This window comes from Oncorhynchus keta, chromosome 1 (assembly GCF_023373465.1).
Source record: "Oncorhynchus keta strain PuntledgeMale-10-30-2019 chromosome 1, Oket_V2, whole genome shotgun sequence".
NCBI classification, from domain to species: Eukaryota; Metazoa; Chordata; class Actinopteri; order Salmoniformes; family Salmonidae; genus Oncorhynchus; species Oncorhynchus keta.
The window spans coordinates 26,649,109-26,721,197 of NC_068421.1; the positions used below are offsets into that span (position 1 = coordinate 26,649,109).

A 72,089-nucleotide genomic window follows, 5' to 3' on the forward strand; every position below is an offset into this window, starting at 1 on the left:
AAGCCATATCCAATCATTGTCATGCCTATGTATACTTGTTGGCTTTACAGCACTTAGACAAGTCAGGGGCCATACGAAATGCTTCTGTGTTGTATCCTCAATAACACCACCTCTCCCTCACTAGGTGTGTCTCCCTCTCAGACCCAGCAGCAATCCCAGACTACCCCGGCTCACAGAGAAGATATCTACCTGCACAGGAAGAGGAAAAGGCAGAACAGGAAGAGCCCGTATCTCTTTTTGTCCTCCCTCCTGCGCCGCAGCAGACGCTCTGAGGAGGACCAGGCGGCCATCCTGGCCAGTACAGACTCAGACGGGCCCAACTACGGGACCCTACACTGACCACTGACCAGTATGTCCACTGCTGTCACTCACAGACAGCCCACGCCATGGGACGTGACTACATTGACCCACCAACCTAGATCTCCCTATAACTCCCAAACACTGATGATGATAATCATATGATTCATTCCATTTAGCCTTTGGTAGTGGATAACCTGTCTCTAGCATTTTTCTAATAATTTAGAAACAAAATAAAGATGTTTTCCATGTCTCCCTGAGGATAATGTAGTGAGGGTCACCAGATAAAACATAAGTAATGTAAATAAATTCAAAAATGAAATAGGGGAGAATCTCTTATATTGTAGGAAAGTGCATTGATCTAAATAATTCACAACACCTTAAAAGTCACTGGTCAGGAGGAGTCTATCTGAGGTGTTACAGTGACGCCGTGGACTATAAAACCTGGTGCGTTCCTTAAACAAGGACCTAGGTCTACCTTTCCTACAATTCAAATAGTGTCAGTATCTAACACAGGGTTCTTATCACAAAATATACCTCAGAGTAAGCGTAGAATTGCTGTAATTCTAGTGGTATATACTGTACGTATTTTACATTATTTTTCAAATGAAATAAATGGTGTATATAGTATCATACACTTCCCATATGAAATGGATGCTATGGCCTGAAATCTGATTTTGATCCGCATTTAATATCGATCCCAATCTGCATATTTTGCTTAATCCCAAAATAATATTATCATCCAATACAAGGCGTGATATGATATTGGTACATTTCAAACCACTAAAAGACATATCCTCACTCTCTTGCATGTTGGCTCAAAGCCTTTAACCATGTGATCACATCCAGTAAAGTTGAGCCTATGTTCTTCTTGCTAAGACATACAGTAACCTTGTGTTCAAAAGAGGCCAAATATACACTTGATAGGGTGAGGACAGAAAAGGGGTGAGGAAATGTGATGTCTATACAGTGTTTTTCATTAATATGGAGGAAACCTCGAGTCACTTGTGGAATATGGCACATCTCTAGGTGCCTTGTTTGCCTTTTCTCTCTTGTTTTTGAAAAGTAAATTAACTGCCTTTTCCTTCGCCTTCACACATTCTCTCTCTCTCTGTTGGGACTCATTATAAACTCCAGTCTGACCTGGTGCAGACTCAACTTTTTCTGCCAAGGACACCTAGCTGTGAGGAAGTGGTACTGAAGGTGCATTACTCTGATTCTTTTATAAAAAAAAATATCTTGACTGTGTATATTCTACTAATAGAACAGACTTATAATAACAATTAGTGATTATGATAAGTGTTATTCATTTCAGGTTTCAAATTGTGGTAATGTTATAACATAGATTTTTTTTAAAATCACAATTAAATCAACATTTAATTGTAAATGGTACAGAAGTAGTTATTATGCAGAAAGTGAAACTTGCCATTGATGTTCATATTTAAAAACAACTGTAATACTTAATACTGTATTGAAAGATCTGATTGCTGTTGATTTATTATGCGATTTTAACCAATGGGCTTGTTAGATGACAAGTGACAACATTTGTGTTACAATAACTAAGGTGAAACTCAAGGTGGGGTGGCTGTCTCGACTCTCGACTGTTTATCTCTCTAACAACGGTATAATATTACCTGCTAGCTATTTCTCTGTATGTTTATTCATTTTAACACTAACCGATAATGAATGTATGTTTTGCTGTACAGGAAATGAAAGTCCTGATGTCACAGTACAATGGATGACCTTTCACATGTGGTGGTATTAAGTTTAGGTTTAATTGGCTAGTTGGCACAATAGATTGATTTGATTTATCTCAAGGTGCTAGCTGGTTAGCCAAGGAAGAATGCTTTCCTTTAAACTGATGGTTACTGTTAGCATTTTCTTCTCACCCTGTAGACTAGGCCGTCATTGAAAACTAGGCCGTCATTGAAAATAAGAATTTGTTCTTAACTGACTTGCCTAGTTAAATAAAGGTAAAATAAATCAATAAAAGACTATACCTATTAGAGAGCTTTACGCTTACACACTGACAAGATGAATCACTGGAAGACATTGATGTTTTAAACCCATTTGTCTGACTTGGAGTCACTTTTATCTCTACTGATAGCAATTCAGGAGTTGAACTAGCCATAACAACTCTCTGAATGTATGTTAATTAATACCCTCTCTGCTTACTATAGAATACAATTCAGTGATCAAATCATCAACTTTATCTGCCCTCTTCACTCACTTTCCAACATATTTTCTTTTGAATTAGTGAAATAGTTGTTTGAAATTGATACATCAACATGCATATTCTAAGAATTGGTTATATGTAAGATATGAGGAAAATCTATATTTATAATGTATACATGGTGTGTACTGTATTTGTAAAGATGAAACTAAACAGAAAGATTTTCTGTCCATGTCAATAATGCTTGAGGACAAAACTCTAGATGCAGATTTAAAGCAAATGATATTAGATGTGATGAAAGTATTTGCTTTAAGGTATGAAGTGGACAATATTTATAAAACATCTTAAGGTGCCTCTTTTGTCATATTTTCGGAGACATTGTTTTACATTTATGGAAAAGTAAATGTTAGCACAGAACAAATGTGTTACTGTCATTTGGGTCTGTTTGCTGCACAAGTTCAGTAGTATTTCTTCTGTTGTATAGTATGTGAATGAATACCAATTTGAAAAGCTTTAGAAGCATCAACGTGTTGTCGCTGGACTAAACCTTATCTGGAACAGAAAACAACGTTTCTTTTCTCACGAGCACACAGGTAGATTCACTTATGATCACTTGCCTTCAGATGTCCCAAGTATGAGAAACAAAAGAGAGGCCACATTTTTCATTGAGCCACAAACAATGTCATAGTTATGGGGTACTGTATGTGCTGCAACCGAAGTCGTGTTTACATTAGCTAGAGATGACGTACGTGATACTAGGACGTAGTTGCTTTCAACATTATGACTTGGTGCTATGTTTAACTCTGTGGTGCTGTAGATCAGAGGCCTAATCTCTTGAAGTCCTCTGTGTTTTACTAACTCAACTAGTTCCATCGTTGTAGGTCCTATTAGTAAACTAGTGTGATTGGCAATGAGCAAATTGTATTGATTGTGGAATCAGATAGTGGCAATAGATAGTGTGGTGACATTCAAAAAATACATCAAAGAGACTTAGAACAATGTAGCAATGGAACAATAGTTAGTTTCTGTCTCTGTTACATCCTCTGTCTGTGCTTCCAGGGTACCCTCTCCAAAGTGTTGTACTTGTGTTGAAGGGGAGATATAATATCCAGATTAGATGGGGAAACCTACTTGGTGTGAAGTTATTGATCAGTACTTTGGATCAGTATTAAATATGTAACAGCAGACAGGGGAGGGAATCTGAGCCTGTGGTCAGGGCATGAGAAGGTTGTTCTACACTACACACTTCCTACAGGTCAAAACTATTTTTGATTGACAGCACTGTTTTCAAGCACACTACTGCAGGGGCATAACCTTCTTATGTGATATCTCTCCACTGTTGTCGCAAAGTCTCCTATTGGGGGACAGTATTGTACAGTATAGCCAATAAGAGTATTCATCAAACAGCGTTTGTATTTAAGCTGATTCTTCTCGTATGTTTTGGTAAAGCTGATTCTTCTCGTATGTTTTGGTAAAGGTATTTCTGACACATTCTCCATGTAGAATTTTACTAATGTATGTAGTCTTCCGGGCTCTTTTTCTTAAAAAAAACATAGTATGTAAGAGGGCTACTTTGGAGGTGCAGATGTAGGATCTTAATTTGAGCCAGTTTGCTACTGCAGGAAAATAAACCAGCAAGAGAAAATGTGAATTATTATAACGATTATATTTCATGGACATTTCTAGGGGTTGCAAAAATGTTCTTAAAGAGAAAATAAAGTCTGAAATATCAAAGTGGAAATTACAAACTTCAGAAGCCTTTTTAAACCTCAAATACACTACAAGTCTGAAATATCCTGCATTGAAGGAAAGTTCTCCTGCAACAGGGCGATCAAATTAAGATCCTGTTCTGTTAGATCGACTTTTGTTTTGTGTTTTTCTGCCCTAATGCTTTTAGTGCAGGAGCTGGTATGATTATACTTAGAGCCAATTTGATTTAACTATATTTATCTTGCATGTAGAGACAATACAAAAAAGCCTATTCAGCAATCAGTCATAAATGTTCAACCTGGTTGTGATCAGACAGAAAATGGAATATGTAGAATTTTCTATGTTCTCTGTTTTTCCATGTGTACCATCACTGAGGAAATAGAATGTATTATTACAGTACAATAAGCGCTACATCTTTGACTGTTTTAACTAATGCTCCTCATCCTCAAGCCAGTAGTGGTTAAAGGAAGAATATGTAGTCATGTCATAGCATATTTCATCCTTTGAGCCGTGTGCGTGCTGTATATCACACGTTTCTATATTTTATGTTGACGTCTTCTGCGCATAATCTGTTTCAATATGCCTTTTTAACTGAAACAATTGATTGATATCAGACTGTTCATGTGTAAATATTCCGAAGCAAAAAACATAAAAGAACTTACTTTTTGTCTGTTTTAGAATGATAACCTGCTGATAATTTGGAGCTTCATCATTCAGTTCTTTTGGATTGACATCAGGAATTATTTTCCACTTAACTTTTATGTGAGCAATTAACTCATCTACTGTATGGTGCTGTACCAAAGCCTTATGTAAAATACTAGTCTGTGTTGATTTTCTCTTTTGCCACTGTTGTCCAGGGAATTCAATATTGCCTGGGATCACATGTTACTCACTTCATGTTCAACTGCCATGGAACGTTGTTCTTCAGAATAAACCCTGATACCACCAGTGGCTTCTAGATGATAGGTGACAGAAGCTTATGACCTGTGGCATAGGCTCAAGACAAAGTGACATAGGTTTATTAAAAAAGGCATTGGCAATTTTTTTGTAACATTGGCTCATGAGCGGTTTGACATAGACATACAGCATGTTCTATGATGATCCATGGCATGTCCATGAGAGGTGGAAAGCAGCGTTGCGTTCATGTCCATCATATGTCCATTTCCAACGCTTAGTCCAATGTAATATTTTCCTCTCAAATTTTTGTATTTTGATATAATAAAAATCTAAAACGTGCTTATGTATGTGTTTGTGTTATTTTTGGATTAACAAACTAAAATGGATTTTCTGTCTGACCTTCTGTCTGAACTGCAGAGGTGTAGTTTCAACTACTGGACACAAGGTGTGACTGTAAGAGAGCCAGACACCATGACTGGGTGCTAGATCATTTATCAGGTCAGGAAAAAGTATTTATTTTGAGTATTTATATATATTATCGTGAGGCTATCTAGTCGGATGTATACAGTTCATACAATTGGTATATAGTGAGTTATAGAAAAGTCTGACCATACAAGGTACTGTACGCCTGTAACGGCTTTCTTCCGTTGAAGGAGAGTCGGACCAAAATGCAGCGTGGTTAGTTCGATACATATTTAATAAAGAAAAAAACACGAACAATACAAAAAAAACAACAAACGGAATGTGAAAACCTATACAGCCTATCTGGTGAACACTAACACAGAGACAGGAACAATCACCTACGAAATCTTCAAAGAATATGGCTGCCTAAATATGGTTCCCAATCAGAGACAACGATAATCACCTGACTCTGATTGAGAACCGCCTCAGGCAGCCATAGACTATGCTAGACACCCCACAAAAACCCCATGACAAAAACGCACCACAATAACCCATGTCACACCCTGGCCTGACCAAATAAATGAAGACAAACATACATTACTTCGACCAGGGCGTGACAGAACCCCCCCTAAGATGCGGACTCCCGGACGCACATCAAAACAATAGGGAGGGTCCGGGTGGGCGTCTGTCCATGGTGGCGGCTCAGGCTCGGGACGTGGACCCCACTCCATCAATGTCTTAGTTCCTCCTCCTCGCGTCCTAGGATAGTCCACCCTCGCCGCCAACCATGGCCTAGTAGTCCTCACCCAGAACCCCACTGGACTGAGGGGCAGCTCGGGACTGAGGGGCAGCTCGGGACTGAGGGGAAGCTCGGGACTGAGGGGAAGCTCGGGACTGAGGGGAAGCTCAGCACTGAGGGGAAGCTCAGCACTGAGAGGAAGCTCAGCACTGAGAGGAAGCTCAGGCAGGTAGTTGGCTCCGGCAGATCCTGGCTGGCTGGCGGATCTGGAAGAGTCTGGTTGACTGGCGGATCTGGAAGTGTCTGGTTGACTGGCAGATCTGGAAGAGTCTGGTTGACTGGCAGATCTGGAAGAGTCTGGTTGACTGGCAGATCTGGAAGAGTCTGGCTGACTGGCAGATCTGGAAGATCATGGCTGACTGGCGGATCCTGGCGGATCCTGGCTGACTGGCGGATCTAGCTGCTCTGGCTGCTCCATGCAGACTGGCAGCTCTGGCTGCTCCATGCAGACTGGCATCTCTGGCTGCTCCATGCAGACTGGCAGCTCTGGCTGCTCCATGCAGACTGGCAGCGCTGGCTGCTCTATGCAGACTGGCAGCTCCATGCAGACTGGCAGCTCTGGCTGCTCTATGCAGACTGGCAGCGCTATGCAGACTGGCAGCTCTGGCTGCTCCATGCAAACTGGCAACTCTGGCTGCTCCATGCAGACTGGCAGCTCTGGCTGCTCCATGCAGACTGGCAGCTCTGGCTGTTCCCTGCAGACTGGCAGCTCTGGCTGCTCCGTGCAGACTGACAGCTCTGGCTACTCCATGCAGACTGACAGCTCAGGCTGCTCCATGCAGGCTGGCAGCTCAGGCTGCTCCACGCAGGCTGGCAGCTCTGGCTGCGCTGAACAGGCAGGAGACTCCAGCAGCGCTGTAGAGGAGGAAGGCTCTGGCAGCGCTGAACAGGTGGGAGATTCCGACAGCACAGGAGAGGAGGAAGGCTCTGGCTGCGCTGAACAGGTGGGAGACTCCGACAGCACAGGAGAGGAGGAAGGCTCTGGCTGCGCTAAACAGGCGGGAGACTCCAGCAGCGCTGTAGAGGAGGAAGGCTCTGGCTGCGCTGAACAGGCGGGAGGCTCCTGCAGCGCTGTAGAGGTGGAAGGCTCTGGCTGCGCTGAACAGGCGGGAGGCTCCGGCAGCGCTGTAGAGGAGGAAGGCTCTCGCTGCGCTAAACAGGCGAGGCGCACTGAAGGCCTGGTGCGTGGTGCTGGCACTGGTGGTACTGGATCGAGGACACGCACAGGAAGCCTGGTGCGGGGAGCTGCCACCGGAGGACTGGTTGTGTGGAGGTGGCACTGGATAGACCGGACCGTGCAGGTGCACTGGAGCTCTTGAGCACCGAGCCTGCCCAACCTTACCTGGCTCGATGCCCACTCTAGTCCGGCCAATACGAAGAGCTGGTATGTACCGCACCGGGCTATGCACCCGCACTGGAGACACCGTGCGCTCCATAGCATAACACGGTGCCTGCCCGGTCTCTCTTGCCCCCCGGTAAGCACAGGGAGCTTGCGCAGGTCACCTACCTGGCATAGCCATACTCCCTGTGAGCCCCCAATACACTCACTTTAGTGAGTTTGGTACATATCCGGTGGATAGGGAGCCATCTATTATGTTCAACATAGGAGGGCCAAACACAGGAAGTAGCTCTTTCAGCAGTTTAGTTGGAATAGGAGCTTGAATATGCAGCTTGAAGGTTTAGAGGCCATTACTATTTTCATTCTTCGAAAAAGTTCATGAATTCATCACTGCTAAAGTGAAAGCCATCCACTCTTGGGGAATGCTGCTGTTTAGTTAGCTTTGCAACAGTATCAAAAATAGATTTTGGTTTATTCATTCTCCTCAATTGGATTATAAAAATAGGATGATCACGCAGCAGTGAGGGCTCTTCGATATTGTACAGTACTGTCTTTCCAAGCTTGTCGCAAGACTTCCAGTTTGGTGTAGCACAATTTCTATTCCAATTTTCTAGAAGCTTGCTTCAGGGGTTTGGGATCATCTCAAGCTCTGTCAGGTGAGATGGGGAATGCTCAGGACCTCAGACTGGGGTGAATGTTCACCTTCCTACAGGACAACGACCCTAAACACACAGCCAAGACAACGCAGGAGTGGCTTCGGTACAAATCTCTGAATGTCCTTGAGTGGCCCAGCCAGAGCCCGGAGTTGAACACGACCGAACATCTCTGGAGAGACCTGAAAATAGCTGTGCAGCGACGCTCCCCATCCAACTTGACAGAGCTTGAGAGGATCTGCAGAGAAGAATAGGGGAAACTCCCCAAAAACAGGTGTGCCAAGCTTGTAGCATCATACCCAAGAGGTAATCGCTGCCAAAGGTACTTCAACAAAGAATATCTTTTTTTTTAATACATTTGCAAAAACTTCTAAAAACCTGTTTTCACTTTGCCATTATGGGTATTTTAGAATAAGGCTGTAATGTAACAAAATGTGGAAAAAAGGAAGGGGTCTGAATACTTTTTGAATGTACTGTACATGTAGTTTATTCATACTGACATATAAAATCAGTACTTTCAAATAAGCACTTTCCAAGATTTTACTGAGTTGCAGTTCCTATAAGGAAATCAGTCAATTGAAATGAATTAATTTGACACTAATCTATGGATTTCACATGACAGGGCAGGGGCGAAGACATGGGTGGGCCTGGGAGGGCATAGGCCCATCCACTTGGGAGACTGGCCCACACACTAGGAAGCAAGACCTAGCCATGCAGAATGAGTTCTTCCCCACAAAAGGGCTTTATTACGGTCAGAACTACTCCTCAGTTTCATCAGCTGTCCACATGGCTGGTCTCAGATGATCTTGCAGGGGAAGAAGCTGGATGTGGAGGTCTTGAGCTGATGTGGTTACACGTGGTCTGCTGATGTGAGGCCGGTTGGAGGTGGCTTATGGTAGAGAAATTGTCACGCCCTGACCTTAGAGAGCCTTTTTATGTCTCTATTTGGGTTGGTCAGGGTGTGATTTGGGGTGGGCATTCTATGTTTTGTTTTTCTATGATTTTGTATTTCTATGTTTTGGCCGGGTATGGTTCTCAATCGGGGACAGCTGTCTATCGTTGTCTCTGATTGGGAACCATACTTAGGTAGCCCTTTCCCTCCTTTCTTTGTGGGAAGTTAACTTTGTTTGTGGCACTTAGCCCTTAAGCTTCATGGTTGTTTTTGTATTGTTTATTGTTTTTGTCGGCGCAATAAAAAGGAATATGTACGCTCACCACGCTGCACTTTGGTATACTTCATTCAACAGCCGTGACAGAAATGGACATTCAATTCTCTGGCAACAGCTCTGGTGGACCTTCCTGCATTCAGCATGCCAATTGCATGTACCCTCAAAACTTCTGTGGCATTGTGCTGTGTGACAAAAAGGCACATTTTAGAGTGGCCTTTTATTGCCCCCAGCACAAAGTGCACCTGTGTAATGATCATGCTGTTTCTTGATATGCCACACCTGTCAGGTGAATGGATTACAAACACTTTACATGTTGCGTTTATATTGTTGTTCAGTATAACAGAAGCAGTAATATGCATAGTAATAATGGACTGTATTTACACTGTATTTACAAATATGAAGTGGGTAATGGCACTCAGTAGAATTAAGCAATAAGGCCCGATGGGTTGTAGTATATGGCCAATATACCATGGCTAAGGGCTGTTCTTAAGCACAACGCTACTCGGAGTGCCTGGAAACAGCCCTTAGTCATGGTATATTGGCAAAACACCATAAACACCCCAGGTGCCTTATTGCTATTATGAACTGGTTACCAATGTAATTAGAGCAAGACAAATAAATGTTTAGTCATTACCATGGTATACGGTCTAATATACCACGGCCTTCAGCCAATCAACATTCAGGGCTCGACCCACCCAGTTTATAATGAATTGTATATATAGTAGAACAGCAGTGTTGATGATTAGTTGATTATTTGAATCAGCTGTGTAGTGTTAGGGCAAAAACCAAAACGTGCAACCCTTGGGTTCCCCAGGACCGGGTCTGGAAAACAATGCCCCCCCCAAGCCTAGCTAACTTTAGCCACCGAGCTAACGTTAGCATTAGCCACTTAGCTAACATTAGCCACAACAAATTGGAATTGTTAACATACAGTTTAGTACATTTTTAAAATTCGTAACATATTGTACAAATTTGAATTCGTAACATATCATAGAAATTGTAAATCGTTACATATCAAACAAAATGGATGATGGACATTCACAAATTAATACATACCATACATACCATACCATGGGAAATGTAACATGTCATATTAATTGGAGTGTCCCGGATGAACATTTACTATGTTATGTCTAACCCTGAATCCAGGTTGCAACATGGGTGTGTGTGTGTGCACATAACCTACAGTATATACTACTGCAATCCACTGTTGAAATAGTTGACAAGGCTCCTTTTTGTATGCCAATAGCAAACATCTTTCATCTCATAAATCACCCATGACATAGTACACATAGATTTGTTTCTTTGTTAGGAGTGCAAGAGCGATTGAAACCGGTTTTCTGATGTACAAGGACAGTTGAGGGCACTAGGACTAGAGCAATTTCAGGAATCATGTATTTACCTTGCTGGCGCGTACGCGCCCAGCCGAGTTGTGCGCGTTCGCAGCGTTGGGTGCAGAACATACGAGGCTACGGGTTCTATCTCGCTGTCTCTTCTGTAGGACATGTTCACTGACGAATCCCATATTTGTTTTATTCTCACTGAAGCAGTGCGAACTGGGCGAAGTCATTGCTGTCGAAAACCTCAACAGTAGTAAAGTGCGCGGCACACTGCGGCTAAGAGGATATAGAGAAGAGACCCTTGGTGTGGTGGTTTGTCCTGCGGTTACAGGTATGTTTAAAAGACCATCTCCAAGTGTTACCATCGTCGTCATTCTTGTGCTTTGTATTGAACTCGGTTTTAGGTGAGCGAGAAAGATATGGTGTGAATGAATGTTGTGGCTTTTGAAGGTTATGACATATGTCTGTTGTGTATGGAATGACAACATGTTGACTACATAGAGATCCTGTTAACTTACTAGAGGAGCGGTGTTATAAACCCTCAATTCCATTTATGGGAGAAAATAGCAGCCATCTTGGTCAGGGAGAAATCTAAAACCAGTCTGATTGGAATTAATGGCATAGAGGAGTAGATGATACATTCCCAGCTTTTCCTTAAGAAGGAAAATAAAAGTAAGATGTGGTGTATCAGAAATTGTGTAGCAGATTTGTAGTCAACCTAGAATATTGTCATATAATTATAAATACAGGGTCTTTCCATGTCATTTCAGCAAGCCATGACACCCACCATCTCACATTGTTCTGAAATTGTTTCTGTAATTTATTAAGATAATTGATTGCACCTAAATTTGCCATTTTAATTTATAGGATTCATATATTATATGGTAAAAATAGTGGACCAAACTTTTTAAACAATAACCACATTTCCATCCACAGTTTCTATGCGAGTAAAGTCATATCGTATTTAAACCCCCCCCCCCTCCCCCCAGCTGTAATCAATTTGATAAATGCAGACAGATTTGTTTGTTCAACTTGGTGGAATCTCTTTGTGTCGAGAATTAATAATGTGAGCAAACTGGAATATGCTTAAAACCCTGGCAGTCCTACAATCTAAGCTAGATGCCCTCAATCTCACACAAATGATGATGGAACCTACCAGGTACAACCCTAAATCTGTAAACACTGGCACCCTCATAGATATCATCCTGACCAACCTGCCTTCTAAATACACCTCTGCTGTCTTCAACTACGATCTCAGCGATCACTGCCTCATTGCCTTCGTCCGTAATGTGTCCGTGGTCAAACGACCACCCCTCATCACTGTTAAACGCTCCATAAACCACTAAAGCGAACAGGCCTTTCTAATCGACCTGGCCCGGGTATTCTTGAAGGATATTGACCTAATTCAGTCAGTAGAAGATGCCTGGTTATTCTTCAAAAGTACTTTCCTCACCATCTTAAATAAGCATGCCCATTCAATTTTGACCTGATTGCCCTTGACCAGCACAAACATCCAGTGGCATACCGCATTAGCAACAAATAGCCCCCGCGATATGCAACTTTTCAGGGACGTTAGGAACCAATATACACAGGCAGTTAGGAAAGTATAGGCTAGCTTTTTCAAACAGAAATTTGCATCCTGTAGATGAAACTCCAAAAAGTTCTGGGACACTGTAAAGTCCATGGAGAATAAGAGCACCTCCTCCCAGATACCCACTGCACTGAGGCTAGGAAACACTCACCACTGATAAAACTACGATAATCGAGAATTTCAATAAGTATTTTTCTACGGCTGGCCATGCTTTTCACCTGGCTACCACTACCCCAGTCAACAGCTCTTCATCCCCCGCAGCAACTTGCTCAAGCCCCCCCATTTCTCTTTCACCCAAATCCAGATAGCTGATGTTCTGAAAGAGCTGCAAAATCTGGACCCCTACAAATCAGCTGGGCTAGACAATCTGAACCCTCTCTTTCTAAAATTATCTGCCCCAATTGTTGAAACCCCTATTACTAGCCTGTTAAACCTCTCTTTGATATTGTCTGAGATCCCTAAAGAATGAAATGCTGCCGCCGTCATCCCCCTTTTCAAAGGGGGAGACACCCTAGACCCAAACTGTTACAGACCTATATCTATCCTACCCTGCCTTTCTAAAGTCTTCGAAAGCCAAGTTAACGAACAGATCACCGATCATTTGAAATCCCACCGTACCTTCTCCGCTATGCAATCTGGTTTCCGAGCTGGTCATGGGTGCATCTCATCCACGCTCAAGGTCCTAAACGATATCATAACCACCATCGATAAAAGACAATACTATGCAGCCGTATGAATCGGCCAAGGCTTTCGACTCTGTCACTCGCCACATTCTTATCGGCAGACTTGACAGCCTTGGTTTCTCAAATGACTGCCTCGCCTGGTTCACCAACTACTTCTCAGACAGAGATCAGTGTGTCAAATCGGAGGGCCTGTTGTACGGACAGCTGGCAGTCTCTATGGGGGTGTCGCAATGATGTTGCTCTTGCTGCTGGTGATTATTTGATCCGCCCTCTACGCAGACGACACCATTCTGTATACTTCTGGCTCTACTTTGGACGCTGTGTTAACAAACCAGACGAGCTTCAATGCCATACAACTCTCATTCCGTGTCCTCCAACTGCTCTTAAATGCAAGTAAAACTAAATGCATGCTCTTCAACCGATCACTGCCCGCACCTGCCCGTCCGTCTAGCCTGTTGTAACTAGGGGGCCTATTTTCATTTTTGGAAAAATAACGTTCCCAAAGTAAACCGGCTATTTTGTCAGGACAAGATGCTAAAATATGCATATAATTGACAGCTTAGGATAGAAAACACTCTAAAGTTTCAAAAACTGTAAAAATATTGTCTGTGAGTATAACAGAACTGATATTGCAGGCGAAAGCCTGAGAAAAATCCAATCAGGAAGTGACTCATGTTTTGAAAGCTCTGCGTTCCGATGCGTCCCTATTGATCAGTGAATGGGCTATCAAACAGATTCCTTTTTCTACGTATTCCCCAAGGTGTCTACAGCATTTTGATGTAGTTTCACGCCTTTATGATGAAGAATGAGCGTAATTGACTACATTGCGTAAGTGTCCAGCTGAGGGCTCTCAGAGTAATTCTTGCGTAATAGACGGAGGTAGCTATTTTTCCTCACGGGTTTACTGAAAATACAGCTGTCCCGGTGGATATATTATCGAATAGATATTTGAAAAACACATTGAGGATTGATTATAAACAACGTTTGCCATGTTTCTGTCGATATTATGGAGGTATTTTGGAATATTTTTCCGCATTGTCGTGACCGCAATTTCCGGTTGAATTCCCAGCCAAATGTGAAGAACTAACGGAGTTATTTCGGCTACAAAAATAATATTTTTGGGAAAAAGGAACATTTGCTATCTAACTGGGAGTCTCGTGAGTGAAAACATCCGAAGCTCATCAAAGGTAAACAATTTAATTTGATTGCTTTTCTGATTTTCGTGACCAGGTTGCCTGCTGCTAGCAAGGCATAATGCTATGCTAGGCTATCGATAAACTTACACATGCTTGTCTTGCTTTGGCTGTAAAGCATAATTTCAAAATCTGAGATGACAGGGTGATTAACAAAAGGCTAAGCTGTGTTTCACTATATTTCAAGAATATTAATATTTTCTAGAAACATTTTTTTTTCCATTTTTTGTCCGTTGCGTTATGCTAATTACTGTAGTTGATGACAATTCTCCCGGATCCGGGATGGGTAGTTACAAGAAGTTTTAATTAACATCACTACTCTGGACGGTTCTGACTTAGAATATGTGGACAACTACAAGTACCTAGGTGTCTGGTTAGATTGTAAACTCTCCTTCCAGACTCATTAACCATCTCCATTCCAAAATTAAATCTAGAATCGTGTTCCTATTTCGCAACAAAGCCTCCTTCACTCATGCTGCCAAACATACCCTCGTAAAACGGACTATCCTACCGATCCTTGACTTCAGCGATGTTATTTACAAAATAACCTCCAACACTCTACTCAGCAAATTGTATGCCGTCTACCACAGTGCCATCCGTTTTGTCACCAATGCCCCTTATACTACCCGCTGCTCTGACAGCTGATGCTTAAAGTTAGTGAGGGAGATATGTCTCCAGCTTCAGTGATTCGTGCAATTCGTTCCAGTCATTGGCAGCAGAGAACTGGAAGGAAAGGCGGCCAAATGAGGAGTTGCCTTTGGGGGTGACCAGTGAAATATACCTGCTGGAGCACGTGCTACGAGTAGGTGCTGCTATGGTGACCAGTGAGCTGAGATAAGGCGGAGCTTTACCTAGCAAAGACTTGTAGATGACCTGGAACAAGTGGTTTTGGCGACGAATATGAAGCGAGGGCCAGCCAACGAGAGCATACAGGTCGCAGCGGGTAGTATATGGGTAGTGGGTAGTATATGCACCTGTACATAGCCCATCTGTAAATAGCCCACCCAACTACCTAATTTCCTTTATTTATTTTTATTTGTTGCTCCTTTGTACCCCAGTATCTCTATTTGCACATTCAATTTCTGCTCATCTATCACTCCAGTGTTTAATTGCTAAATTGTAATTATTTCGACACTATGCCCTATTTATTGCCTTACCTCCCTAATTTTACTTCATTTGCACACTGTATATAGACATTATATTGTCTTATTGACTGTACGTTTGTTTATTCCATGTGTAACTCTGTTGTTTGTGTCGCACTGCTTTGCTTTATCTTGGCCAGGTCGCAGTTGTAAATGAGAACTTGTTCTCAACTGGCCTATCTGGTTAATTAAAGGTGAAAAAAATTGTATAATTGGAAATTCCTTTATGTGCAGATATTGATATACAGTGCAAAGTATATAGACCCCTTGACGTTTTCCAAATTTCTTTTACGTTACAACCTTATTCTAAAATGGATTCAATAAAGCATTTCCCTCATCAATCTACACACAATACCCCATAATGTCAAATCAAAAACAAGTTTATAGAAATGTTTGCAAATGTATATAAAAAAACATAACTTATTTACATAAGTATTCAGACACTTTGCTATGAGACTTGAAATTGAACTCCGGTGCATCCTGTTTCAATTGATCATCCTTGAGATGTTTCTACAACTTGGAGTCCACCTGTGGTAAATTAAATTGATTGGACATGATTTGAAAAGGCATATCTGTCTATATAAGGTTCCACAGTTGACAGTGCATGTCAGAGCATAAAAACAAACCGTGAGGTCCAAGGAATTGTCCTTAGAGCTCCAAGACAGGATTGTGTCGAGGCTCAGATCTGGGGAAGGGTAATAAAATCATTCTTAAATGGAAGATGTTTGGAACCACCAAGACTCATCCTAGAGCTGGCCGCCCGGCCACACTGAGCAATCGGGAGAGAAGGGTCAGTGAGGTGACCAAGAACCCGATGGTCACTTTGACAGAGCTCAAGAGTGCTTCTATGGAGATGGGAGAACTTTCCAGAAGGACAACAATCTCTGAGGCACTTCACCAATCAGGCCTTTATGGTAGAGTGGCCAGATGGAAGGCACTCCTCAGTAAAAGGTACATGACAGCCTGCAAAGTTTGCCAAAAGATACCTGAAGGACTCTGAGAATGAGAAACAAGATTCTCTGGTCTGATTGAACACTTTGGCTTGAATGCCAAGCATCACGTCTGGAGGAAACCTAGCACCATCCCTACGGTGAAGCGTGGTGGCAGCATCATGCTGTGGGGATGTTTTTCAGTGGCAGGGACTGGGAGACCAGTCAGGATCGAGGAAAAGATGAACGGAGCAAAGTACAGAGATCCTTGATGAAAACCTGCTTCAGAGTGCTCAGGACCTCAGACTGGGGTGAAGGTTCACCTTCCAACAGGACAACGACCCTAAGCACACAGTCAAGCCAACGCAGGAGTGGCTTCGGGACAAGTCTCAAAGTCCAGAGCCCGGACTTGAACCCAATCGAATATCTCTGGAAAGACCTGAAAATAGCTGTGCAGCGACGCTCCCCATCCAACTTGACAGCACTTGAGAGGATCTGCAGAGAAGAATGGGAGAAATCCCCCAAATACAGGTGTTCGTCATATCCGAGAGGACTCGAGGCTGTAATAGCTGCCGAAGGTGCTTCAGCAAAGTACTGAGTAAAGGATCTGAATACTTATGTAAATTTTAATATTTCAGTTTTTTTCTAAACCTATTTTTGCATGTCCAGTCAATATAATGTCCAGTCAATATAATTGACCACAGGTGGACTCCAAGTTGTAGAAACAGGATGCACCTGAGCTCAATTTCGAGTCTCATAGCAATGGATAGAACAGTCACTTTACAATAGTGCATCTAAATCTTAAAGGGGGGGGGGGTGAGAAGGATTACTTATCCTATCCTAAGGTGACTGTTATCCTATCCTAAGTGACTGTTCTACTGGATGTCATAAGGTGAATGCACCAATTTGTAAGTCGCTCTGGATAAGAGCGTCTGCTAAATGACTTAAATGTAATGTAAATGTACCTATGTACAATAAGGTATTAATAAAAATGTGCAAACATTTCTAAAACCCTGTTTTCGCTTTGTCATTATGAGGTATTGTATGTAGGCTGAGTAAAACAATTTAATACATTTTGAATAAGGCTGTAACGTAACAAAATGTGGAAAAGGGGATGGAGTCGGAGTACTTTCCAAATCCAATGTAATAACTAGTGATGCAATATTTTCCTTGCCAAAAAAAACTATACTTTATAAGTGGCCTTTTTAAGCATTATAGTATAGTTAAAACACACAATTACTTAGCGGTCAAAGGCACTGCATCTCAGTGCAAGGGGCGTCACTACAGTTCCTGGTTCGAATCCAGGCTGTATCACATCCGGACATGATTGTGAGTCCCATAGGGTGGCGCACAATTGTAAATAAGAATTTGTTCTTAACTGACTTGCCTCATTAAATAAAGGTTACACACACACACCACACTGACCAAAAGGTTATTTTTTGGGAATTTACGTATGTTCCCATTACCAGTAAAACATAATCAAATGTATTTCACTTACTTGCTGTGCTGTTTCTTTGTTCAATCGCTTCATTCTCAACCAGAATTTCTATGGAACGCTGTTTGGATCTTTGAGTGTCCGAAACGATACACGCCAAATAACGCTTTTTGACGTATCAAATAACGCTATTTGACCAATCAGGACCTGAATATGTCTGCACTTCACATAATAATTTAACGAGTTCATTACATTTTTACGTAGTTATTACATTTACACTTGTATTTCATGTGTCACAACGGTTCATCGATACATATGCGATTGTAACCGTATAACTTTAGACCGTCCCCTCGCCCATACCCGGGCGCGAACCAGGGACTCTCTGCACACAACAACAGTCACCCACGAAGCATCGTTACCCATCGCTCCACAAAAGCCGCGGCCCTTGCAGAGCAAGGGGAACCACTACTTCAAGGTCTCAGAGCAAGTTACGTCACCGATTGAAACGCTATTTAGCGCACACTATTCCACCGCTAACTAAGCTAGCCGTTTCACATCCGTTACACTATGATGCTGGTAAAGTTATCTTGCACACCTACAGTGCTGGTCATTAAAAAAAAGCTAGCTAGCTCATGGAAGCAAACAATGTTCTTCCCCAAAAACATAGCAAAACGACAAGTCTGTTTCAGTAGCTATTGTTAGCTAACTATATAGCTAGGTGTCAACATCTAAAATAACCCTAATTTACAAAACAGTTCTTATTTGATTATTGGTTGTTGGTCCCATCTATATGAAGCTAGCCACAATAAGGGTTAGCCTTCAAAATACAAGTATGGCATAATTCTACTCTTTGTATTAATTTGCATAACTGTCAATTACCTACTTTTATTTTGAAGCCAAACTGCAAATTCCATTATTGTCCCTAATCCTAATCCTTACATTATTGTGCCTAATCCACAACACAACACGGTCCGGTCGCGCCTCACTAGCCAGATGAAGCTAGCTGGCTGCTAGGGCAATTTCAGTAGGCGAACAACAAGTGGCAACCTAGCTAATACTTACTCACAAGGATTCCTAAATCATTGCTAAGAATAATGAAAATGACTGCAGTTTCTACTGGTCATTGTTTTCCGGCTGGTTGTATTGGTGCTAGCTAGGTACCAAGCTAAAGCTAGCTACCCCAGAAGTTGCGGTCGAACATATGATGCTTTATTACCAATGCGGTATTGCAAACACATCGTTTGTGGCAGGTGTTTGCTTGTTTGTAGACTTTTTTTGTACAGCTTTGACAGTGCTACTGTATCTTTTTTGACACGCAAAGATCCAAACGGCGTTCCAAAGTACGGTATGTAATGTATCTATGTCATGTACAGTGGGGCAAAAAAGTATTTAGTCAGCCACCAATTGTGCAAGTTCTCCCACTTAAAAACATGAGAGGCCTGTAATTTTCATCATAGGTACACTTCAACTATGACAGACAAAATGAGGGGAAAAAATCCAGAAAATCACATTGTAGGATTTTTAATGAATTTATTGGCAAATTATGGTGTAAAATAAGTATTTGGTCACCTACAAACAAGCAAGATTTCTGGCTCTCACAGACCTGTAACTTCTTCTTTAAGAGGCTCCTCTGTCCTCCACTTGTTACCTGTATTAATGGCACCTGTTTGAACTTGTTATCAGTATAAAAGACACCTGTCCACAACCTCAAACAGTCACACTCCAAACTCCACTATGGCCAAGACCAAAGAGCTGTCAAAGGACACCAGAAACAAAATTGTAGACCTGTACCAGGCTGGGAAGACTGAATCTGCAATAGGTAAGCAGCTTGGTTTGAAGAAATCAACTGTGGGAGCAATTATTAGGAAATGGAATACATACAAGACCACTAATAATCTCCCTCGATCTGGGGCTCCACGCAAGATCTAACCCGTGGGGTCAAAATGATCACAAGAACGGTGAGCAAAAATCCCAGAACCACACGGGGGGACCTAGTGAATGACCTGCAGAGAGCTGGGACCAAAGTAACAAAGCCTACCATCAGTAACGCACTACGCCGCCAGGGACTCAAATCCTGCAGTGCCAGATGTGTCCCCCTGCTTAAGCCAGTACATGTCCAGGCCCGTCTGAAGTTTGCTAGAGAGTATTTGGATGATCCGGAAGAAGATTGGGAGAATGTCATATGGTCAGATGAAACCAAAATATAACTTTTTGGTAAAAACTCAACTCGTCGTGTTTGGAGGACAAAGAATGCTGAGTTGCATCCAAAGAACACCATACCTACTGTGAAGCATGGGGGTGGAAACATCATGCTTTGGGGCTGTTTTTCTGCAAAGGGACCAGGACACCTGATCCGTGTAAAGGAAAGAATGAATGGGGCCATGTATCGTGAGATTTTGAGTGAAAACCTCCTTCCATCAGCAAGGGCATTGAAGATTAAATGTGGCTGGGTCTTTCAGCATGACAATGATCCCAAACACACCGCCCGGGCAGCGAAGGATTGGCTTCGTAAGAAGCACTTCAAGGTCCTGGAGTGGCCTAGCCAGTCTCCAGATCTCAACCCCATAGAAAATCTTTGGAGGGAGTTGAAAGTCCGTGTTGCCCAGCAACAGCCCCAAAACATCACTGCTCTAGAAGAGATCTGCATGGAGGAATGGGCCAAAATACCAGCAACAGTGTGTGAAAACCTTGTGAAGACTTACAGAAAACGTTTGACCTCTGTCATTGCCAACAAAGGGTATATAACAAAGTATTGAGAATCTTTTGTTATTGACCAAATACTTTTTTTCCACCATAAATTGCAAATAAATCCATTTAAAAATCCTACAATGTGATTTTCTGGAATATTTTTTTCTCATTTTGTCTGTCATAGTTGAAGTGTACCTATGATGAAAATTACAGGCCTCATCTTTTTAAGTGGGAGAACTTGCACAATTGGTGGCTGACTAAATACTTTTTTGACCCACTGTATGTTGTGAAGCTAATAGCAGTGTCGCTATTACTGTGTAACTTCGGTAGGGCAACATCTGAAAAATAGCGCACTTAGTAGTGTGTGCCGGTGCTCGACCAGTCGACGAAAGCCAACATCGCCCACAACAGACAGAGTACGGTTGATTTTCAAGGGCAATGAATTCCATTATCTTGGCTTTAATGGATTTCGCTTTTGAGTTGTCTCGCTGAAATGTTCTTACTCTTTCAAATGACTGCTCGACATGTTGACTGCTCGATCCACACAGCAGACATTGTGGGATAGGTTATGAATGCTGTGTTGTACGTGTAGCGCCAAATTGTACGCGGCGTCATTACACCATGCACCTACGTTATAAAGGTATGTACAGTAGCTTTGACAGCTTTTCTGTGTTTATTAGGCTACAGATGAAATAAGTTATAATGAACTTCACAGAGTGGTGGAAGTGATGGGCTTGATGCTCATTTCCAACAAATATTGAGTGTCTTATTCTGGTCGGCGCAGTCAAGCATCAACCATGTCACCAGTTTGGTGGAAACACCCCTGGTGGGAAAATGCACCCAGAAATGGTCAAAAGCCAAAGTCAGTCTCCATCTCCACTAACCTGTAAGGATTTCTTTCCTATTAATAATGTAAAATTAACAGCTGTACAGAAAGACTTATGTTAAGGCCAAATTAGAGGAGAGACTTCTTGATGCAATTAAAGCCTTTTAAATCCGAGAAACAATTTAAAAAGTATTGTTGGATATTATTAATCCTAATCAGACAGTTTTTGTTTACATGGACAATACATTGGAGAAAATAAGTCAAGTACTGGAAACAAAACACTATGAAAAATCGGGGAGACAAGGCCTGGTATTCGTAGCTGACTTTGAAAAGGCTTTTGATAAAGTACGACAGGAATTTATATATAAATGCCTGGAATAGTTACATTTTGGATAATCTCTTTTTCAATGTGTTAAAGTTATGTATAGTAAACCTAGATTTTAAAATAGTAAATAATGTCTACTTCTCAAAGTATTAAACTGTTGGAGTAAAATAAGGTTGTCCACTGTCGGCATATCTATTTATTATGGCCATCGAAATGTCAGCTATTAAAATCAGATCCAACAATTTATATCAAGGGCCTAGAAATCCAGGGCTTAATTAAAACAAAGGTGTGGTTGTATGCTGATGATTCATGTTTTCTTTTAAATCCACAATTTGGATCCCTCCACAGCCTCATAGATCTACTTTTTCTACCCTCTCGAGATTACAACCCAATAATGCTAAATGTACTATATTACGTATTGGATCACTAAAATATATAATAATAATAAAATGGTCTGACTGTGATAAGGACATACTCAATATTCATATCTTGAAAGAAAGAAATCATTTCATTTCAATACATTTTCATAGAAAGTTAGCAAAAATAGATAAGATCTTGCTACCGTGGAAAGGAAATACCTGTCTATTTGTGGAAAAATCACCCCGTTAGTCATATCCCAGTTTACTTATTTGCTTATGGCCTTGCCTACACTTAGCGACTTGTTTTTAAATTATATGAACAAAATATGACATTTTATTTGGATTGGTAAACCTGACAAATGAAATGGGCCCATTTTATATAATGAATATGAATTTGGAGGGCAGAAATGATTAAATATTCATGTATTAGACCTCTCACTAAAGGCTTCAGTCATACAAAAGTTATACTTAAATACGAACTAGCAGATTAGTAAGAATGTCTCACCCCCTGTTCAAGAATAGTCCTTTTCCCTTTAATCAGATTACAACCTCTTACTTTTGGTTATTTGAAAATGAAATCATCTCCAAAAATATGGCTATTTTTAGAACAAGCATTAGAACGTTGGTTGCAATTACTGTTTAATCCACCAGAAAAAAACAGAACAATTATTACACCAAATGATTATGGTTAAACTCAAATATACAAATTTATCAAAAAATAGAAAGGTAGAAACCTTGTTTATTTATATCTAGGCAGAGTTGCAAAGAATCCATATATCAGACTGGCCAATAACAATAAAATATTATGATGGGCAAGAGAACAGACACTGGACAGAGGAACTCTGCCTAGAAGGCCAGCATCCCAGAGTCGCATCTTCACTGTTGACATTGAGACTGGTGTTTTGCGGGTACTATTTAATGAAGCTGCCAGTTGAGGACTTGTGAGACGTCTGTTTCTCAAACTAGACACACTAATGTACTTGTCCTCTTGCTCAGTTGTGCACCGGGGCCTCCCACTCTATTCTGGTTAAAGCCAGTTTGGGCTGTTCTATGAAGGGAGTAGTACACAGCATTGTATGAGATCTTCAGTTTCTTGCATGGAATAGCCTTCATTTCTCTGAACAAGAATAGACTGACGAGTTTCAGAAGAAAGTCATGTTTCTGACCATTTTGAGCCTGTAATGGAATGTTGATGCTCCAGATACTCAACTAGTCTAAAGATGGGCAGTTTTATTGCTTCTTTAATCAGAACAACAGTCTTCAGCTGTACTAACATAATTGCAAAAGGGTTTTCTAATGATCAATTAGCTTTTTAAAATGATAAACTTAGATTAGCTAACACAACGTGTCATTGGAACACAGGAGTAAATGGGCCTCTGTAGTGCTGATAATGGGCCTCTGTATGCTTATGTAGATATTCCATAAGAAATCAGCCGTTTCCAGCTACAATAGTCATTTACAACATGAAGAATGTCTACACTGTATTTCTGATCAATTTGACGTTATTTTAATGGACAAAAAATGGGCTTTTCTTTCAAAAACAAGGACATTTCTAAGTGACCCTAAACTTTTGAACGGTAGTGTATGTCAACTAAGCTTAAAGAATTCTTCTCACGTACCTAACTGATTACATTTAAACTAGGCTTACAGTGGGTCCTTTGTTGAAAGTGTATGTAAATGAATTCATTTCAGTTTGTTATTCTCGTTTATTGCATCTGCCTGTATTTCTGGACAGAGTATAGTCTATGAACTTTACTATGTCTAAGCCTCATGTTGTGTGTGTGTGCAATGGGACACATGATTTATACAGCTATGGAATTCATCATGAGATGAAACTAAATGAATCCCACTGTAGTAAATGTAAATCAGATTATAGAATTGTATGATTCTCCCGCTGAAAAAAGCATTAATCAGGTTTTTAATCCCATAAAAACAATCACCACTGCACTGTATAAAGTATTGTCGTTATGGTACAGTATTGTAAAATATTTTTTTATAACTAAACCAAGACAGACCACAGGCTGCCGTTTCCAATTGGAACAAATGAGTCAAATTGGGCAGTACAGGCAAGGAGGTGGGCAGAGCCAAGCATGAGCTTGTGAGATCCTATTGGCGCGATCTAGCAGCGTCTGCATATTTCCGCTGGGGAACGCCTCATCTGTGAAATGCGCGTGTGCAATAACTCAATTCGCATTTGCTCTCCATCCTAACAAAGCAATTAAAAATAAATCAATTTAGTTCCATCTTCTCCCACTGCCAGACTGTGGGCTTCCTCTCACTATCATATTTGGTAGTGAGTGGAGACGCCAAGCGAATGCGTCACATTTATACATCTGGTGAAATATCTGTCATATTGTTCAATCTCTTGTATTGTAGTGTACAGTTTTGTCATAGTTTCATTTTCTCTTCCTGCTACCTCATCAGTCGAGCAGAGCAGATGAGTGACTCACAACCTGCAGGTTTCCATAGCAACCCCAGGCCTTCTCCACTTTGACTAGCTTTATTAACCGCATGAGAGCGTTAAACTTTCCCCTCAACAGTCAGATGGAAACATTACACTGGGGAGCGCCTTTATCAAAACCCATGAAGATGTTGACGAATACAGTACTGCCTACACCTGTGTGTGTGTGTGTGTGTGTGTGTGTGTGTGTGTGTGTGTGTGTGTGTGTGTGTGTGTGTGTGGCTCAGTTGTCTGGGTGGGGGCTGCTCAGTGACCCCAGAGACACTCAATAACATAACAGTATGAGGTGAAACAATAGTAATTTCTCTCTTAGCCTCTCACTTTAGATATAAAACACTACATACACATCATGACCAAAAGTATGTGGGCCCCTGCTTGTCGAACATCTCATTCCAAAATCATGGGCATTAATATGGAGTTGGTCCCCTCCCATTGCTGCTATAACAACCTCTACTCTCCTGGGAAGGCTTTTCACTAGATTTTGGAACATTGCTGAGGGGACTTGCTCCCATTCAGCCACAAGAGCATTCGTGGGGTTGGGCACTATGTTGGGCGATTAGGCCTGGCTCGCAGTCGTCGTTCCAATTCATCCCAAAGGTGTTCGATAGGGTTGAGGTCAGTGCTCTGTGCAGGCCAGTCAAGTTCTTCCACACCAATCTCAAAATACCGTTTTCTTTTTTTTTCTCCCCAATTTCATGGTATCCAATTGGTAGTTTCTTTTTTTTCTCCCCAATTTCATGGTATCCAATTGGTAGTTAGTCTTGTCTTATCGCTGCAACTCCCGTACGGACTCGGGTGAGGCAAAGGCCAAGAGCCGTGCGTTCTCCGAAACACGACCCAACCAAGGCGCACTGCTTCTTGACACAATGCCCACTTAAGTTGAGAGCCAGCCACACCAATGTGTCGGAGAAACACCGTACACCTTGTGACCGTGTCAGCCTGCACTGTGCCCCGCCCGCCATAGTAGTCGCTAGTGTGCGATGGGATAAGGACATCGCTGTCTGCCAAACCCTCCCCTAATCCAGATGGTTCTGGGCCAATTATGCGCAGCCCCATGGCCCCCCTTTCGCGGCCAACTGCGACAGCCTGGACTCGAACTCAGAATCTCTAGGGGCAGTGCCTTAGACCACTGCGCCACTCGGGTGGCCCTGAAATACAATTTCTGTATGGACCTCGCTTTGTGCACGGGGGTATTGTAAGGGGAAGGGTCATGGTGAAACAACAGAAAAGGGCCTTCCCCAAACTGTTGCCACAAAGTTGGAATCATAGAATCGTCTCGAATGCCATTGTATGCTGTAGCGTTAAGATTTCCCTTCACTGGAACAAAGGGGCCTAGTATGAACCATGAAAAACAGTCCAGATCATTATTCCTCCTCCAACAAACTTTACAGTTGGCACTACTCATTGGGGCAGGTAGCGTTCTCCTGGCAGCCGCCAACCCCAGATTCGTCCGTTGGACTGCCAGATGGTGAAGCGTGATTCATCACTCTAGAGAACGCCGTTCCACTGCTCCAGAGTCCAATGGTGTCAAGCTTTACACCACTCCAAGCGTCTGTGGCTGCTCGGTTATGGAAACCCATTTCATGAAGCTCCAGACGAACAGTTATTGTGCCGATGTTGCTTCCAGAGGCAGTTTGGAACTCGGTATTGAGTGTTGCAACCGAGTACACGATTTCTATGCGCTTCAGCACTCGGCGATCCCGTTCTATGAGCTTGTGTGGCCCTACCACTTCACGGCTGAGCTGTTGTTGCTCCTAGACGTTTCCACTTAATGGCAGAAATTTTACTGACTGACTTGTTAGAAAGGTGGCATCCTATGACGTTGCTATGTTGAAAGTAACTGAGCTCTTCAGTAAGGCCATTCTACTGCCAATGCATGGCTGTGTGCTCGATTTTTAATACATCTGTCGGTATCGGATGTGCCTGAAAGAGTCTATTTGAAGGGGTGTCCATACGTGTGTGTGTGTATGTATATGTATATGTATATATATATATATATATGTCTTAAAGCTTTTGGCCTAATTGCATACAGCACTGTAGCAAATGCATTAGCTTAACATGCGAGTGTGTCTAGTGTGACGCTTCAGAGGCTTATGGCATGAAATTTTTCTCTTAGAGATGTGGGCATCAATTCATCACACCAGCCCATGATTTCTAATACAGGTTTCATAAATGGCATGCAGAATTGCGTAGGCTGCCCTAGTTTTCCTAGAATCCCATGTAGGCCAGAGCTGTCAAAGCCAGATCAGAGCTGTTTTTGTCTTCTTGCAGCAGAAATGGAGAACTTCCTTCAAGTGGTGAACAAGATATCTTATAGCTACCTCTACTGTACATTGCAGGATGATGGTTTTACTATGGCTAGTCTGTCATGACTGACAGATAAGTGGGGTGAAGATAATGTCCCAAATTATCCCTATATAGTGCACTACTTTTTTATTTTACCTGGGCCCATAGGGCTCTGGTCAAAATAAGTGCATTATGTAGGGAATAGGGTGCCATTTGGGACATACAAAAGGTAAGGCATTGGCTAACATGTCAGGAAACATCTGTGTCCTCGTTAAATCATATAGCTTTGCCATGTTATCGATATTTAATGGATAAATGAATGGATGTACCTTGTCATGTTGCCATAAGGCAGTGCTGAGTGTATCTGCAACGCAGCAATGTGAAGCACAGGGTGCCCTTATCTGAGAACAAACATTCTCCATTCTGAACAATCATCAAGGTCAGGCATGTTACATTTGATCATAGAATAAATGCAATGCAGTCGCCTACAGAGCTTTTGAAGGAGGAACAGAAAGTTCAACCACATTCCGATGGGTGACAGATTGCCAGACTGTACTGAATGGCAAAAATATTCTGTACATGCAAACTGTTGTATTACTTTGTTCATCTTCAAAATCATGGAGCCTGTCCCTGGAGAGATTCAGGACAGCTTTGGGACTGTTTTTTTTGTGTCATCATGCTGTCCTCTTTCATTAGATACATATTTGTTGTAATAATTGTGGCAAAGAAGGGGGCCGAGTGATACATGGCAGATATGTGAGGGCAGAACTAATAAACGGGCTCTGCCCTCTCACTAAGGGTTGGCCAGATAAGGAACTACAAAGCACAAAATGTCTGACCCAGAAGAGAGAGAGAAACTACAATTCACAGAAGCAAGGGGAACACTTGCAAGGTGGAGCCGACCCTCGTATATAAGGGGTCAAGCCACACCAGGAAGAAAGGAGAGCATGGAGCTGTGGACCTGTGAAACATTGAAAAGAGAAAGTGATAATATATCTGCTGGATTTACTGTGTATGACCTGGACTGTCTGGACTTACCTGTTGTCTGTTTTGGACCCTGATCTATCGAGAACCTGATTTGTGTACCGAACCCTGCTATCCTCGAACACGCCTGCGTCCCGGAACGGTCCAGGATGGAGAAACAAACATTCAGGTGCTGTCCTGTTGGAAATAACTCTCTGGTGTGATTTTGTGTCATTTCCCACTTCATTTGTGTACAAACTCTCCTAATCTTGAAGAGAATTGTCACATAATGTTTGATAGGAGACCCTATAGCAAGGCTACAGCCGCCATTGGAAGGATGAAGTGAGAGTACAGTGGAATATAGTAGGTCTGGTTTGGCCTGAGTTTGGAGTGTGACTGTTTGAGGTTGTGGACAGGTGTCTTTTATACTGATAACAAGTTCAAACAGGTGCCATTAATACAGGTAACGAGTGGAGGACAGAGGAGCCTCTTAAAGAAGTTACAGGTCTGAGAGCCAGAAATCTTGCTTGTTTGTAGGTGACCAAATACTTATTTTCCACCATAATTTGCCAATAAATTCATTAAAAATCCTACAATGTGATTTTCTGGATTTTTTTTCCCTCATTTTGTCTGTCATAGTTGAAGTGTACCTATGATGAAAATTACAGGCCTCTCATGTTTTTAAGTGCGAGAACTTGCACAATTGGTGGCTGACTAAATACTTTTTTGCCCCACTGTATCTTCTATAGTCATCATTACAGCTTCTGATTGGAGAAGAGGAAAACTCCTGCTTTACTACCTCAGTATTGGTTGGCTGGGGAGTTTTTTTTTAATGCTGAGGTGTAGAACCGAGGTACTTTGAGTGCACAATGCACATACTGTAGCACTCCAGGACCAGCGTTGGTTGGTTACCACTGCACTGTGTTTGCCCAATATCCTACCAGATGTGAGTTCAGCTCCCAGTGTTGCCTTTCATGAGGGCGAGTTATGGAAAGATTTGGAAGGCTGTGTGGAGGTGTTTTGTTCTGCTCTGTCAGAGCATTCCTTTTATTTGTTGACTGTATATAAAGAGCTGTATTAGGGATGATGGATCGTGGGTGCTGTCACAACACTCCCCATGGGGGCTGCCACAACACTCTTCACAACAACACTCATCATGAAGGGTTTGTTTCTGCCTTTCAGGACCATTCCAAACACAGTCATACAAGTCCCAGTGCTTTACTCTGCCTGCAGTATGGATGGATTCCATATTGTTTAAAAAATATATATTTTCAATTTTACCTGTTTGAATGAAACAATTTTAACGTGTAAGAAGTGGGTATTTACTGAATGCCTTTCTTACTGTAGACTTATTAACCATGAATTTGTTAAAGGTGTGAAATGATTCTAGAGAGAACCAGCTGCAGCTAAGAGTGGGTTAATGTCTGGAAGCTTCCCAGCTAAGTCTCTCTGTCTCTCTTGACTGTTGCAGTATGATGGAGGCTGGCTGTGGGGTTGCCGCGGTGATTGGGAATGCTGCCTCAGGACCACAGGGAAAACCAGGAAGTGGTGACGTCCTTGAGGGGTGAGCTACTCTCTCACGCGCCACACTGAACCGGTGCTATGTCAGCTGACCAGGACTCTGCAGATATCACACCCATAAATATAAAGAAGCCGTGTTGAGGGTGTGTGTGTGAGTGATTGTACGGGCATGTGTTATGTGTGTGTGAGAGATTGACAGGGAGGAAGAGAGCGATAGCGAGAGGAATTCTAGAAGACATTAGAGATGGCTATACTATATCATCCCATTGTAAAGGGCTGCGATGACACACATGATATCTTCTCAATCAACTGTAAATATTCTGCAAAACAACCAGGCCTAGATAGGATAGGATGGCTCTAATTTAATCACAGATCTCCAGCAGATGAGATGAGCTCATTCTTTCAGTGCCAGTGTTCTTGTCCTTATTATCAGCAGATCTCATGTCTGAGCCCAGGAAGGAATGAGAAATCTCAAGGATCTACTCTTCTTCATTGAACCTGGGAAAAGTTGGGCTGAAAGGACTTTTCTTCCTCTGCCTAGTACACTGACTCAGATTTCAGCTGCAGGTTTTGTGAGGCAATCCCTGGTGGGCCCAGGATGTGTTTTACTGTATGTAGGCTAGGCTGTACTCCTCTCTGGTGCTTTCTGTACCAGTCAGTAGCCATTTGAGACTGTGTGAAGTTATTTGTTACCACCAGAATAACAAGGATGTAAATACCACAGTTTTCTGGGCCACTGGTGCAATGTCATGATTTGATTTGATTCGATCCCCAAACATAATGTGAATACATCGGTCTCTCTCGCTGGCTCCCTCTGGTGGAACACATGGACATTTATATTTATTTAAAGTATGTCAAATGTAATATATTTATGGATTCGGATTCTTCCTGCCTCTCACTCCTTCCCTCCCTCTGCCTCTGTAGGGCCATGTCACTGTGTATTACACCAGATGAAGACAAGAACCAGCCCGATCCATACAACAGCACTACTCCAACAGATAAGTCCCCACAAGGGAGCACAATGGCCATGGTACAGTCTTTTATCGCTAGAGGAGGTCTGATAAGAGCACTGTAACCTGGGAACAGCAGTCTCTTAACTCTACTACTATGTAGTCTTATAGATACTGCTAGTATGGGTTTGACCATCATGTAATTGGTTTACACTTCAGGAATATTGAGTATCGTGTGTGTTGATTGGCAGGTACGGAATGATGAGCTCACAGAGCTTCCTGTCGAGCCTGAGCCCACCCTGCGTTCCTGCATCAGCACAGCCAGCATGAAGGTCAAAAACGTGAAGAAGTAGGTGCTCCCGTCCCCACGGAAACAGGCTATTATAGGCTGTAAAATGGGCCTCTAAACCAGGGCAGTAAAATAAAGTGCAGTAAATTGATGGGCTGGGCAGAGACCGACTGGTCAACTTGCTATCTCACTCTCTCTATCCACTCTCTCTCTTTCACACTACTATCCCCCTTCTCTTCTTTCTCTGCTCTCTTCTTTCTCTCTTCTCTTTCTCTCCTCTCCTTTCTCTCTGCTCTCTCCTTTCTCTCCTCTCTATCTCCTCTTTTTCCCTCTTTCTCTTTCGCTCTCTTTTGCTCTCTTCTTTTGCTCGCTCCTCCTTTCTTTCTCGCTCCTTCGCTCTCTCCTTTCACGCTTTCTCCGCTCTTCTCTCTTCTCCCCCTTTTCTCTGTTTTTTTCTTTCTTTTTTCATCTTTCCTTCTCTTTCACTCTTTCTCGCTCTCTGCTCTCTCTCTCTCTCCTCTTTCTCTTCTCTTTTGCTTTTTCTCTCCTTTCTCCTCTCGCTCCTTCTCTCCTCTTTTTCTCTGCTCTTTTCTCTCCTCCCCTCTTTCTCTGTTATTTCCTTTCTCTCTTTCTTCTTTCCTTTCTCTCTCCTTTCTCTCTCCTTTCTCTCTCCTTTCTCTCTCCTTTCTCTCTCCTTTCTCTCTCCTTTCTCTCTCCTTTCTCTCTCCTTTCTCTCTCCTTTCTCCTTTTTCTCTTCTTTCTCCTTTCTCTCATTTTTCACTCTTTTTCTCCGCTCTTTCTCTCTTCTCTTGCGCTATTTCTTTGCTCTTTTTCTCTTTTCTCCTTCTCTACTTTCTCTCTCTTTCTCTCCTTCTCACTCTCTTTGCTCTCTTCTTTGTTCTTTCTTTCTTCTTTTTTCTTCTCTCCTTCTTTCCTCTTTTTCTCTGCTCTTTTCTCCTCCCCTCTTTCTCTGTTATTTCCTTTCTCTCTTTCTTCTTTCCTTCTCTCTCTCCTTTCTCTCTCCTTTCTCTCTCTTTTCTCTCCTTTCTCTCTCCTTTCTCCTTTTTCTCTTCTTTCTCCTTTCTCTCATTTTTCACTCTTTTTCTCCGCTCTTTCTCTCTTCTCTTGCGCTATTTCTTTGCTCTTTTTCTCTTTTCTCCTTCTCTACTTTCTCTCTCTTTCTCTCCTTCTCACTCTCTTTGCTCTCTTCTTTGTTCTTTCTTTCTTCTTTTTCTTCTCTCCTTCTTTCCTCTTTCTTCTTTCTCTCTCTGCTCTTTCTTTTTCTCTCTGCTCTTTCTTTTTCTCTCTGCTCTTTTTCTCTCTGCTCTTTCTTTTTCTCTCTCCTCTTTCTTTTTCTCTCTGCTCTTTCTTCTCTTTCTCCCTTTCTTTAATTTCTCCTCTCCCTCTTTCTCTCTCCTTTCTTTCATTTCTCCTCTTTCTCTCTCCTCTCTTTCTCTCCTTCTCTCTCTTTCGCTCTCTCTGCACCTCAGTGTATCAGCCAGTAGAATACTGATGAGGTGATGCTGCTGTATTACAGGCTGACGTTCCCCAGAGGTCATTTTCCCAGGCTGGCTGAGTGTGCCCACTTCCACTATGAGATCGTTGACTTTGGCACTGTGCAGGTGAGACCCGGCCCAGAACTGAACACTCATGCATTCAATGGAGAACAGAAGTCATTTGTTGCTGGTAGTTTGGTAATTGTGTCCTTGGCTCAAGTTCATGTGTAGTTCAGTGGACATCATGGTGAATTGTTCCACAAAATACCTAATTTCCTTAATGGAACCAAGCCATTGCATCAGCAGTTTGTTCTAATTATTTTAGGTCATCCTGCCCCACCACCCATTCTGTTTTCCCATATTTGGAAAAAGTACAGATTTATGTAAATTCTCATTCATTATGTACTTAAAGGGATGCGTTGGAATTTTGGCATGCTTGCAGATACCCATAGACTTCCAGTCATTGCACTAACGCCAGTAAGCATTGGCTTGCAAAAATAAACTTCCTTCATGCTGGGACACAGTGACATAAAAATGTTATCCACTAATTCATCTGACCCTGGGGAAGTAGATAAAGGGCCTCATTGCCAAAATCCCGAAGTATCCCTTTAATTTGTAAATACAATTGAATAAGTGATACAGCAGTCAGCAACATGGAATCCATGTGTGTGTTAATCCACTAAGTAGCATTCATTCCTCTCTGATCCGCTCAGCTCAGGATAAACCTGTAATCCTCAGTACTAGTTGGATTAAAGTGATGATATCAACCAGAGAATTAGGGGTTTTCTGGGCAGACAGCGTTACTGTGGGAGCATCCACAGCCGGTCAGTACTACTGTAGTACAGAGCGTGAACTGTGGCAGCTTTCAACTTCCAGGAGGTGGCAGGAGAGAGGAGTTATGTGCATCACTGGAGAATGTAAGAGAACATTTAATTGTTTAAGATGTTGCTTTGTTTGCTTAGCTTGCACCTGTGATATCATCCCATAGCCTCATCAGGTGGTCATTTTAGGATGGCCCTAAGGGTAATTTTTGCTGACACTTTAATTGAAGTTTCATCGCCATTACAGTCAGCACAGATTTCAGATGGTTGAGGGTTATTTTTATTTTTTTTATTTTTTGTGTGTGTGCCTGTGGTGATAATTGGAATCAGTCAAGCGGAAGTGGTTACTCACTCATTTGTGAAAGTGGCTGTTTATTGCCTGCATAATTCCTATGTAATTTTGTTGGCTTGCTTGCAGAGAGCAGTAGTCATCTACTCATTCGCACACTGATGCTTTTACCACAGTTTCTAAACCCAGAGGCCCAGCATTGCGAGACTTACAGGAAGAAATAGGAAGCAGACACAGCAGGCCAGACCGGGGTTTAGAGTTAGAAAAGTAAAAAAAATCTCAGAAGTTGGCCATTTTTTCACAATCTAAAGGCACAACCTAGATTTGAGCCAAAATCTTAGTAGCTGAACATGTTATTACTCCAACCTAGTGAAAGTGACATACTAACACGTTTTCATTTTTGTAAAAAAAAACATATATTTTTTAAAGTGCCTTTTTATTTGAAGGCACGCGCAGTTCAGCGCGAGATGACTGTTAGACCTGATTTTACATATTTATGCGCATGAGTTTAGCTAGCCAACCTCGTGGTCGCGTCCACTCCCACCACTCCCCTCCGCCGTTCGACGTCGCCGGTTTACTAACCACCGGTCCTGGCATCAATCATTATGCGCACCTGTGCTTCATCATGAGGCACACCTGGACTCCATTACCTCCCCTTTATCTGGCACTCCCTTAGGTTCTTTCCCCAGGCATTATTATTTATGTGTTTCATGTCAATACGCTACTCCTATATTGTATCTTTTTTTTTGTGTATTAAATTTACCACCTGCTTCTCAACTCCCAGCGTCTACTTTACAGAATACTGTCTCACAAAATGGAAGCAGCAGAAAACCAGAACATCTCCTAGACTATTGACGAGCAGGGATACCTACTTCGTCAACACCACGACCAGCTGGTGCAACTGGGGACGGCTATGGAAGAGGTTCTTTGCCGTGTTCAACGTCTTGAACATACCCGAGAAGCGTTGCCTTCAACTAGCGGAGGATACTCTACCATCAGTCGAGCCATCACACCAGCCCATTCAGTAACCCGCCTAGGCAAGCGACGCCTGTTTGTCCTTCCCGGCTAATATAACGGCACCCCATCTAAATGCCGTGTCATCCTACTACAGTGCTCCCTCTATTTCGCACCAGATGAGAGCCCCCACCATCGAGAGGTCCATGGTTGCCAAGGTTATTTCTCTGCTGACTGGGCGGGCGTTGGAATGGGCCACGGCCGTCTGGATTCATATGAGGGGTTCATGGCTCTGTTCAGTGTTATCTTCGATCATCCACCGGAGTACAGAGAGGGGAGTGAGCGCCTACTCCAACTATGGCAGGAGGACCAGACTGCTGCTGAGTAGGCGCTCACCTTCCAGACAGTAGCAGCATCCAGCGGATGGAATGAGCCGGGCCTTCATACGCTATTCAGAAGAGTACTGTGAGAGAAGGTCCAGACGGGACTGACCTGTCGAGACGACAACCTCTCCTTGGACTCACTCCTCGAGATGGCCATCCTTCTGGATAACCTACTTCGGGAGCGTCGTCACTCATCGCTTCTCTCCCTCCCTGGCTGTTACACTGTGGTAGAAAGGGCAAAGAGATAGAGGCGAGAGGAAAGAGAGCTGGAGGACTTGCTTTCCTGTCCCCTGTGGTTGCACATTGGTTGAGTGATGTGGCTCTCCTTCAGCCCAACATCCCAGATGTATACCAGGACCTGCAGGAGATATTTTCCAAAACCCACGACACCGGTCCCCCTCCTCATCGCCCCTGGGACTGTGCCATCGACCTGCTTGCAGGCACTGTGCCCCTTTGTAGATGCCTCTACCCTCTGTCGGTGGCTGAAACCAAGGCCATCGAGGAGTACATCCATGAGGCGCTCAACAAGGTTTCATCCGTACGTCCACTTCTCCTGCGTCTGCAGGCTTCTTCTTCGTAGCCAAGAAGGATGCAGGGTTACGTCCATGTATTGATTACAGAGGAGTGAGTGAGATCACCACCAAGTACCGTTACCCTCCAGTTGGTGCCGGCAGCCATCGATCAGCTCCACGGGGCCTGGTTCTTTACCAAATTGGACCTGTGGAGTGCATACAATCTCATCCACATCCGGGAGGGGGATGAATGGAAGGCAGGTTTTAGCACGATGTCTAGTCACTACGAGTACTTTGTGATGCCATTTGACTTAGACAATTCTCTGTCGGTGTTCTAGGCATTCGTCAACGAGGTGTTCCCGCACATGTTCGGAGGCCAGGTTGTTGTGTATATTGATAACAATCAGGTATACTCGGCTACCTTGAAGGATCACATCGCTCACATCCAAGTAGTCCTGGAACGCCTCCTGGCTAACCAACTGTTTGTTTGTCAAGGATGAGAAGTGCCAGTTTCATCGGGAGGCTGTCTCTTTTCTAGGCTACCAAATCAGCCCGCAAGGAGTGAAGATGGACGTCAAGAAGGTAGATGCTGTGAGGTCATGCCCAGTCTCAACCACCATAAAGGGGTTACAATGGTTTTTGCGGTTTGCCAACTTCTACTGCCGTTTCATCAGGAACTTTAGCTCCATTGCCACTCCTCTCACCTCAATTGTGGTCCCCGTAGGTTGGTGTGGAGTCCAGCAGCTGACGAGGCCTTCTGCCTACTGAAGGGATGTTTCACCTCCGCCCCATTGCTCAAACGTCCAGATCCCACAATACCCTATGTGGTGGAGGTGGACACTTCATAGGTGGGCGTGGGGGTTGTCCTGTCTCAACGACAAGGTAATCTACAAAAATGTTACTCTTAATGAAACTGTCCCCTTCAGAGAGGAATTACGACATTGGCGATCGAAAGCTCCTGGCGGTGAAGTTGGCATTAGACACTGGTTGGAGGGCGAGAAGGACCCCTTCATCATCCTCACCGACCATCGGAACCTGGAGTGCATACAGACAGATAGGAGGCTGTATCCACGACAAGCAAGGTGGGCCCTTTTCTTTACGACATTTGACTCCACACTGACCTATCGCCCAGGTTTAAAGAACGCCAATGCCCTGTCCTGTCGATTTGGGAGAGGGTCCTGTCCAGAATGCACCCATAATCCCTTCCTTTTGAGTCGTAGCCCCCGTGATCTGGGACGTAGATGTGGACATTCACCAGGCTCTGGAGAGGGAGCCCGCAACCACTACCTGTCCTCCTGAGCCCATCTATGTTCCCACAGGGATATGGTATCGGCTGCCGACCTGAGCGCACACAGTTGTTGTCGCTGAACATCCAGGTATTTATCGCACTACTCAATCTATCTCTGAGAAATATTGGTGGCTACCTTGGCGTGTCAAATCCAGTTGCGTATGTGCTCAAACCAAATCACCCCCCTGGCATGCTCCTGCAGGGAAACTCCTTCACGTGCCTCAGCGTTCTTGATCTCATCTATCCATTGATTTAAAATCAAATTTTAGGGTTCTGCTGTTTCCTGAAGTCCATGATCATCTCCTTTGTTTTGTTGACGTTGAGTGAGGGGTTATTTTCCTGACACCACACTCCAAGGGCTCTCACCTCCTCCCTGTAGGCTCTCGTCGTTGTTGGTAATCAGGCCTACCACTGCAGTGTTGTCTGCAAACTTGATGATTGAGTTGGAAGCGAGCATGGCCACGTAGTCATGGGTGAACAGGGAGTACAGGAGAGGGCTGACAATGCACCCTTGTGGGGCCCCAGTGTTGAGGATCAGTGGGGTGGAGATGTTGTTTCCTACCTTCACCACCTGGGGATGGCCCGTCAAAGTCCAGGACCCAGTTGCACAGGGCGGGGTCAAGACCCAGGGTATCGAGCTTAATGACGAGTTTGGAGGGTACTATGGTGTTAAATGCTGAGCTGTCATCAATGAACAGCATTCTCACATAGGTATTCCTCTTGTCCAGATGAGATAGGGCAGTGTGATGGCGATTGCATCGTCAGTGGACCTTTTGGGGCAGTAAGCAAATTGGAGTTGGTCTAGGGTATGGTAGGGTCTGATATGGTCCTTGACTAGTCTCTCAAAGCACTGCATGATGACAGAAGTGTGTGCAATGGGGCGATAGTCATTTAGATCAGTTACCTTAGCTTTCTTGGGAACAGGAACAATGGTTGCCATCTTGACCCATGCGGGGACAACAGAATGGGATAGGGATTGCTTGAATATGTCCGTAAACACACCAGCCAGCTGGTCTGCACATGCTCTGAGGACGCGGCTAGGAATGCCGTCTGGGCCGACAGCCTTGCGAGGTTTGAAAACATTTAAATGTTTTACTCACATTGGCCATGGAAGAGGAGAGCCCACAGGCTTTGGTAGCAGGCCGTGGCAGTGGCACTTTTGTCCTCAAAGTGCGCAAAGAAGTTTGTTTTAATTTGTCTAGGAGCAAGACATCGGTGTCCGTGACGTGGCTGGTTTTCTTTTTGTAATCAGTGATTGACTGTAGACGCTGCCACATACGTCTCGTTTTTGCGCCGTCGATTTGCGACTACTTTGTCTCTAATCCGATTGGTCAGCCCAGATTTCTATTAACCTGAGCACAGGCGTTTCCTGTTTTAGTTTCTGTCTATAGGCTGGGAGCTGCAAAATGGAGTCATGGTCAGATTTGCCGAAGGAGGGGGAGGTCTTTGTATGCATTGCGGAAATTCGAGTAGCAATGATCCAGAAAGCTACCAGCTCTTGTTGCGCATTCGATATGCTGATAGAATTTAGGAAGTATGGTTCTTAGGTTAGCTTTGTTAAAATCCCCAGCTACCTAAATGCAGCCACAGGATGTATGGTTTCCAGTTTACATAGAGTCCAGTGAAGTTCTTTCAGGTCTGACGAGGGATCTGCTTGGGGGGATATTGTCACACGGCTGTGACAATAATCGAAAATAATTATCAGGTGAACAAAAGGACTTGAGTTCCTGTATGTTGTTGTGATTACACCATGAGTCGTTAATCATAAGTCATACACCCCCGCCCTTACCAGAGAGATGTTTGTTTCTGTCAGTGCGATGCGTGAAGAAACCGTGTGGCTGTACCGACTCTGACAACATATCCTGAGTGAGCCATGTTTTCATGAATCAGAGAATGTTACAATCTCTGATGTCTCTCTGGCTGGCAACTTGTGCCCTAATTTCGTCCACCTTGTTATCTAGAGATTGGACGTTGGCGAGTAATATACTCAGAAGCGGTGGATGGTGTGCTCGCCTTCTGAGTCTGACCAGTAGGCCGCTCCGTCTGCCTCTCCTGCGGCGACCGTGTTGTTTTGGGTCGGCCTCTGGGATAAGATCGTATGTCCAGGGTGGAGGTCCGAACAAAGGATCCGCTTCGGGTAAGACGTATTCCTGGTTGTAATGATGGTAAGTTGTCATCGCTTTTATAGCCTATAGTTCTTCCCGGCTGTATGTAAAAACACTTGAGATTTTCTGGGCTAACAATGTAAGAAATAATACATAAAAAAACAACCGTACATAGTTTTCTAAGGACCTGAAGCGTTGCGACCATCTCTGTCAGCGCCATCTTGTGTGGTTGTGGATAGATTTTCCAAATCATGTTGTTTCATCCCCTTCATCCATTCTGGTCTTCCTACTGCTCTCTAGGTCGCTGAGGCAGTATTCCATCAGGTCTTCCGGCATTATGGCCTTCCGGAGGACATAATTTCCGACTGTGGCCCCCAATTCACATTACGAGTATGGAGAGCCTTTATGGAGAAGCTCGGGGTCACGGTCAGCCTCCACTTCCAGGTATAGCCCTCAGTCTAACGGGCAGGTGGAGAGGATGAACCAGGAGCTGGGGAAGTTCCTGAGGAGTTACTGCCAGGACCGGCAGGGAGAGTGGGCCCAGAATTCGTTAAGTCACTCCTCCACCGGGCTGACTCCGTTCGTTCCAGTGTGTTCTGGGTTTTCAGCTTACCCTGGCTCTGTGGACCTCGGGCTAGATCAAAACCTCTGCAGTGGATAATTGGTTCAGCCCCCCAGAAGAAGTGTGGAGCGAGACTCATCTGAGACTCCAGCGCACCGTCCACCGTCAGAAGGAGCAGGCAGACTACCACCGCAGTGGTCTGGAGGATCTCACTTTTTCATGTTTTCCTTCTCAGGCTGGTGATTCCTGGTCCCTTGGCTGATGCCGGCCCCACGGCACGCCTCGGTCCCCCTCCTGGACGTTGAGGACGGTCCCGCCTATGCCGTCAGATCCCTACTGGACTCCCGACGTTATTGGGGTCGGCTCCAGCAACTAGTGAACTGGGAGGGGTACGGCCCAGAGGAGCGGTATTGGGTTACGGTGGAGGACATTCTGGATCCCAACATAATCTGGGATTTCATCTTTGCCGTCCGGCCTGCTACTCATCCTCGGGGCAGTCCCTCTGTGCCTGTCGTCCTGCAGCTGGAGCCGGATTACTAACGACCGGTCCTGGCAACCAGCATTACGTGCACCTTGCATTGTTCCATGTTCTTTGTTATATTAAACTTACCACCTGCTTCTCGACTCCCAGCGTCTACGTTACAGTTGCCATGACATCGCCAACAAGCGTGATCTGGGATTTTTATTGGGGAAGCAGTTTCTACATGTCATCATACTAAACCATCTTTGCTTTTACTGTTGAGAGAGTCTCAGTGAACCGCTATGTTCGCAGCGTGGTATAACATAACCAGCAAGCTATTACATGTATGCTAAGGGACGTGTGTGAGCTGATGGGAGCTCTAGCACAGTAATTTGAAGCCATCTAATAGCTGACCTACTGTAGCTGTGGCAGCTGTGATACATTAGCTGTGTGACTGAGGTGAAGCTGCTGAACAGAAATCTGTCTGTGACCTTGGTCTTCCTACAGGGGGAGATGAGATGTGCTAAGAGATAAATATCACTCTAGGGAGAGACCAGCATGCCTCACTGACACTTATAGTACAGACCAAACATACACACAGTGCATTCGGAAAGTATTCAGACCCCTTGACTTTCTCCACATTTTATGTTACAGCCTTATTCTAAAATGGATTAAAAATATATACAGTTGAAGTCGGAAGTTTACATACATTTATGTTAGTCATTAAAACTTGTTTTTCAACCACTTCACACATTTCTTGTAAAACGTCGATTAGGACATCTACTTTGTTCATGACACAAGTAATTTTTCCAACAATTGTTTACAGACAGATTATTTCACTTATAATTCACTGTTTCAAAATTCCAGTGGGTCAGAAGTTTACATACACCAAGTTGACTGTGCCTTTAAACATCTTGGACAATTCCAGAAAATGATATCATGGCTTTAGAAGCTTCTGATAGGCTAATTGACATAATTTGAGTCAATTGGAGGTGTACCTGTGGATGTATTTCAAGGCCTACCTTCAAACTCGGTGCCTCAAAAAAAATTGTAGACCTCCACAAGTCTTGTTCATCCTTGGGAGCAATTTCCAAATGCCTGAAGGTACCATGTTCATCTGTACAAACAATAGTACGCAAGTATAAACACCATGGGACCATGCAGCCATCATACCGCTCAGGTAGAAGACGCGTTCTGTCTCCTAGAGATGAATGCACTTTGGTGCGAAAAGTGCAAATCAATCCAAGAACAACAGCAAGGACCTTGTGAAGATGGACGAAACGGGTACAAAAGTATCTATATCCATAGTAAAACGAGTCCTATATCGATGCAACCTGAAAGGCCACTGAGCAAGGAAGAAGCCACTGCTCTAAACTACCATAAAAAAGCTAGACTACGGTTTGCAACTGCACATGGGGACAAAGATAGTACTTTTTGGAGAAATGTCCTCTAGTCTGATGAAACAAAAATAGAACTGTTTGGCCATAATGACCATCATTATGTTTGAAGGAAAAAGGGGGAGACTTACAAGCCAAAGAACACCATCCCAAACATGAAGCACAGGGGGGGCCGCATCATGTTGTGGGGGTGCTTTGCTGCAGGAGGGACTGGTGCACTTCACAAAATAGATGGCACCATAAGGAGGGAAAATATGTGGATATATTGAAGCATCTGAAGACATCAGTCAGGAAGTAAGAGCTTGGTCACAAATGGGTCTTCCAAATGGACAATGACCCCAAGCATACTTCCAAAGTTGTGACAAAATGGCTTAAGGACAACAAAGTCAAGGTATTGGAATTGCCTTCACTAAGCCCTGACCTCAAAATGTGTGGGCAGAACTGAAAACGTGTGTGCGAGCAAGGAGGCCTACAAACCTGACTCGGTTACACCAGCTCTGTCAGGAGGAATGTTCCAAAATTCACCCAATTTATTGTGGAAGGCTACCCAAAACTTTTGACCCAAGTTAAACGATTGAAAGGCAATGCTATCAAATACTAATTGAGTGTATGTAAACTTCTGAGCCACTGGGAATGTGTTGAAAGAAATAAAAGCTGAAGTAAATCATTCTCTCTCCTATTATTCTGACATTTCATATTCTTGAAATAAAGCGCTGATCCTAAAACGGGGATTTTTTGCTAGGATTAAATGTCAGGAATTGTGAAAAACTGAGTTTAAATGTATTTAGCTAAGGCATATGTAAACTTCCAACTTCAACTGTATCTTTCTCATCAATCTACACACAGTACCCCATAATGACAAAGTGAAAAAAGGGTTTTAGAAATGTTTGCAAAGAAAACATATTTACGTAAGTATTCAGACCCTTTGCTATGAGACTTGAAATTTAGCTAAGTTGAATCCTAGTTCCATTGTTCAACCTTGATGTTTCTATGACTTTGTTGGTGTCCACCTGTGGTAAATACAAAAGTTTGGTCATGATTCGGAAAGGCACACACGTGTGTGTGTGTGTATATATAAGGTCCCATAGTGACTGTGCATGTCAGAACAAAAAACAAGTCATGAGGTCGAAGGAATTGTCCGTAGAGCTCCGAGACAGGATTGTGTTGAGGCACAGATCTGGGGAAGGGTACCAAAAAAATCCCGCATCATTGAAGGTCCCCAATAACACAGTATCCTCCATCCTTAATTGGAAGATGTTTGGAACCAGCAAGACTCTTCCTAGAGCTTGCCGCCTGGCCAAACTGAGCAATCAGAGGAGGGAGCTGGTCTGGGAGCTGACCAAGAACCTGATGGTCACTCTGACAAAGCTCCAGAGTTCCTCTGTGCAGATGGTTGTCCTTCTGGAAGGTTCTCCCATCTCTGCAGCACTCCACCAATCATGCCTTTTATGGTCGAGTGGCCAGACAGAAGCCACTCCTCCAGTAAAAGGCACATGACAGCCTGCTTGGAGTTTGCCAAAAGCCACCTAAAATACTCTGACCATGAGAAACAAGATCTTCTGGTATGATGAAACCAATATTGAGCTCTTTGGCCTGAATGCTAAGTGTCACGTCTGGAGGAAACCTTTGTACCATTCCTACGGTGAAGCATGGTGGTGGCAACATGCTGTAGAGATGTTTTTAGCGCCAGGGAAAGATGAACGGAGCAAAAAGAGATCCTTGATGGAAACCTGCTCAGGATCTCAGACTGGGGCAAAGTTTCACCTTCCAGCAACAACCAGAAGCACACAGACAAGACAGCGCAGGAGTGGCTTCGGGACAAGTCTCTGAATGTCCTTGAGTGGCCCAGCCAGAGCCCGGACTTGAACCCGATCGAAAATCTCTGGAGAGACCTGAAAATAGCTGTGCAGTGATGCTCTCCATCCAACCTGACAGGGCTTGAGAGGATCTGCAGAGAAGAATGGGAGATACTCCTCAAATACAGGTGTAGCCAAGCTTGTAGTGTCATACCCAAGAAAACTCAAGGCTGTAATCGAAGCATCTTTGGCAGCAACTTAGAACTGAGTAAAGGGTCTCAATACTTATGTAAATGTTATTTTAAGTTGTTCTAAATAGCTGTTTTTGCTTTGTCATTATGAGTTATTGGGTGTAGATTTAATGAGGGGAAAGAATAAGATTAAGGCTGTAACGTAACAAAATGTGGAAAAGGTCAAGGGGTCTGAATACTTTCCGAATGCACTGTACATACACACACACAGGTAGCCTGGGGGCCGGCAGATAGCCTGGCGTGTAGGAGCGTTGACCCAGTAACCAAAAGGTTTACTGGATCGAATCCCTGACAAGTTAAAAACATGTTCTGCCCCTGATCGAGGCAGTTAACACTCTTCCCCGGGCGCCAAAGACGTGTATGTCGATTTAAGGCAGCCCTCCACACCTCTCTGTTTCAGAGGGGTTGAGTTAAATGCGCAAGACACATTTCAGTTGAATGAATTAAGTTGTACAACTGACTAGGTATCCCTTTCCCATGCTTAACTGTTTTCTTCAAGGCCCAGTGCAGTCAAAAGTGCGTAATTTGAGGTTGGAATAATACTGTAAACAATTATTATTCCCTTTTAGTGTAAGAGCTGTTTGAAAAGACTTCCTGAAATATTTGCCTGTTTCGGTGGGGCCTTTCCATGGTGATATCGGTAAATTAGTTAATAGACCAATAAGAAAGAGTCAGTTTTCCCTTCCCCACTGAGACCACTCTGACAGTCCTAACCAAATTCTTGCTTGAGAAATTGCTCTTTGCAAAGTAGTTATTTTTGTTACTGATTTGTTTTTAATTAAAATAATTAAAAGTAATGTTACTTATCTGTTTTGTAGTCGAGTCACTAAACCTCTTGTCTCAGTCGAGTCACCAGTCCCCTGAGGTCGAGTCGCGAGACCTTATGTCTAAGTTTGAGTGGAGTCCGAATCACCAATGGTAAAGTCACCAGTCTATGAGTAGTCCTAGTGGGCGAGTCCTGGTCCAAGTGCTCAAGTCTGTGTCAGTGGGTCTGAGTTTAACAAAAAAAATACTACATTTTGTAATATTGGTTAATGTGCACATAAAAAGCCGAAATAATTATTCAGGGTTCTTTAGACAAATTTGATATTTTGGTTACTGCTTTTTAAAAGAATATATATTTTTCTAGCTTAATGCTTGTTTGTTGCTAGATTTGTGTCTGTATTGATTTGGCTCGGATTTAGTTGAAGATATCTGCCCAGCATCAACTAGTGGCGGGCTGGCGGGAAGATTTTAATGTGAGCAAATATTTTCCTCCTGTTGCGCATTGGTCATAATTGCCTGCAATATAAACTCAGAGATCATTTGTAAAAAATTCAAATAACTTAACAGATCTTCATTGTAAAGGGTTTACACACTGTTTCCCATGCTTGTTCAATGAATCATAAACAATTAATGAGCATGCACCTGTGGAACGGTCGTTAAGACACTAACCTCTTACAGACGGTAAGCAGTTAAGGTCATAGTTATGAAAACCTAGGATATTAAAGAGGCCTTTCTACTGACTCTGAAAAACACCAAAAGAAAGATGCCCAGGGTCCCTGCTCATCTGCGTGAACGTGCCATGCTGCAAGGAGGCATGAGGCCTGCAAATGTGGCCAGGGCAATAAATTGCAATGTCCGTACTGTGAGATGCCTAAGACTGCTCTACAGGGAGACAGGATGGACAGCTGATCGTTCTCGCAGTGGCAGAGCATGTGTAACAACACCTGCACAGGATCGGTACATCCGAACATCACACCTGTGGGACAGGTACAGCATGGCAACAGCAGAGTCAATGCAGGTCAATGCCAGAATGAGCAGTATGGCTTATTTCCTGCAAGACAGGAATGTCAGTGTTTGCCAGCGAAGAACCTGGATCTCAATCCCATTGTTCACTTCTGGGACCTGTTGAATTGGAGGGTGAGGGCTAGGGCCATTCCCCCCCAGAAATGTGCGGGAACTTGCAGGTGCCTTGGTAAGAGTGGGGTAACATCTCACAGCAAGAACTGGCAAATCTGGTGCAGTCCACGAGGAGGAGATGCACTGCAGTACTTAATGCAGCTGGTGGCCATACCAGATAATGACTGTTACTTTTTATTTTGACCCCCCCTTTGTTCAGGGATACATTATTCAATTTATGTTAGTCACATGTCTGTGGAACTTGTTCAGTTTGTCTCAGCTGTTGAATCTTGCTATGTTCTTACAAATATTTACACGTTAAGTTTGCAGAAAATAAATGCAGTTGACAATGAGAGTTTACAACAGCCTATGAAACAAATGAGTCCTTCATACAGTCTCACACATTTTGTTTTAATAGACTGTTCAATAGTTATGTCAAATCAGTAGTGATGTTTGGAACGGATGAATGGTCTCTAACGGAATTGGCTATTGTCTCCTGTCAGATTGACTGGATTATTATTTGCTACTTTTTTGTAATCACCCACTGATATTTATTTTTTTAATGATAATTTTTTTGCCTTTTCTTTCTCCTCAATTGGGAGTTAGTCTTGTCCTATCGCTGCAACTCCCGTACGGACTCCCGTGTCAGCGTGCGTTGCGCCCTGCCCACCACAGGAGTCGCTAGAGCGCGATGGGACCTGGCCGGCCAAACTTTCCCCCTAACCTGGGATTGAACCAGGATCTGTAGTGGCGCAGCTAGCAATGCAGTGATTTAGACCGCTGTGCCACTCGGGATGCCCACCCACTGATATTTGTATAGGTGATTTTATTCTTGAGTGAAAACTAAAGGGAGACTGGAGAAAGTGGAACTTTTTTTACTTTTCAATACTGAAGGGGAGAGTGAGGGAGACAATAGCTTTACTGTTTTACTTTTAAACTCAAAACCATTGTTTTCAATATTGTAAAACAGTTTTTTAACTGGTGGTTACAGGGAAGCAAGATTCACTTGCGTGATGTGTATGATCGGAGGCGGAACCAGAGTGGAGCCTGCCTGCCTGTCCACACTCACCGCTTGCTGGTGTAACGAGTCCTTCCATTGCTAGAGAACAGAACTGTCGCTGCTCTGCGCACCCATTGTTGCTTATCATAGTAGCCTATCCAGTCAAAGTGCAAATACAAGTCACGGGACGGAGAGTTAGAGCCACCAATGGTCGAGTCACAAGTCCTGGACCCGAGTACTACAACACTGCTTAATTGTTACCCAGAAATGATTTGCTATTGAGATAAAAACAGCTGCATTGGACCTTAAACAGCCGTCATGATATAATTTATGTGCTGACTTCACACAGAGAGGAAGTGGGCTGACAGATTAGAGGGAGTGTCATAACATTATCCCTGTGGTGGGTCTCGTGACTCATATGCTTGTTCTAGAACACACACAGGACCATCAGGAATATGACAGATCAGGTCTCAGACCGAATGGCAACATGAGGACAGCAGCCTCTGAAACACATACAGCGTACTGGGCTGATTCTGTCCAAGATTACTTCCATTCTCTCCAGAAGCACAATTTTGAAATGGTGATGCCTGGGTTGTCTGTGTTCTCCTGCACCTCTCAGGGTTACATATGGGCGTGTGCTAACTGCTCTGGTTTAGCCTATATAATGTAGAGCTCTTTTGTCACGAGAGGATGACGAAAGATAGAGGGAGAGTGGGAGGGATATTGAAATGGGGAGCGGGAGGGAGATTGAGGAAGGGATGGGAGGGACAGAGGGAGAGAAACAGCGGGATGCTTTCCCTACTTCTATTCTCTGCTCTTGTGGTCTAATTGAACAGTGAAAACATGTTGTGGTTCCACCTTGCGGCGAAGGACAGGCTGAAGGGGATTTAACCTCCGGGACAGATGAAAGCAACCAGCATCTGTGGTAGGCAGCTATGGGTTCAGCCCAGTGACTTCTATCTGGAGACACAGGACTGCAGTTGAACGCTGTCTGGGAGACATCCAGCTGTGTTGTAACCTGACTTAATAGCTGACGACCTGTTAAGAGCCTGCACTGGCAGGTACCAGTATGCGGTTGTCTTCATTTCTGTCTCTGGGTCCAGATGTGTGTATTAATAGTTAATGACTGCAGGCATGTTTCTATTTAGAGATTTGTGCTGCGCCGTGTGAGGTTGTCAGTATTAGTTGCTTGGCTAAAATGCGTTGGTAAAAAGAGTTAGGGGATGGAAAGAGCTTAAACAGAAGTAAGACATGCACTACATTTACTCAGTTTAGTTTTCAGTGTTACATGACTCTGCTCCATGTGACTGTGTTTCTGTCCAGACATCCTCTTGACATATTGTTAATCATCATTGATTCATGTTTGTTGTCTTATCATGCTAACAGTCCATCTTTCCATCCGCATGACCATAGTTAATGTTATTGTTTAATTCACTCATTGACTCATGCTTATTTTTTAAAAAATCCTCTCTGTATCGCTATGTGTATGATTTACCATACGCTGTGGTTTACCATGTTACTGAGCAATGATGGGTAACTAGGTCATATTGTGTTGAGTATCTAGATTAGTTATAAATAACCAAAACCTCCCCTGCCACGCAGCACTTTGAAGTTTTGCCTGTATTTGATATCAATTTATTCCCCTAACTATTCCTGAGGCTTTGATCTCCTCTTGGTATAGGATGTTATGGAGTTCTATGGGAGGGATGGAGGGAATTTGACAAGGATTTTTGGTACATTCCAATAGCCTCTCAAACGCTGAAGGGGTTTTCAATTGCTTATGCATTATTCATATACTGCTTATATTTTGGGCACATTCACACTTTCTTAACCTCCCAAGAGTTCTTTCCTTATTGAGTGTGAAGTCAGCAACTCTCAAGACCAAAGGACCTCCTACAACCCATTTATTTAAGGGGCCTCTGTTCTTTTTTTGTTGTTGTTAAGACCATGATAGTACATAATAAAAACAATCTAGATGTTTCCCTTCATGACAAACCATACCCATTTCTTACCATGGTAGTATTACCCAGTTTGGTTTACATTATTGATAGTTTGGAGAGTTGGCTAAGTGACCGGACATGATATATGTTCTACTTTCACAGTAGTTCAGTTACAGAAAGAGGTTGTTGTATTAAACTCCTACATTATTTAGAGTGTGGTGTCCCTCACTATTTTAATCTCTCTGTACCCATTCCCCTGCAGCTGTCCTTTGCAGAGGAGCAAACTGAGGGGCAGAAGGCTTGTCTGGACTCCAAGGAGCCACTCTTCCTGGTTCAGATCTGCTGCCAGGTATAATGGAGCTTGAGGGCTAGGCCCAAGTTTCTGACCCATAGAAAAATCTGGAACATTTAACTGAAGCATGATATTCATATCTAAGAGGGTAAGATAATCCAGTGCTTCTCAACCCTTTCCTCAGGGACCCCGAGACATTTAACAAATGTTGTTGTAGCCCTGAACTAGCACAACTGATTCAAGTAGTCATGGACTTGACCATTAGTTAACAAGTGGAATCAGGTGTGCTAGCTCTGGACTAGATCAAATACATGGAGGAGAGGTTTGAGACAGGCTGATGCCTTTGTGTACAGTATCTTTATCCTAGATTCCTTCAATGTTTTTCTCCAGTCTGGTCTCATTTCAGGCTCACTCTTGTCTCTGTGTCTCAGAGTCGGAGCTGGTTGGTGAAGCGCTCCTATGAAGACTTCCGTGTGCTAGACAAACACCTCCACCTTTGTATCTATGACCGACACTTCTCCAAACTCAATGAGCTGCCTCGCTTTGACTATCTGAAGGACACAGTAGAGGTAGGAGACAGTCAACAGGACTAACTGGGAATATTTTTACTATCTGCTGTGATTGAGACCATCTGTATCCCAAATGACACCCCATTCCCTAAGTAGTGCGCTACGTTTGACCTGTGCAAAGAAACTGGTCTAAACTAGTGGACTACATAGAGAATAGGGTGCCATTAGGGACACTTACACAGCCACAGTTACATTACATTATCTCACCTGGCTTTGCATTCAACCTAACTCATTGCTGCTGATTCTATTCTCCGTAGGAAATAACCAAGATGTTGGCATCCTACCTGTCCCATCTCTCAGCCATCGCTGATAACAAGATCAACTGTGGTCCAGTGCTGACATGGATGGAGGTGAGCTACTCATGTTTCTCTTACTCACTCCTCAGATCAACAGGACAACTTGTTTATTCAATTAGACTTCATGCACAATTAAATGTTCCATTCTAGTAATTGATATGATATCTATGCTGAACTCCATAATGTTGCGTATTTTGTAGACTTTGTCAACCTGTGTTTTGTCTCTCAGATTGATAACAAGGGCAACCGCATGCTGGTAGCTGAGGAGTCCTCCATCAATGTTCCTGCCATCGCCGCGGCCCACGTTATCAAACGCTACATTGCCCAGGCCACAGACGAGCTGACCTTTGAGGTGACACCTCTGTGCATTATTATTATTATTATATTATTATATTATTATTATTATTATATTATTATTATTATTATTATTATTATACATCTTGTCATTGGACAGGAAAGGGGAGGGGTTTAGGGAACAGTGGGGAGATATGGGGATACATTCTGCCATGGTTGTGAATTTTAAACACACTCAAACTGCTATACTCTCATTTGTCTTTTCTGTGTTGACCCTGTTCTAGGTAGGGGACATTGTGTCAGTCATTGACATGCCTCCTAAAGAGGACACTGGCTGGTGGAGAGGGAAACATGGTTTTCAGGTAAAACACCTCAAATAAGTCTGACTCAAACAGCTTTGTCTGTCCATTCATACTAGTGATCCGTTTTCTGCATCCCACTCCCTACTGTACATGGAGGTTACTGTCACTTACTCTTCCTTAGATCATATCTGGTGCATTATAGAGCGCAGGAGAGTGTTACTATTCCTCCTTCTGTTTCTCTCTGTGCAGGTTGGCTTCTTCCCCTGTGACTGTGTGGAGCTGATCAGTGATAGGATTCCCACCTGTGTGTCCAGCTCTGTGCCAAAACCAGGTACTGTGACCTGTTTTACATCAACAGTAACTCTGTCTTCCCTCTTCCCTATGATTTAATGTATAGCTGACTGGAGTTGAATGTTAAAATATGTACTGAAAAAATGAGGTGAGTCTGGCGTCTGTGTAACGGCGTTGTATTGGTTGACTTTTTGGGAATAAGTGTTTTTATTCTTCCTTTCAAGTGTTATCCACTGGGATTCAAATGCACATCTATTGTATGTTTTTATTTACAACCCAAAAACAAAATGTATATTCATTCAGTGTGTCCATCAGTGTGTAAGAAGCATGGGAAGCTGGTGACATTCCTGAGGAGCTTCATGAAGTCCCGTCCACCCCCCCAGAAGCTGAGGCAGCGTGGGATCCTCAGGGAGAGGGTGTTTGGCTGTGACCTGGGGGAACACCTCCTCAACTCAGAACATGATGGTCAGTCTCCCAGCAGCCTTTTCTCTCTATAGTTAGCACTGTATAGAGAAAGGTAGTCTTCTCGGTCTTTGTTGTTAAAATCTCCTGGATGTTACTTTGTTGACGGCCCTTTCTCCTCTCCTTTCTCCTCTCCTTTCTCCTCTCCTTTCTCCTCTCCTTTCTCCTCTCCTTTCTCCAGTCCCCCAGGTGATAAAATGCTGTACTGAGTTCATTGAGAGACATGGTGTCGTGGACGGGATGTACAGACTCTCTGGGATCTCCTCCAACATCCAGAAACTGAGGTAAGTCCCTGCTTCACTTTTTAACATCAAATAATGTACAACATCCTGGAAAACAATGAAGAAATTCAAACATCATGTCAGTACTGCTTACAGACGTATACAGTGTTAATTGTATGTGATGGTCTGATGTTGAGTGTTAACCAGTGTCTTCTCTCATCTGTTTCCCCAGACATGAGTTTGACTCGGAGGAGATCCCAGACCTCAGTAGAGATGTTTTCAAACAGGATATCCACTCCGTAGGGTCCCTCTGTAAACTGTACTTTAGAGAGCTGCCCAACCCTCTGCTCACCTACCAGCTCTATGAGAGATTCTCAGTAAGGAGCAGAACACTGAACTGACATAGAGGGGAAAGGTGGACGCTGATTGGGGAATAGATGAATAATATAGTCATCTTGGAATAAACCAAGGGAGATACTGTCCTAACAAATAAGCTTGTCTTTCCCATTTCAAAATATGTGAAATAGAAAGGTCTTATCACTGAAATGAACTTAGAATTCTTAATCAGAAATCTCCTCGTAGCACGGTGGGGTGTATTGAAGATAAACGTAAAGGGGGGAACGACAGTAAAGGACAGAAAGCTCCTGCTGGCCTAGTTATCAGGCTCTCTCTGTGTGGAACTCTGGTGTTCCCTCCCTCCACAGGATGCTGTGTCTGCAGCTACTGATGAGGAGAGGCTGGTGAAGATCCACAACGTCATCCAGCAGCTTCCTCCTCCTCACTACAGGTCAGTGGGAGAGGAGTTCACAGCACACCCTAGTGGCTCCTGCAATGCGGCATCTTCTATATTCACCACAGTAGTGTATAAAGTCACCACTGATCTGTAGGTGCTTAGGCGCCATCTGTTGGCTAAAAGAGAGCATTGAAGCTACAGTCTTGGCTTTGTAGGCTGACAGTAAAGAAGGGTGTATTGCACATGTCTGTGTTCTACCTGATCTGTAATAGTCCCTGGTCTGCACTGCAGGACTCTGGAATTCCTCATGAGACATTTGTCCCAACTAGCCACCTTCAGCCCTATTACCAACATGCACACCAAGAACCTGGCCATCGTCTGGGCTCCAAACTTGCTCAGGTATATTGTAACACTGTCATTAGTATTAACTGCGATTTATAAACTGGGTGGTTGGAGCCCTGAATGCTGGTTGTCTGAAAGCCGTGGTATATCAGACCATATACCACGGGTATGACAAATCATTTATTTTTACTGCTCTAATCACGTTAGTAACCAGTTTATAATAGCAATAAGGCACCTCGGGGTTTGTGGTATATGACCAATATACCACTGCTAAGAACAGCCCTAAGCCGTGCCGTATTGCTTAAATGTACACTGTTGTTTTGTAACTGGCTATGACTGGCAATGCTGTTGATTAGGATATAACTGTGTTTCAGGTCCAAGCAGATTGAGTCGGCCTGTTTTAGTGGAACCGCAGCCTTTATGGAGGTGCGTATCCAGTCAGTGGTGGTGGAGTTCATACTGAACAATACAGAGTCACTCTTCAGCCGCAAGGTCAACGCCCACAACCGGGAGAGCACAGGTACAGCATTACCCTGGCTTAGGCAGTCATTATGGGGACATTATGGGAACTTCAAAAACATTTCTCTCTCTGCTCCCAGGTACCAGTACCCTATCCAGGCCCAAGTCTCTGCTGGTGTGCTCTCCCTCCACTAAGCTCCTATCTCTGGAGGAAGCCCAGGCCCGTACCCAGGCCCAGTTGGGCTCCCCTGTTCCTACCCCCGTTCTGTCCCACAGCGAGTACATCGAGGTGGGGGAGGGACCCGGGGCACTTATGGGCAAGTTCCACACAGTCATCGCGCTCCCCACTGAGAGGTAGGTTGTTGGTGCTTCTAGAAACGTATAGCCTACAGTACATTGTAGTTTTATAAACCATATAAACTCATTAAAAAAAATCATCCGGTCAGTCTGACAGGAGACAATAGCCAATTCCGTTAGAGACCATTCATCCGTTCCAAACATCACTACTGATTTGACATAACTATTGAACAGTCTATTAAAACAAAATGTGTGAGACCGTATGAAGGATGTATTTGTTTCATAGGCTGTTGTAAACTCAGCAAATAATGAAGCGTCCTCTCACTGTCAACTGCGTTTATTTTCAGCAAATTTAAGATGTAAATATTTGTATGAACATAACAAGATTCAACAACTGAGACATAAACTGAACAAATTCCACAGACATGTGACTAACATAAATTGAATAATCTGTCCCTGAACAAAGGGGGGTCAAAATCAAAAGTAACAGTCTGTATATGGTGTGGCCACCAGCTGCATTAAATACTGCAGTGCATCTCCTCCTCATGTACTGCACCAGATTTGCCTGTTCTTGCTGTGAGATATTACCCCACTCTTCCACCAAGGCACCTGCAAGTTCCCAGACATTTTCAGGGGAATGGCCCTAGCCCCCTCCCTCCGATCAAACAGGTCCCAGACGTGCTCAATGGAATCGAGATCCGGCCTCTTCACTGGCCTTGGCAGAACACTGTCATTCTTGTCTTGCAGGAAATCACGCACCGAACGAGCAGTATGGCTGGTGGCATTGTTATGCTGGAGGGGCATGTCAGGAGCCTGCAGGAAGGGTACCACATGGGGGAGGAGGACGTCTTCCCTGTAACGCATAGCGCTGAGATTGCCTGCAATGACAAGAAGCTCAGTCCGATGATGCTGTAACACACAGCCCCAGACCATGACGGACCCTCCACCTCCAAATCGTTCCCGCTCTAGAGTACAGGCCTCAGTGTAATGCTCATTCCTTCGACGATAAACACAAATCCGACCATCACCCCTGGTGAGACAAAAGCGCGACTCGTCAGTGAAGAGCATTTTTTGCCAGTCCTGTCTGGTTCAGCGACGGTGGGTTTGTACCCATAGGCAACGTTGTTGCCGGTGATGTCTGGTGAGGACCTACCTTACAACAGGCCTACAAGCCCTCAGTCCAGCCTCTCTCAGCCTATTGCGGACAGTCTGAGCACTGATGGAGGGATTGTGTGTTCCTGGTGTAACTCGGGCAGTTGTTGTTGCCATCCTGTACCAGTCCTGCAGGTGTGATGTTCGGCTGTACCGATCAGGTGTTGTTACACGTGGTCTGCCACTGCGAGGATGATCAGCTGCCCGTTCTGTCTCCGTGTAGTGCCGTCTTAGGCATCTCACAGTACGGATATTGCAATGTATTGCCCTGGCCACATCTGCAGTCCTCATGCCTCCTTGCAGCATGCCTAAGGCACGTTCACGCAGATGAGCAGGGACCCTGGGCTATTTTCTTTTGGTGTTTTTCAGAGTCAGTAGAAAGGCCTCTTTAGTGTCCTAAGTTTTCATAACTGTGACTTTAATTGCCTACTGTCTGTAAGCTGTTAGTGTCTTAACGACGGTTCCACAGATGCATGCTCATTAATTGTTTTTGATTCATTGAACAAGCATGGGAAACCTTGTGTAAACCCTTTACAATGAAGATCTGTGAAATTATTTGGATTTTTATGAATTATCTTTGAAAGACAGGGTCCTGAAAAAGGGATGTTTCTTTTTTTGCTGAGTTTGTCTTTGACACCCGGTACAGTCCACTGTTTTCACTGGGGATGTTGTGTTGTGTTATAGTAAGAGGGCTCCTGGGAAGGTGAAAAAGTCCCCAGTGGGAAGCTGGCGTTCATTCTTCCACCTGGGCAAATCATCCTCCATGACCTCCAAACGCAAGCTGAAGCGTCACCCCAGCGAACCCAATGAGATCAAGAGCATCGCGCTGCCAGGTCAGGCCTTAACCAGCACTACACTGTCACCATCCAGGACTGTACACAACTATAAGAACCGTCTTCAAAGCCATGTTATAAAATACCTCCAGTCATGTCTCTGTGGTTAAATGTATGGCTGTTTATTCCACTTGGGTGATGTAATGAAGTCATGTTTTTTCAAAAAGAAGTCTATTTCAACTTCAGTTTGTACTTCCATATTATTCAGGTGGTAGAGGTGATAGTGGGACACTGCGCTCCACCAAAAGTGAAGAATCTCTCACCTCTTTGCACAATTTGGAAAGTAAATATGCTCCGTCATACTTTCAATCCTGTCAGTACCTGTTTTTCATACTATGCGATAAACTAATTTAGATGGATAATTTGTTACATTTATTTTTATGTCTAATGTTGAAGTCTTCCGCTGAATGGTAATGCATACTGTCTGTCTGCCATAGGGGAGCCCCAGATGTACCGCCTCCCTAGACCACACTCCACCAGCGATGCCCTCTCCACCGCATTCAGGGATGACCTGTGTGATGCTAGGGTCAAAGTTGACCACTACAATAACCAGGTCAAGGAGGTCCATAGTGGTGCTGATGGTCCAGCCTTTGACCCAGCTGGCGTGTTCCCTCCACATCAGGAGGACGACCTTGACCTCTGTCTTCCAGCCCCTGGCATGGCCTTTCTGGACTTTGACCCCATGTCCTTCCAGTGCAGCCCAGTGAGCCCACCAACAGCTAAATCCGCTCCTCAACGCAAAGCAAGCATCAACTGTAGGAAGCATGTCAGGGGTTCCAGTGAATCAAAGCCCATCTCCTCGTCCCTCAATAAAGTCCTCAGTGACTCCCAGTCCCCTGACATCAGCCCAGTCCATAGGAAAAGAGGGGAGAAAAAGAAAGTGGCTCAGGTCGTTTCCCCTGTGGTCGAAACAGATGTGCACACTGTGTGTGTGTCTGCCCCACACTGTGTCTCAGATACCCAGGGGGGTGAATCCTCCTCCCCTCCACCTCTGGATCTGTGTGAGGCCCAACTAGTGAGTGAGGAGGGGAGTGAGGCTAGGGCACCCTGCCGGCCCCCCAGCCCACCAAGCTTCACCTCAACTGTCACAGACAGCCTGGTTTCACAAAACCCTCCGGATGCAGGTCAGTGGCACATTAAAAATAAATTCAATTTTAGTTCATTTTTTAATTTGATTTATTTAACTAGGCAATTCGGTTAAGAACAAATTCTTATTTACAATGACTGCCTAACAAAAGGAGGCCTGCGGGACTGGGGCTGGGATATAAAAAAAAAAGACAATGCATCACGACAAGAGACAACACTACATAAAGAGACCTAAGACAACAACATAGCAAGGCAGCAACATATGACAGCACAACATGGTAGCAGCACAAAACATGGTACACACATTATTGGGCACAGACAACCGCACAAAGGCCAAGAAGGTAGAGACAACAATACAAAGCAGCCATAACTGTCAGTAAGAGTGTCCATGATTGAGTCTTTGTAAAGCCTTTTTCAATCGACAGTATCATTAATGTGCAACAATGTTTAACATGCATATGTACAGTTATTAATGCGTTTCCTTAATCACTTAAGTTCTTATGCTATTATTCTATGTGTTGTCCCCTCATGTCTGATCACAGCGTTGTTTGTCCTGTCATACTGTAGCAGCATTGTTTGTCTTATGCCTCCCCAGGAACAGATGGGCTTGTGAATTCAGTGTCTGTCCTCCCTCCTCACCCTCCGTTGACGAGTGCTGCCCGCAAGCTGGCCCTGGCCCTGGCTGAGTCTGCCCAGAAGGCCACTCTGACCTCCCAGAGGGGCACCCAGCCCCCCTACCCTCTCCAGAGACAGGACACCCCCCACCCCCTGGACAGACCCCCACGACCCTCTGTTCTCCACCTCCAACCCTGCTCTCAGGATTACGGTGACCTCAAGGTCTCTTCTCCAGCCACCCTCTTACCCATGGCTGGCACACCAGTTGAGAGTCCTTGTGACCGTTTGCCTGGCTATGAGAGAAAACAGGCCCCTGAAGGACAAGTGGCCATGAGTAACTTCACTCCCACTGTCAGTTCCTTAGAGGCTGGAGCTCTACTGCTGGGCAGCACAGAGGTGAGGGACCAGAGGGAAGGGAGAGACCGGCCCCTGGGAGCTGTAAAGACTGTACATCTTCAGACTGTGTCCTCTTCGTATCTCAGTGGTGGGGCCTCCCCTCCCATTCAATCAGTCTGCTCCATTCAGAGCCCGTTAGCTGCTGCTGTCCTTGCTAACACTGACTCAGTCAATGCCTATAACTATCAGACTGTTCTTGCTGAGGCGTCCATGCCAGGGTCTGTAGGGGAGATCCCTCCACATCGTCCTCTGCCGTCCTTAGTCAATCAGTACAGCTCTGATGGAGAGAGAGCTATGAGGGAGGCTGAAGATGTGTACAGACATCATCGGGTCAATCCAGCAGGACAGGTATCTGGACCTCCTCGGCCTGACTATTTCCTTCCCCACCAGGCAGGGCCCAAGAGCATGTACAAACCCATGTCTGACAACTGCTACAATACTTTAGGCCTCCGGAATTACCCCTCTAACTCCCCCCAGTACAGTGGTCAACCCCAACCCAGAGAGGAGTACAGCTCCAGTGGCCACCACAGATCCAGGGGACAATGGCAGAGGACTGAGGATAGAGCTCTGGGCTACCCCGGCATCCGCAGGGCACGCTCCTTCCATGCCCAGCAACCTATTCGTATTGAACTGGCAGACACCCTGTTCTACGTCCAACGTCCAGCTGTCCAGGAAAAGGAGTACAAAAGGCTAGTCCAGTCAGATGTCCAACCTCTGCAGCCGTACTTTGAGAATGGCTGTGTTCAGTACCGCTACAGTCCCTATTCAGACACAGCGCCTCTAGAGGAGTCTTACTACTATGTGGACCCTTACAGGACGAGCCGCATCCGACACAGTCAGTCATACACCATGCGCTCTACCAAGGATTGTGGACATCCTGGTTACCACTACCGTCCCTCACACAACATCCCACCCGCAAAAAGAGAACTCTTCTTAGAGAGCAGGGATCCAGAGCGAGTCATTTACAAGTCCTGGGACCACCCAGAGGGTTGTGACAGACCCGTCTATCAGCCAATCAGGCAAGAGAATAGAGCCAGGCAGAGGCCCCAGGGCCCTATCATGTCTCCTTATCAGAACCTGAATCCTCCCCTCCCACAGAGTGACATCAGGGGCAGAGATATCAGTCACACCAGAAGCAGGTCAGACCCAGGTAATGCCTGGCTGCTGGCCACCGACAGAGTGGACAGCCAACGTGAAGTACCTGCCATGTCTCCAATCTCGCCTGGTCAGCAGCTTTCAGACCCTAGTGATTACATCAGGCACCAGAGGGTTCATTGGCCAGGAGAGGAGCCAGTCCCTCCCAGGAGAGAGAGCGTCTCCAGGAGAACCCAGCCCAAGCAGGGCACCTCTCAACGACATCAACCACAGCATTGCAACGTCCCCATGCTCCTAGATGCTAAGAACGTGGAGCAGGGTGAGGGTGGTCATAGTAGAGGTTGTGACAAGGACAAGGTAATTATGGGCAATGCTGCTAACAGCTACTCTGCCCGATTAAAACCAAGCATCCCCAGGAGACCACGATCACAGAGCATCAAAGAGCCTCGTTACTACCACCATGTCAAATCACCTGTGGAACCAGATCACCCTGGATCCTTCTCCACTCAGCCCCACAGGAGAACTCAGAGCACCAAGGCCATGCCCTCTCATTATAATAACCTGGAGGGGTACTACCCAGCTCCCAAGCCCAAACCCCCAGGATCTGGTAAGGCCATGCCAGGGCCGTTCCCTGGCCACGGATGCATGCCCCCACACAGCCACAGACTGCTGTCACATGGCCTAGGGGGCCACGGGGCCTTTCTGCAGACAGGCCTCAGGCCGGAAGCTGGAGTCTATGCTGAGTGATTCAGTCCTCAAATCACACCAGCAGCTAAAAGAGGCCAGCTTGGCATACATCTCCAACTCAACAGATTAATGTTGTTTATAAAAATTTAAGAAATTCATAGACAAATCCCTTCAAACTGTTTTTAAGAAAATGTTGAATTGACACTAATGGGTGTGTCATACAGTTGGTAACATGTAGATAGCAAAGAAAGAGGGAAATTATTTTCTCATAAACTAAGAGGTGAGATTTTGAAAGCTTGTTTTAGGAAATTGTTTATGAAGTTGTTGTACAATTTTCATTTAATGTCCGTGAGATAATATTGTCCAACAAACAGAAAATGCCATTTGAAATGTCTGCCAAATATTGTTAATCTTATGAGCAATAATAATCTAAGATATGTCTTACTGGGCCTACTGCCAGCGTGATATTGTTTGCCTAGATCATTTATGCCCTAACTGAAGAAACACACACTTTTTAAGAATTCTAGCATCTGAGAACCATGCATAGATCGTTGACTTTTTATGGTTTGCAATTTCACTGATTCTTCACTGAAGGTGTTTGGTAACATTGGCACTTGTGGTGTTATTTAGTTCCGACAATAATGGAAGACACTGAGGACATTCCTTCACCTGCACGTCTGTCTCCCACCTTCACAAAACAAGACACTCAGACATGGGAAGATTAAGGAGCATGGAGGATTGTGACCACAGTTGGGGTCCATCTAACGTCATGTTACCAGGATAAATAACTTCCAAACATGTATGTGTGCTGCAGATGTGAAAGAAGTGTACAGAATGTCAATGCACTCCTCACATTAACAGGAAGCTATGAGGTTGTATTATGAGGACATTCCATATTTTAATGGTATGTTATGTTTTATCTGTTGCTTTACTCTATTGTTATAGTTTTTTATTCATTAACAATATTATTTAAAACCACCCTCTGTAAATGAGATATTGCTAAGACATTTTTTTTTCTTCCATGAGATAATCTAAATAAAATTCTAAAACATACTATGACATTGTGGCTGGGTTTATTTGATATTTTGTTAATGGGAATGCACATCTGATTAAGTAATTGGTTGGAGCAACAATGCATACTCACTGGGCCTTGCATTTGCTACCGTGCAGATTCAGAAGTTTAAGCATTAGACTGCAGAGGGCACTGCAGTATTGCAGAAAAAGTGGTTCCCTAATAATGTCTCTGAATCTTTAGTGAGGATGGAACTCAATTTTTCTTTATGAATCCATTTTTGTCCTAAAGTCTCTCTCATTCCTTAGATGTGTAGTGTATTACTACACACACAACAGTGACTGTAGTTGTTTCCCAATAGTATCTCATTAGCATAGACAAATCTGACAACTTCCGAAAATCTAGTATTTTTGTTCATGCATCCTCTCCCCTTGATCTGTCATCCATATCCAAGGAAACTGCCAGTGCAAATTTAGGAACAAATCATTCAGGATAATTTATCTGGAGCCTGCCGAGCAAATCGGGAATATTCCCAGAACATTAGCTAACATTCCAATTAAGTTCTAGTTAGGGTTTGAACCAGTATCTGGGCAGAGGAGACGATGACTGACGAGATCTCCTCTGCCCAGAAAGCTACCATTTCAAGCTACCATTCACCAGCTCTGCAAGCGTTATGTCAAAATAAGTTTGGTACTCACCAAATATGCCTGGCCTGCCCATCAACTATCATCATTTACTGCCGTTACGCCCGGTTTGTACTTACAAAAAAGGTAGAAATAAAAATTCACAGGATGATAACGTCCCACAAACATTCAAAGAATGTTTTTCACCATCAAATCATTTTTTTACAAGAATTTCTAACATTCAAATGTTGTTCACAACATCTGTAAAATCTACCACAGAACATTCCCCCAAGGTTCTCATTTGGTTGCCAGGGAATGTAATAAAACAATGTTCTGGTAATGTTCTTAGAACATAATGCCACAGCAAAATGTGGGAGCAATAGAAGTGGTTCTGAGGAAACATTACAGGTACATGAACGTTCATGTTATTCAAAACACCCACAATAATATTCCTACAATGGTCTCATAAAAAGAGTGTGACATTGACATGATGGTTCTAATAATGTTGCCTGAACATACTTCAATAAAATGTTGGAGCAATATCATTTGTTCAAAAAAAAATCCTGGAATATTGTTGCTGATGGAACTATTACTATTAACACCCACAGTGCATTGGGAAGGAATTCAGACCCCTTGACTTTTTCCACATTTTGTTATGTTACAGCCTTATTCTGTAATGGATTAAATAAAAAAAATACCCCATAATGACAAAGTGAAAACAGGTTTTTATTACATTAAATGTATTAAAAATAAAAAAAATAAACATTACATTTACATAAGTATTCAGACCCTTTGCTCAGTACTTTGTTGAAACACTTTTGGCAGTGATTACAGCCTCAAGCCTTGGGTATGAAGCTACAAGCTTGGCACACCTGTAGTTGGGGAGTTTCTCCTATTCTCTGCAGATCCTCTCAAGGTCTGTCCGGTTGGATGGGGAGCGTCTCTCCAGGGATGGTCGATCGGATTCAAGTCCGGGCTCTGGCTGGGCCACTCAAGGACATTAAGAGATGTATCCCACTCCTGCGTTGTCTTGGCTGTGTGCTTAGGGTCGTTGTCCTGTTGGAAGGTGAACCTTTGCCCCAGTCTGAGGTCCTGAGCGCTCTGAGCAGCTTTTCATCAAGGATCCCTCTGTACTTTTCTCTGTTCACCTTTGCTTCGATCCTGACTAGTCTCCCAATCCCTGCCACTAAAAAACATCCCCACAGCATAATGCTGTCACCACCATGCTTCACCGTAGGGATGGTGCCAGGTTTCCTCCAGACGTGACGCTTGGCATTCAGGCCAAACAGTTCAATCTTGGTTTCATCAGACCAGAGAATCTTGTTTCTCATGTTCTGAGAGTCCTTTAGGTGCCATTTAGCAAACTCCAAGTGGGCTGTCGTGCCTTTTTACTGAGGAGTGGCTTCCGTCTGGTCACTCTACCATAAAGGCCTGATTGGTGGAGTGCTGCAGAGATCGTTGTCCTTCTGAAAGGTTCTCCTATCTCCACAGAGGAACTCTATACCTCTGGATCGGATTCTTGGTCACCTCCCTGACCAAAATCCTTCTGTCCCGATTGCTCAGTTTGGCCGGGCTGCCAGCTCTAGGAAAAGTATTGGTGGTTCCAAACTTATGTTTAAGAATGATGGAACCAACTGTGTTCTTGGGGACGTTCAATGCTGCAGAAATGTTTTGGTACCCTTCCCCAGATCTGTGCCTCGACACAATCCTGTCTCTGAGCTCTACGCAAAATTACTTCGACCTCATGTCTTGGCTTTTGCTCTGACATGCACTGTCAACTGTGGGACCTTATATAGACAGTTATGTGCCTTTCCAAATCATGTCCAATCAATATCATTTACCACAGGTGGACTCCAATCATGTTGTAGAAACATCTCAAAGATGATCAATGGAAATAGGATGCACCTCATTTTGGAGTCTCATAGCAAAGGGTCTGAACACTTAAGTAAATAAGGTATTTCTAATAAACAGTTTTTGCTTTATCATTATGGTGTAGTTTTTATTTATTTAACCAATTTTAGACAACTGGACAGTTTTTATGTTATGAGAACATTTTCTGCAACCTAACAAATATTCTGGGAACATTCACAGAATCAATTTTGGTTTGCTGGGTGTTTTGTTGTAAATGAAGAGAAAACGAGCCTCCATCAAATCACAGCTGACTGAGGTTTCCTGCACTGTGGCAGAAACAATTACTGAGACCTGAGGAGGTCGAGACATCCCTCCTGGCAGCTCAGCGTTGCTCCGGGTGCAGCCACCCCACAGAGCCATTGTATATTCATTGCTGCATTGACATTCAATGTGCACCAATACCGTGTCCTCTCATAACCAACAAGTTGCAATTTTTATGCATGTGAACATTGGAAGGGAAATTATTATTGGAGACGACTTGGGTAAAGTGAGCTTTTAGCAAAGCGTTTTGCGCTGCATCCAGACACAGAGCGATCCATTTGTTTCTTGGATGTGCTGTTTCACAGCAAGGTGTGCATGCATTATTCAGATTTACTGTGGTGGGTCTGGTCCCCAGCTCGATGGCCATCTGCTCGGTGGACATTGTGATGTTTTTCGAACATGCTGCCTTTCAGCTTCAGGTTTACACCTCATAGTTCAAGGGGGACAAATTAAATGAAGGGGTTATGGATTCCTGTGATAATGTTCAATGTCCTTTTCTCAAAGTTGGCCGCCCTCTCCCCCTAACCAAAGTAGTTTAAGTTAACCCCCGCTTCCCCTTAAGTTGAGTTCAACTGTGAAGGGAAAGTCTGAATCCTCTTCACCTGGTTGCTTGGAGAATTATTCCTGAACAGCTGTGCTTGTCCAGATGCAGAGACAGCTAAAATGTGCTGTGTGGGGGGAGTTTGATGCCAAGCTGTGCCAGTTTGGTGGAGACAGCAGGTGCCTGGCGGTAGGACGCCTCTCAGGGGGGAGTGGTCTGTAATCTGCCCTATGGGTGTGATTGTTGTCTGAGAAAGATTGTGTGTGGCTCAACACTATAGACCCCTGTACAGAGACACTGTCCTTGGGGATAATACCAGGGGGAAAGCAGCTTTATGGGGTGTCATGTAGACGCTAAGGAAAAAGGCCATGGGGATATGCACTTTTGAGTCTGTTTAGCATGTGGCATATTCTGCTTTCAGCAGCTCACGGTTGACCCTATTGGAATCATTTCAATTGCTTGTTCTGTCAAAGGGGTAGTTGTCATTACCAAGGCAAATAGAAAGCTTTAAAAAGTATTTGCATCCCTCATAATCACATAATCACCTCAGCAATAGGGTGCTAAATGAATTAGCAACATCCCCAATCAACAGAACCCTGTTAGTGCTTGTGGTTTCTAATGCTGTAACCTTGGATTCGGATTGAAGAAAGGAGGCAATCAGTGGCGTTCACCTTCTTGCTGATGGATTGGAGGAATAGGGGTTGATGGGATAGAGGAAGGCAGAGAAACAATATGGGCTGATTAAGTGCCTGATTAGACCTCACAATTACATTAGGCAACAGCTCTTCACTGAGCATCAACCCTTACACGGCCACTCTTCTATTCTGATTTTCTCATGTGGATTCTGGATTCTATTCTAGTGGAGTTGATTGTGGTTGAGAAGAAGGCGTAGTTGGACTGTGTTCTGATGCCAAATGCCAGGTGTCACTGTCCCAGACTGATGATGAAGCGCTTGACCTTTCCCTGTAGGTGACCGATCCTAAATGATAATACCCTACCTGTCACCCTAGCGAAGTAGGCAATTATTCAGGAAATACTGTTGGTACAAAGGGTAATTGTTAGGCTTTTGATATGAATTAGTTGTGTATCACTAATTATCTGCTGTACTTGCCACTAGTCAGTACCTAACCTTGTCCCTAGGCTCAAGTACTAGAGAGACAGCTGGGGACGAGATTAGTCAGTTTCTTATAATACAGCTGTTATTGGGTGATTGTCTTTATAAGGTGTGAGAAGAGAGTTAAAGGGTTTATTGTCTTTATAAGGTGTAAGGAGAGGGTTAAAGGGTTTGTCTTTATAAGATGTAAGGAGAGGGTTAAAGGGTTTGTCTTTATAAGATGTAAGGAGAGGGTTTATTGTCTTTATAAGGTGTAAGGAGAGGGTTAAAGGGTTTATTGTCTTTATAAGATGTAAGGAGAGGGTTAAAGGGTTTATTGTCTTTATACGATGTAAGGAGAGGGTTTATTGTCTTTATAAGATGTAAGGAGAGGGTTAAAGGGTTTATTGTCTTTATAAGGTGTAAGGAGAGGGTTTATTGTCTTTATAAGATGTAAGGAGAGGGTTAAAGGGTTTATTGTCTTTATAAGGTGTAAGGAGAGGGTTAAAGGGTTTATTGTCTTTATAAGATGTAAGGAGAGGGTTTATTGTCTTTATAAGATGTAAGGAGAGGGTTAAAGGGTTTATTGTCTTTATAAGATGTAAGGAGAGGGTTAAAGGGTTTATTGTCTTTATAAGATGTAAGGAGAGGGTTAAAGGGTTTATTGTCTTTATAAGGTGTAAGGAGAGGGTTAAAGGGTTTATTGTCTTTATAAGATGTAAGGAGAGGGTTAAAGGGTTTGTCTTTATAAGATGTAAGGAGAGGGTTAAAGGGTTTATTGTCTTTATAAGATGTAAGGAGAGGGTTAAAGGGTTTGTCTTTATAAGATGTAAGGAGAGGGTTTATTGTCTTTATAAGGTGTAAGGAGAGGGTTAAAGGGTTTATTGTCTTTATAAGATGTAAGGAGAGGGTTAAAGGGTTTATTGTCTTTATAAGATGTAAGGAGAGGGTTAAAGGGTTTATTGTCTTTATAAGATGTAAGGAGAGGGTTAAAGGGTTTATTGTCTTTATAAGATGTAAGGAGAGGGTTTATTGTCTTTATAAGATGTAAGGAGAGGGTTAAAGGGTTTATTGTCTTTATAAGATGTAAGGAGAGGGTTAAAGGGTTTATTGTCTTTATAAGATGTAAGGAGAGGGTTAAAGGGTTTATTGTCTTTATAAGATGTAAGGAGAGGGTTAAAGGGTTTGTCTTTATAAGATGTAAGGAGAGGGTTAAAGGGTTTATTGTCTTTATAAGATGTAAGGAGAGGGTTTATTGTCTTTATAAGATGTAAGGAGAGGGTTAAAGGGTTTATTGTCTTTATAAGGTGTAAGGAGAGGGTTAAAGGGTTTGTCTTTATAAGATGTAAGGAGAGGGTTAAAGGGTTTATTGTCTTTATAAGATGTAAGGAGAGGGTTAAAGGGTTTATTGTCTTTATAAGATGTAAGGAGAGGGTTAAAGGGTTTATTGTCTTTATACGATGTAAGGAGAGGGTTTATTGTCTTTATAAGATGTAAGGAGAGGGTTTATTGTCTTTATAAGATGTAAGGAGAGGGTTAAAGGGTTTATTGTCTTTATAAGATGTAAGGAGAGGGTTAAAGGGTTTATTGTCTTTATAAGATGTAAGGAGAGGGTTAAAGGGTTTATTGTCTTTATAAGATGTAAGGAGAGGGTTTATTGTCTTTATAAGATGTAAGGAGAGGGTTTATTGTCTTTATAAGATGTAAGGAGAGGGTTAAAGGGTTTATTGTCTTTATAAGGTGTAAGGAGAGGGTTAAAGGGTTTATTGTCTTTATAAGATGTAAGGAGAGGGTTAAAGGGTTTATTGTCTTTATAAGATGTAAGGAGAGGGTTAAAGGGTTTATTGTCTTTATAAGATGTAAGGAGAGGGTTAAAGGGTTTATTGTCTTTATAAGATGTAAGGAGAGGGTTAAAGGGTTTATTGTCTTTATAAGATGTAAGGAGAGGGTTAAAGGGTTTATTGTCTTTATAAGATGTAAGGAGAGGGTTAAAGGGTTTATTGTCTTTATAAGATGTAAGGAGAGGGTTTATTGTCTTTATAAGATGTAAGGAGAGGATTTATTGTCTTTATAAGATGTAAGGAGAGGGTTAAAGGGTTTATTGTCTTTATAAGATGTAAGGAGAGGGTTTATTGTCTTTATAAGATGTAAGGAGAGGGTTAAATGGTTTATTGTCTTTATAAGATGTAAGGAGAGGGTTAAAGGGTTTATTGTCTTTATAAGATGTAAGGAGAGGGTTAAAGGGTTTATTGTCTTTATAAGATGTAAGGAGAGGGTTTATTGTCTTTATAAGATGTAAGGAGAGGGTTAAAGGGTTTATTGTCTTTATAAGATGTAAGGAGAGGGTTAAAGGGTTTATTGTCTTTATAAGATGTAAGGAGAGGGTTAAAGGGTTTATTGTCTTTATAAGATGTAAGGAGAGGGTTAAAGGGTTTATTGTCTTTATAAGATGTAAGGAGAGGGTTAAAGGGTTTATTGTCTTTATAAGATGTAAGGAGAGGGTTAAAGGGTTTATTGTCTTTATAAGATGTAAGGAGAGGGTTTATTGTCTTTATAAGATGTCTTTATAAGATGAGAGGGTTAAAGGGTTTATTGTCTTTATAAGATGTAAGGAGGGTTAAAGGGTTTATTGTCTTTATAAGATGTAAGGAGAGGGTTTATTGTCTTTATAAGATGTAAGGAGAGGGTTAAAGGGTTTATTGTCTTTATAAGATGTAAGGAGAGGGTTAAAGGGTTTATTGTCTTTATAAGATGTAAGGAGAGGGTTAAAGGGTTTATTGTCTTTATAAGATGTAAGGAGAGGGTTAAAGGGTTTATTGTCTTTATAAGATGTAAGGAGAGGGTTTATTGTCTTTATAAGATGTAAGGAGAGGGTTAAAGGGTTTATTGTCTTTATAAGATGTAAGGAGAGGGTTAAAGGGTTTATTGTCTTTATAAGATGTAAGGAGAGGGTTAAAGGGTTTATTGTCTTTATAAGATGTAAGGAGAGGGTTAAAGGGTTTATTGTCTTTATAAGGTGTAAGGAGAGGGTTTATTGGGTTAAAGGGTTTATTGTCTTTATAAGATGTAAGGAGAGGGTTAAAGGGTTTATTGTCTTTATAAGATGTAAGGAGAGGGTTAAAGGGTTTGTCTTTTGTCTTTATTGTCTTTAAGATGTAAGGAGAGGGTTAAAGGGTTTATTGTCTTTATAAGATGTAAGGAGAGGGTTAAAGGGTTTATTGTCTTTATAAGATGTAAGGTTAAAGGGTTTATTGTCTTTATAAGATGTAAGGAGAGGGTTAAAGGGTTTATTGTCTTTATAAGATGTAAGGAGATTGGGTTAAAGGGTTTATTGTCTTTATAAGATGTAAGGAGAGGGTTAAAGGGTTTATTGTCTTTATAAGATGTAAGGAGAGGGTTAAAGGGTTTATTGTCTTTATAAGATGTAAGGAGAGGGTTAAAGGGTTTATTGTCTTTATAAGATGTAAGGAGAGGGTTAAAGGGTTTATTGTCTTTATAAGATGTAAGGAGAGGGTTAAAGGGTTTATTGTCTTTATAAGATGTAAGGAGAGGGTTAAAGGGTTTATTGTCTTTATAAGATGTAAGGAGAGGGTTAAAGGGTTTATTGTCTTTATAAGATGTAAGGAGAGGGTTAAAGGGTTTATTGTCTTTATAAGGTGTAAGGAGAGGGTTAAAGGGTTTTTGTCTTTATAAGATGTAAGGAGAGGGTTAAAGGGTTTATTGTCTTTATAAGATGTAAGGAGAGGGTTTATTGTCTTTATAAGATGTAAGGAGAGGGTTAAAGGGTTTATTGTCTTTATAAGATGTAAGGAGAGGGTTAAAGGGTTTATTGTCTTTATAAGATGTAAGGAGAGGGTTAAAGGGTTTATTGTCTTTATAAGATGTAAGGAGAGGGTTTATTGTCTTTATAAGGTGTAAGGAGAGGGTTAAAGGGTTTATTGTCTTTATAAGATGTAAGGAGAGGGTTAAAGGGTTTATTGTCTTTATAAGATGTAAGGAGAGGGTTAAAGGGTTTATTGTCTTTATAAGGTGTAAGGAGAGGGTTAAAGGGTTTGTCTTTATAAGATGTAAGGAGAGGGTTTATTGTCTTTATAAGGTGTAAGGAGAGGGTTAAAGGGTTTATTGTCTTTATAAGGTGTAAGGAGAGGGTTAAAGGGTTTATTGTCTGTATAAGATGTAAGGAGAGGGTTAAAGGGTTTATTGTCTTTATAAGATGTAAGGAGAGGGTTAAAGGGTTTATGGTCTTTATAAGGTGTAAGGAGAGGGTTAAAGGGTTTATTGTCTTTATAAGATGTAAGGAGAGGGTTAAAGGGTTTATTGTCTTTATAAGGTGTAAGGAGAGGGTTAAAGGGTTTATTGTCTTTATAAGATGTAAGGAGAGGGTTAAAGGGTTTATTGTCTTTATAAGGTGTAAGGAGAGGGTTAAAGGGTTTATTGTCTTTATAAGATGTAAGGAGAGGGTTAAAGGGTTTATTGTCTTTATAAGATGTAAGGAGAGGGTTAAAGGGTTTATTGTCTTTATAAGGTGTAAGGAGAGGGTTAAAGGGTTTATTGTCTTTATAAGATGTAAGGAGAGGGTTAAAGGGTTTATTGTCTTTATAAGATGTAAGGAGAGGGTTAAAGGGTTTATTGTCTTTATAAGGTGTAAGGAGAGGGTTAAAGGGTTTATTGTCTTTATAAGATGTAAGGAGAGGGTTTATTGTCTTTATAAGATGTAAGGAGAGGGTTAAAGGGTTTATTGTCTTTATAAGATGTAAGGAGAGGGTTAAAGGGTTTATTGTCTTTATAAGATGTAAGGAGAGGGTTTATTGTCTTTATAAGATGTAAGGAGAGGGTTAAAGGGTTTATTCCATAAATGGCTGTTTGTTTTCTGCCTCGGATCACTTAACATTTATGACTGATCCATAAAGGTTATGTGCTTGAGTCACTTGTTCCCCATCAAATGAGATACCAAAACATATACACACACACACACACACACACACACACACACACACACACACACACACACACACACACACACACACACACACACACACACACACACACACACACACACACACACACACACACACACACACACACACACACACACACACACACACACACTATGCTAATAGGCAAAACACTCAACGGATGCCAGTCTTCCATGACTGAGTGAAGACAGCACAGTATCAAGGCCTTTTCTGTCATTGCATTCTTTGACGGAGGAACCTGAGTGTATTGAATCACATGGTTTGTGGTTCTCCCCCTGAGAAGCCACACATGGTCGAATCAAGATACGATGCTAAAATGATCTGAAATACGTTACTTCTTGGAGTCGGAGCTCAGGGGAGCGTGATTAAGACGTAATCTTGATGATCGCTGCAGGTTCGTCTTGCCACCTTTGTCTTAAAAAGTAAGCCAATGACTGTACAGGGAATAAAATTTAACTAGCTTATGGCTTCTGAGGCGAGCCACTGGCCACCAGCGTCAAATGGGTCACTGGACAGCAGCCATCTCCCCAGAGGCAGCCATGTGTGCACTACAGCAACTACACACACTCAATAATAAACAGGTAGTCCGTTATCTCTATTAGAATCATTTGATTTGGATTTCAATAACGTGCTTTACGACATGAAGGAGCTGAGGATGTGTCATTATTATAAGTCAGCTGATTGGCACACTCATTAATCAAATGGAAACACAAATTAGGAGGTAAACAATGTAAAGAGCAATTAGTGCTGCCTTGTCCTGCAGCTGTATCAGACAGATTGGGCTTGGCTCTAATCGTTTTACATTCAAAATGAGACATAAGACTTTGTCCGTCTTGATAAGAGGTATTTTACAGAATTGATTAACTTTTTTGAGAAAAAAATAGGAGTAATTTAACACTTTGGCCTCAGACAATAGGCCCATTAGGCCTCTAATACATTTTCTCCTTTTTTATACAGAGCCAATTTTCCTCTGTTCACATCAGTGGTTCTACTGATGGACACAGCCTATTCATAATCTGCTGGGCGAGATAGTGGGAGTTCTACTCTCTAACTTCAGATACTTAGCTGTGCTCTGCTCTGCCTTTCATGCCGTTGGAGGATGAATAGCCTTTGATAGCTGTTGAATTCTGCTCTTGGTGATGACTTTGCTCATCCACCCAGAGTGAAATCCCATTCCACTGCGCCTATATATTTTACCTCTTAGTGATGTTATTCGGAGACATAATGTGAACTTTCACTGCTATGTTGAGGACACAGCTGTACATTTCGATGAAACATGGTGAAGCCCAAAAACTGCCCTCCCTGGAAGCCTGTGTTTCAGACATAAGGAAGTTGATGGCTGCAGATGTTCTACTTTTAAACTCGGACAAAACAGAGATGCCTGTTCTAGGTCCCAAGAAACAAAGAGATCTTCTGTTGAATCTGACAATTAATCTTGATGGTTGTACAGTCATCTCAAATAAAACTGTGAAGGAGCTCAGCGTTACTCTGGACCCTAATCTCTCTTTTGACGAACATATCAAGACTGTTTTAAGGACAGCTTTTTTCCATCTACGTAACATTGCAAAAATCAGAAACTTTCTGTCCACAAATGTGGCAGAAAAATGTATCCAGGCTTTTGACACTTCTAGGTTAGACTACTGCAATGCTCTACTTTCCGTCTACCCGGATAAAGCACTAAATGAACTTCAGTTAGTGCTAAATATGGCTGTTAGAATCCTGACTAGAACCAAAAAATTTGATCATATTACTCCAGTGCTAGCCTCCCTACACTGGCTTCCTGTTAAGGCAAGGGCTGATTTCAAGGTTGTACTGCTAACCTACAAAACATTACATGGGCTTACTCCTACCTATCTTTCCGATTTGGTCCTGCCGTACATACCTACACATACGCTACGGTCACAAGACGCAGGCCTCCTTACTGTCCCTAGAATTTCTAAGCAAACAGCTGGAGGCAGGGCTTTCTCCTATAGAGCTCCATTTTTATGGAATGGTCTGCCTACCCATGTGAGAGACGCAGACTCGGTCTCAACCTTTAAGTCTTTATTGAAGACTCATCTCTTCAGTAGGTCCATGATTGAGTGTAGTCTGGCCCAGGAGTGTGAAGGTGAACATGAAGGCACTGGAGCAACGAACCGCCCCTACTGTCTCTACCTGTCTCTATCCCCTCTCTCCACCTATTACAGGGGCTGAGTCACTGGCTTACTGGTGCTCTTCCATGCCGTCCCTAGGAGGGGTGCGTCACTTGAGTGGGTTGAGTCACTGATGTGATCTTCCTGTACGAGTTGGCACCCCCCTTGGGTTGTGCCGTGGCGGAGATCTTTGTGGGCTGTGCTTTGGCAAAGTGGGTGGGATTATATCCTGCCTGTTCGACCCTGTCCGGGGGTATCGTCGGATGGGGCCACAGTGTCTCCTGATCCCTCTTGTCTCAGCCTCCAGTATTTATGCCGCAGTAGTTTGTGTCAGGGGGCTAGGGTCAGTCTGTTATATCTGGAGTATTTCTCCTGTTTTATCCGGTGTCCTGTGTGAATTTAAGTACAGTATTCTCTCTCTCTCTCTCTCTCTCTCTCTCTCTCTCTCTCTCTCTCTCTCTCTCTCTCTCTCTCTCTCTCTCTCTCTCTCTCTCTCTCTCTCTCTCTCTCTCTCTCTCTCTCTCTCTCTCTCTCTCTCAGCCCTAGGACCATGCCTCAGGACTACAGTACCTAGCCTGATGACTCCTTGCTGTCCACCTGGCCGTGCTGCTGCTCCAGTTTCATCTGTTCTGCCTGCGGCTATGAAACCCTGACCTGTTCACCGGATGTGCTACCTGTCCCAGCCCTGCTGTTTTCAACTCTCAAGAGACAGCAGGAGCGGTAGAGATAGTCTGAATGATTGGCTATGAAAAGCCAACTGACATTTACTCCTGAGGTGCTGACCTGTTGCACCCTCGGCAACCACTGTGATTATTATTATTTGACCCTGCGGTTCATCTATGAACATTCGAACATCTTGACCATATTCTGTTATAATCTCCACCCGGCACAGCTAAAAAAGGACTGGCCAACCCCTCAGAGCCTGGTTCCTCTCTAGGTTTCTTCCTATGCCTTTCTCGGGAGTTTTTCCTAGACACTGTGCTTCTACACCTGCATTGCTTGCTGTTTGGGGTTTTAGGCTGCGTTTCTGTACAGCACTTTGTGACATCAGCTTATGTAAGAAGGGCTTTATAAATACATTTGATTGATTCTGCAAGAAACTCAACAATAATATGGTGTACCGTATCGATGAGCTATGCAACAATTTAGCATTCAAGAGCATTGAATGTACGACTTGACGTAATACATTACACTTCACAGTCTAGTAGTGCATACAAACACAATATTCTGTCTCTCTAAGATGCTTTTCCACACCCACACAAAGAAAATTCAATTTAAGTTTAAACGCTAATGAACAATGTGCCACTAACCTTTTGTTTTCGGATGGAGCCCTATAGTGTTTGAATTCATGTCTATTTAATTCATTCATGTCACACTTAATTACCAAACTAATTAATTTAACGAGGCAAATGCGTCACACGGATAAATGATTGGGGAGGAAGCGGGCAGTGTTCATCTTTAGCCACTCCCTCCCTGCATCAACAAAGCCTATTTCTTATGGCTTCTATTAGTGTCATCAATAAGCCTGATCTATCATATAGTTTACTGTTATTTCACTCACTG

General features: G+C 43.2%; 2 protein-coding genes across 9 annotated transcripts in view; both read left to right on the top strand.

Annotated features, from left to right (window-relative positions):
* Nucleotides 1–5,416, top strand: part of LOC118359962 (protein turtle homolog B-like) — a 78,409-nt gene extending 72,993 nt beyond the window's left edge. For 4 of the 5 annotated variants that reach the window (XM_052519868.1, XM_052519890.1, XM_035738959.2 and 1 more), the window contains one exon: nt 125–5,416. In XM_052519868.1, the coding sequence (XP_052375828.1) occupies nt 125–339 (215 nt within the window). In that variant the 3' untranslated portion in view covers nt 340–5,416. The remainder of the gene's footprint in view (nt 1–124) is intronic. The other variant, XR_008137851.1, reaches the window with a different exon arrangement.
* A 5,433-nt stretch (nt 5,417–10,849) lies between these two features.
* LOC118360136 (rho GTPase-activating protein 32-like) lies at nt 10,850–59,030 on the top strand. Of its 4 annotated transcripts, none has more exons than XM_035739524.2 (22): nt 10,850–11,110; nt 29,132–29,224; nt 30,106–30,211; nt 30,383–30,480; nt 31,958–32,042; nt 47,818–47,904; nt 48,279–48,416; nt 48,674–48,766; nt 48,942–49,064; nt 49,291–49,368; nt 49,558–49,639; nt 49,903–50,064; nt 50,243–50,345; nt 50,515–50,659; nt 50,987–51,069; nt 51,307–51,414; nt 51,732–51,877; nt 51,957–52,170; nt 53,950–54,098; nt 54,307–54,381; nt 54,536–55,222; nt 55,780–59,030. In XM_035739524.2, exons 2-22 carry the CDS (start codon nt 29,133–29,135, stop codon nt 58,035–58,037), a joined length of 5,112 nt encoding a protein of 1,703 aa, XP_035595417.1. In that variant the 5' UTR covers nt 10,850–11,110; nt 29,132; the 3' UTR covers nt 58,038–59,030. The 4 variants fall into 4 exon arrangements, with proteins under 4 accessions (XP_035595417.1, XP_052375869.1, XP_035595250.1 ...); XM_052519909.1 differs by lacking the exon at nt 10,850–11,110 and adding an exon at nt 27,626–27,850 and having other exon boundaries at nt 55,727–55,938; XM_035739357.2 differs by lacking the exon at nt 10,850–11,110 and adding an exon at nt 27,627–27,850.
* The last annotated feature ends 13,059 nt before the right edge of the window (nt 59,031–72,089 follow it).

Coding starts and splice junctions, on each gene's coding strand:
- LOC118360136 (XM_035739357.2), top strand. CDS start 27,831: ATGGAGAAACAAACATTCAG. Junction 54,099..54,306: donor CAAGAGCATCGCGCTGCCAG/GTCAGGCCTTAA, acceptor CATATTATTCAG/GTGGTAGAGGTGATAGTGGG. Junction 54,382..54,535: donor CTCTTTGCACAATTTGGAAA/GTAAATATGCTC, acceptor TGTCTGCCATAG/GGGAGCCCCAGATGTACCGC.